Source organism: Mustela erminea, chromosome 11, assembly GCF_009829155.1.
Source record: "Mustela erminea isolate mMusErm1 chromosome 11, mMusErm1.Pri, whole genome shotgun sequence".
Lineage (NCBI taxonomy): Eukaryota > Metazoa > Chordata > Mammalia > Carnivora > Mustelidae > Mustela > Mustela erminea.
In genome coordinates this window covers 11189330-11256430 of record NC_045624.1, presented here as the reverse complement: position 1 = coordinate 11256430, position 67101 = coordinate 11189330, and the positions used below count along the sequence as shown (strand labels likewise).

General features: G+C 49.1%; 2 protein-coding genes across 4 annotated transcripts; one reads left to right on the top strand and one right to left on the bottom strand.

Annotated features, from left to right (window-relative positions):
• The first annotated feature begins 15475 nt into the window (after window positions 1-15475).
• On the top strand, window positions 15476-24528 carry ZYX (zyxin). 3 transcript variants are annotated; one of them, XM_032304921.1, is made up of 10 exons: window positions 15476-15760; window positions 15890-16112; window positions 16594-16793; window positions 16943-17035; window positions 17129-17659; window positions 21667-21787; window positions 21930-22099; window positions 22237-22415; window positions 23327-23447; window positions 23959-24528. In XM_032304921.1, the coding sequence occupies exons 2-10, from the start codon at window positions 15905-15907 to the stop codon at window positions 24061-24063; spliced, it is 1728 nt and encodes a 575-aa protein (XP_032160812.1). In that variant the 5' UTR covers window positions 15476-15760; window positions 15890-15904; the 3' UTR covers window positions 24064-24528. The 3 variants fall into 3 exon arrangements, with proteins under 3 accessions (XP_032160812.1, XP_032160813.1, XP_032160814.1); XM_032304922.1 differs by having other exon boundaries at window positions 15477-15760; window positions 15893-16112; XM_032304923.1 differs by lacking the exons at window positions 15476-15760; window positions 15890-16112 and adding an exon at window positions 16470-16494.
• A 97-nt stretch (window positions 24529-24625) lies between these two features.
• Window positions 24626-40018, bottom strand: EPHA1 (EPH receptor A1). The gene is made up of 18 exons (XM_032304912.1): window positions 39861-40018; window positions 38748-38815; window positions 34322-34603; window positions 32456-32858; window positions 32115-32270; window positions 31483-31827; window positions 31215-31342; window positions 30812-30962; window positions 30246-30342; window positions 29959-30017; window positions 29001-29126; window positions 27968-28153; window positions 27754-27815; window positions 27429-27635; window positions 27070-27219; window positions 26587-26780; window positions 25023-25178; window positions 24626-24943 (listed from the first exon to the last, which is right to left on the bottom strand). Exons 1-18 carry the CDS (start codon window positions 39940-39942, stop codon window positions 24865-24867), a joined length of 2931 nt encoding a protein of 976 aa, XP_032160803.1. The 5' UTR covers window positions 39943-40018; the 3' UTR covers window positions 24626-24864.
• Window positions 40019-67101: the final 27083 nt, after the last annotated feature.

The following is a 67101-nucleotide window of genomic DNA, read 5'->3' as shown; positions in this document are numbered from 1 at the left end:
TGCCCGCCCCCAAGAAATCCAGAGAAACCTTAAAACAACAACGACAACAACAGCTTAATAAAGAATTTCTTTGGTTTTACTGGGAGACACTAAATCACAATTAAGGGTGGATGAAAAGATCCAGCTGAGAGGGGGAGGTTCAAAGTACTGGAGAGGAAGGTTCATGAGGCAGAGCGTGAATTCCTAAGGCAACCGCCAGGGATGCACACAAGGCTCAGGGAGGGGCACTGGGCTCAGACCGAGAAGCCCAGCTATTCTTGCAGATGGAAGGATGGAGCAGATGCCAGTAGGTCGCACATTTGGTGTTGGGGAGTTGAGGGATTCCAGTCTGATGGTGTCTGTTTTCTCTGAGAAGTGGGAAGCAAGTCATCTACTAAGTCTGGGAATGGGGGAGATGGCATAAAATAATAATAAGTAATGTGCAAATATCACTGAGCAGTTGACAAAGAGTTTTCATTGTCTTCCTACAACAATCCAAGAGGGAAATCATTGTCTTTGTGTTGCAGCTGAGAAACCTGGGCTTAGAGGCCCATTAACTAACTATCTTTCCCCCCAAATTACCCAGCTGGAAAGAGAAGAAGCAAGAGCATAAACTCAGCCCCTCAGGTAGAAAATTCACTCGCGAAGCTGTAGGAAAACTCTTTTATGTGTCTGTTCATCTGTTTTTTAAATAATTAGAGCTACTTTGTTCAGGGTTTTATTTGCTACATCTTCTCTCACTGTTGTCTTTCTTTTATGAAGGTGGGGCCGTAAGCTGAAGAGAGGAATTGTCTATCCACACTCCTAAATTTTGAAATGCCAAGGGAGATTTGCAGCCCCTGGTGTAGGTCACGAGGCACAGATGACCAGAGTGTCGGTTCCTACTTATCAATGTCAGTGTTTTGTATCAGAGTCTCTGTCTCAGGGAGACAAGAAAGTGACTCAGGCCACCCCCACATTTAGTCAGCCTTGGGGCAGCTCTTAGTGGCTCACAGGAGGCCTCGTTGGCTGAAGGCACCAGAAGTGGGCATGCCATGCGGCTACTAGGGAACTTAAGGAACTCGGGGAAGGGGCCGCAGGAGGTTATCTGGTGGTAGCACCTGGAATGGCAGCGCATCTGCATGGAAGTCAGAACAGCAGTGATGGCGGCAGGGATTCTTTTAAGTGGGAGTCATTTACTTAATCCTCTGGGAACAGGAAGACAAAGAAGGGAGCTGGAAGTTGCTGACACAGAGGAACAGGCTCAGAACGAAGTCATGAGTGGGCGGGGGAGTCAGTGGTGTGCAGATGGAATTTCCACAGAGGAGGAAGTACCCCTTGAATCTTCGGTGGTCTGTGGAGTTCTTTTCCCCACCCCCCCCTTCGGCTGGGTTCCCCGAGCAGTCAGTTGATGAGTTTCCTGGCCATTGTGGGGGGATGGGGCGTTCCTAGGGCAGAGCAAGTTTGCTGAGGGAGACGGAGCCGACTCAGGGCAGCTGATTATACAGGACAACACATTCCATAACAGAAATTCTCCGGCTTCAGTGTGGTTGGTGGGGCAGAGAGACCTCACTTGACCAATGTCTGATCTGTTGGACGTTGAGGAAGATAAAACCTTTTAGATTGGCATAGGTCATTGCTGGTTTGACTTTTAGAGGAAGTTTGAAACTTTACAGAACATTAGGGATCAAGGTAAGGTGAACTCATGGCCACGTGTACTGAGATAAGGAACTTGGCAGCGAGGGCAGCGGCGGTGAGCTGTCTCTGGTGCAGCGGCTGGAGACACACCTCTGCGTGTGAGGCAAAGTCTCCTGCCTGGGCAGTTCACCATCACAGAATCCATTGTCCAGGGTCCTGTGGTTTCATTCAGCACAGGACAGTACCTAAACTGTAAAATGTTTCCCTGGTGACCCTAATAGACTCTATTCTTTTTATCAAGGGGATGCATTTGCCCTGTCTTCTCTTTGAAAAGCAGCCCTGGGGGAAAGGCTATAAGAGAATTACTGAAGATTTGGGGTTTCCCTCCAAACATTCTGATGAGAAAGGCCAGCGGGTTCTAAGCCAACAGGATCTTACATCTCTCAGAGAAGAGGAGGCTTTGGTCCAACGGGCCCCAACGATGTCAGTGCTTTACAACTGCTTCCATGGTGGCCCCAAGTATATTTAGGGTTTCGGGGGCACCATCTTCATCATGTCCAGGTCACAGCCAGCAGCAGATCAGGCAGGGTGCCAGGACCAAGGAAGTAGGCCCGAAGTGTAGGCAACCATGAGGCAACAATTAAAAAGGGGAGTCCATCAATAGCAAGAGAGACGGAGTAGATGGGATCTTCAGAGGTCCAGCAAATTCTCAGCACTCACACATCCCAGAGCCCCTGACAGAGAAGGGAAGAATCAGATGGGGAACGCCGGGCAGCTGCTTCTTGCAGCCTACCTGCCAATGTCATAGTCTTCCGTCTGAGAGAATCAGGGAGAACCCGAAATTGGAAGACTAGGTCCTGAGCGTCACTGATAGCTTCTGGGCCAGTATTTACTAACTCAAAGGAGAGGAGCAGCCAAGCACACCATGCCTCTAGAGCCCTCTCACCCCACTGCTGGCACCCCTCTGCCTCCACCTTTATGCCCAGCTCCCCCAGGAGAGCCGCTGCCTCTGCTTACAACACACTCTCCCCTGGTCTTACCTCTGAATCATGGCCTGCTGGGTGAGGCTCCATGACTACCTGCCAGACTTCTCTGTCACCAGCTGACAGTTGACAGCCCCCTTTTTAGATTCCCTGAATTTACCCCTGTTCTGTGTTCCCAGCCCCTTGCCTTCCTTAAATTTTGGGATGTCCTGCAATCTCAGCATGGACCCCTCTTGCAAATGTTTTCTTGGACAAGGATCTGTTTTTTTTTTTTGTTTTTGTTTTTTTTTTTTTTTTAAAGATTTTATTTATTTATTTGACAGAGAGAGATCACAGGCAGGAAGAGAGGCAGGCAGAGAGAGAGAGGAGGAAGCAGGCTCCCTGCTGAGCAGAGAGCCCGATGCGGGACTCGATCCCAGGACCCTGAGATCACGACCCGAGCCGAAGGCAGCGGCTTAACCCACTGAGCCACCCAGGCGCCCCAAGGATCTGTTTTTGCTGCAAAGTCTAACTGCCTGGAACCTTTTCTCCTTTCCCGTGACTGGTCCAGATCCCCAGTGATGAGTTTAGTGCAAAATGGGTCAGTGTAGCTCCAGCTCTGCCCGTCTCAGTCTGTTTTCTTCTCCCATGAGCGAGCCAGTCAGGTTCAGAGAGGACGGCAGAGGCGTCTTCCCGACAGTGGAAGAGCAGAGGATATGCAGGGCATTAAGTAGTGGTCTGCGAGTGTTGGAACTAGACAAGATCTTAGACATCAAGTCTGCTCCTAGTGTTTCACAGACACGGAAGATTGGTCTCTCCAGTCTTCACAGTCCTACGGCTAAGTGGCTCAGTTAATGACCTAAATTCATGTTCTCCAACTCTCTTCTAGCATTCTTTTCCCTATCTATGATGCTACCTTAAATGTATGGTGGGTCATTTTTCTGGTTTATATTACGTAAAATGTGTGTAACACTAAACCCTGTTGAAATACCCTCAGACCCCCTACTCTTTTTGCTCATGTAGATTGATCAGCTCCTTCTGGGACCTAAAAGGTAAAAACAACGTTGTTCTAAGAAGGTGGATTTCATGTTAAGTGTTCTTACCACAATAAAAATTAAAAAAAAAAAAAAAAAAGAAAGAAAGAAAGAAAAAAAGTAGAGAACATTGTTTTAACTTAGGAGTTCCAGAGGTTTGTTCTTTGGGCTTGAGAATGGGTGTGTACCGGAAAAGAAAAAAAAAATGGGTATTTAATCTTTATGTATATGTTCAGGTCATTGTTTGGTTTAGGTGTTTTTCATGGTGATAAGCTGCAGGGGACAAGGCTTTCCTTTCCTGGGTGTCGGGGTGGGTGGGTGTTCACTTGAGGGCTGTTCATGCACCAGAGTAATCACGATTGTCCTGCCAATGGGCAGTGGACCCACCCAGACGGGAAAGTCCAAAAGAGACTGGAAATTTTGAGCTCTGAGTGGTGTGTACATGTTTTTCTCAAACAATATATACTTGTTTTAGGGGGAAAAAATGTACTTATTCTTAAGTTGGCTCCACAGCCCCACATGGGGCTTGAACTGATGGTCCTGAGATTAAGAGTCACATGCTCTATTGACTGAGCCAGCCACATCCCCTTCCCCCCGGAAAAAATCTAAGTACACACAAGCAGAAAGAAGGACACCAAAGCCCTCACCTATTTCTTACACTATCACTATTTTACAGCATTTCCTTTCAAACCGACTCATGCATCTATACGCACTGACGCGGTTGGTGGTAGTGGACACTGGATTTTATTACTGACGGTGGAAAATTGTGTTGAGGGAGGAAACAGGAGCAATTTCTGCCTTCTAATGTGGGAGCTGGGATTTGCCACTTGATCTTTCTCTCCCTGTATCTCAAGTTTCCTTCATAGCCCAAGTTCTTGGCGGAGCTGCCAACATCCCTCCTCATTTCCTCACCTCCATTCACTCCTCATCCCACTCCAATCTGGTGTCTTCACTTCACTGGAACAGCTTGCATGGTGGTCTCACGTCTCCTCCATGTCAGCAGATGGGGCTCATTTCTAATATTAACTTGACACATCAGGAGCATTCCACAGTTGACCACTCCCTTGTCCCTGAACATCTTTTCCTGGTTTTCCTCTTGTCTTTCTGGCTGCTCCTTCTCTGTCTTCTTTCTTTGCTCATTCATTCATTCATTCATTCATTCCATATTACAAGTATTTCTTGAGCACCTATATAGCAGAACTATTCCAAGTATTATGGGCCCAAACTCATGCCTTCACGGGGCTCACAGTTTAGTGAGAAGTAGTTGGGAGGAGATATCAATATAGAAATTAAATAAGTATTATAATTTTTTTTTTTTTTTTTGCTATTGAAGCCCAGGACCTAATAGTAGAATATATTTAAGGAGATAAATGCTATGAAGAAAAATGAAAGAAAGGAGGATAATAAATAAACAGGATTAGTGTATGTAGTTTTACTTTTTCTTTTTTCTTTCTTTTTTCCTTTTTCAGAGAGAAAGAACATATGCATGCACGTGCTCATGCATGCACTGGGGGAGGGGCAGAGGGAGAGAGAGGGTATCTTAAGCAGGCTCTATGCAAGACTTGATTTCACCACTCTGAGATCATGACCTGACACAAAATCAAAAGCTGGATGCTTAACTGACTGAGCCAGCCGGGTGGCCCATATAGTTTTTTAGTATATAGTTTTAAGCATATGTAGTTTTAACCCTCAGTGAGGGTGGCCTCACTGAGAAGGTGACATTTGAGGAAGAATATGAAGGAGATATCAGAGTGACCCATGCAGATGTCTGGGGGAAAGTCTTCTAAGCAGAGGGATAGCGGGTGCAAGGCTCTTGGGTGGGAATGTGACTTTCATGTTGGAGGGGAAGCAAGGAGGCCAGTGTGTTTGGAGCAGAATGAGTCATAGAATATGAGCTCAGAGAGTATGTGGGACTCATTTGGGGAGAGCCTTGTACTCTGGCTTTCATTCTGAGTGAAATGAGCAAGGAGAGTTTTGATCAGAGTAACATGATGTGAAATAAGATGAAAGGATAACATTGGCGTCTGCATTTTGAGTAGGCTATAGGGAGGCAAGATAGTTCAGTAAATCAGGGGAGATGATGGAAATTCTGACCAAGAGGGTAGTGATAGAGATGGGGAGGAGTGGCCAGATTCTGGAAATGTTTTGAGGACAGAGTCAAGAGGATTCCATGGATTTGGAGTGCCAAAGAAAGAGAGATGTCAGAGATGTCTCCAGAATGTTTAGCCTGAACCAAAGAATGGAGTTTCTATCAGCTGAATGAGGGACGGTTATGGGTAGGACAAGTTTTGGGGGGGAAGAGTAGAAGTTAGGTTTTGGGCATATTTGAAATGTCAACTAGATAATCAAGTGGGAATGAAGAGTAGGAGGTTAGATGTATGTGTTGTTGGGTAATAGGAAAGATCCACACAGAAATACACATTTGGGGATCATTAGCATAGACGGCATTTACAGGCTTGAGACTGGGTATGGTCATCAAGAAGAGTGCCCAGATGGATGGACTCAAGATGCAAGAACTCAATCCCAACACATACAGGCTGAGCAGAAAAACTGGAGCCAGAGAAGGAGAACGAGAAGTATGGACCAGCGAGGTTGAGGAAAATAAGAGTACATGATGCACAGGGAGTGAAGCAACAGATGCTTCATAAAAAAGAGAGTAAACAACTGAATCAAATGTAGCAGATATGTCAAGAAAAGTAGGAACCGAGAGTTGTTCATTGACTGTCAATAAGGAGGTCATCACTAATCTTGAGAAAGGTAATGTTGGTACGGTGCTGGTGGTCAAAGATGACTAGAGTAAGTTAAGAGAAAATGGGAAAAGAGGAATTAGACATAACATGTATACAGAACTCAGGAAATGAGCAGAGAAATGGAGAGCTAGCTGGGAGGGGGGATGGGGTCAATTTTTAAGTTGGGGCAAACACTAGCAAGTATCTGTATACTGCTGAGAATGATCTGGTAGAGAAGGACACTGAAATTCAGGGGAGTGCATTAATTCCTGGAGCAACATCCTGGAGCAGATGAGAAGCTGTAGAATCTAGTGCAAGAGTGGTGGTAGCTTTATGCATCATTTTATGACACTAAGAGGAAGGAGAGCAGAGGGCAGGAATGCAGACTCAGGTTGGGGGTGGACATGAGGGGGGCCTGGGCAAGGGCTTTTCCATTTCGTCAATTTTCTCAGTGCAACAGGAAGCAAGGTCATCAGCTGTGGTGGTGGATGGGGAAGAAGTTGAAGAGAGGGACGATCTAGAAGTCTTTCAAGAGTAAGGAAGTGAATGGACAAGAGAAATTTGGGTGCTTATGGGGAAGTAGAGTTGCTGAGTAGCACCTGAAGGCCTGTTGTCATGAATTTTAAAATGAGATTGGTCAGAAGGGCTATGTGTTTGCCTCCGCTCCATAGAGCTGCCTGGCTACGGTTATGGGTTTGGTAGAGTTGGGTTGACCTCAGGGTTGGGTTTTGCCCAATGAGGACCACAAAATGGGAGGCAGAAGGAAGTTGAAAGCAGGTGCAAGGGAGTACCTCCCATGATTGCCTGAGGCATTTAAGCTGGGTAGGGAGGGCATGATGTAGGGGGAGGTAAAGAGAAAAGCTGACATCAGTTGTAGGTCCCAGTGTGTCCAAGGATTGTTAAGGGTAAGCTAGAAGAAGGGAATAAACTGGAAACATATAAGGAGCTGGTTGGAGAGAGGGTTGCTTGAAATTGTGATTGGGAAGGGGTAGCACAAGGGCTTCTAGAGCTGGGCTGTCCATTACAGTAGTCGCTAGTGGCTAAGCACTGAAATGGGCCTCTTCTGAATCCAGATGTGCTGTAACGCTAAAATGCATACCAAATCCCCGAGGCTTAGTACAAAAAATGTAAAATGTTTTATTAATAATTTTAGAATATTGTTTACATGTTGAAATGATAATATTTTGGATATATTACATTAAATGTATTATTGAAGTTTCTGTGATCTGTTTCTTCATCTTCTTTTTTTAAAGATTTTATTTATTTATTAGAGAGAGAGAGACAGAGATCACAAATAGGCAGAGAGGCAGGCAGAGAACGAGGAGGAAGCAGGTTCCTTGCTGAGCAGAGAGCCCTAGGTGGGGGAGGGAGCTGGATTCCAGGACCCTGAGATCATGACCTGAGTGGAAGGCAAATGCTTAATCCACTGAGCCACCCAGGCGCCCCTCTTCTTTTTTTTTTTTTTTTTTTAAAGATTTTATTTATTATTTGACAGAGACAGTGCACAAGTGGGAGAGTGGCAGGCAGAGGGAGAGGGAGAAGCAGGCTCCCCGCTGAGCAGAGAGCCTGACCTGGGCTCAATTCCAGGACATTGGCTCATGAGCTGAGCCAATGGCAGATGCTTAATCGACTGAGCCACCCAGGAGCCACCCTAAATTTAGATTATTTTTAAATTAAATAATGGCTCATGTCACATTTCTGTTGGTCAATATTGGGTTAGGGTATTACCGTGGGAATCGTGGTTGAGGCAGAGCAAAGACATGGGAAAAGAGAAGTGTAAGGAACAGAGAGATGCAGAGGGCAGGAAGGATCTTTGTGATGCTGAAATCACCAAGACTTAATAGCAACATTGTTTTGGAGAAAGTGCTAGTGAGCTAGGACATGACAATGTTTGAGAAACAAGGAGAAACGGCCCATGGCAATAGATGGCTGTGCCACAGACGGGCAGGAGGTGGTATAGTTTGATGACGAGATAGACAAAGCTGGGGATTCTAGGGAAGAGGCCAGGAGAATAGTGTGGAAGTAGTAATGAGGATCGAAAGGGAGATCTGTGTCCACATCCAGTGCTACTGGTAAGAAGTCTAGGAGGAAATTTTTTACTCCCACTTGAGTGGGCTGCAGAGGGAGGTGTGTCCTCAGAGGTGATTCAGGTTAGAGCAAGTCGGGAGAGAATGCTGGAAGAACAGGCTGGCAGCGGTCATGAGATCCCGAGGGCCAGGCACTGGTTTCCAGAGGTGGGCAGAAGAGCAAGCATGTGGGGTGAGCTGGGCACCTGGGGCTTCTTACAGTGACAGACACATGGGGTTAAGGGGCTTAATGCAATGGAGCACAGGGAGGCCAGGTGGGGAGGGGAGGAGGAGCGGGGTGGAGGCGGCCTTTCATCACTCCTACTGGAGGTGCAGAGGGGCCTGGAGAGGGGCTTCCTTATTCGGAGAGTCGCGCCTCCCTATGCACATGTCCCACAAATGCTGTAATCCGTCAAAGCCCTCTCAACTACTTACAAGGCGGGTTTTTTTCAGTCAATAGCAGCTTCACATTAGTACCTGGAGCCAGATGACTTGTAAAGGTGGAGATTCGGGGGAGTTCGCTCTACTCTGCTCTGGACCAGGACAGCCCACTGCCTACTCTACACCCTCTCATTCTTGGCAAGTCCGGAGGAAAACACACGGTCTTCCTCCCAGACCTGCGGCTCTCAGTCCTGAGCACCACACTCTGGGGAGGTACCAGCCAGACGCGGTGCTGGGTCCACGATGTCTCTTTCTCCTCAGCGCCCCCCGCCCCCCCCCCCGCCCCGTCCTCTCCCCTCCCTGCCCAGGCATCAGATTCAAGCCAACCTTAGGTTCTGCCGATTATCCCTTCCCGAAACCGCCCTCGATCTATCCACTTTTGTGCATCTCCACAAACGTCCTCCTCCCACGAGTCTGTCCATATCTGTACCAGACCCTCCTGCTCTTCTCCACCTTGCCCCCAACGTGAGATTTTCAAAATCCCTGTCTTTTCATGCCATTCTTTTCAACCTGGAAGTCCGCAGTGGCGCGCGGGACAAAGTGCGCTCCGCGTCTCTGGCCCGCCCCTTCTCTACCTGGCCCGGAGCGGAGCGCGCTCCCGCCGCACCCTCGGAGGGCCCGGCCCCGCCCGCCTTCCCTCCGCTCACCCGGGCAGTGCGTGCCTACCGCCAGCGAGGACTTTGCTCTTGCTCCGGCCTCGGCGTGGACTGCCTTTTTCCTCCCACTTTGCCTCCTTAACTCTTATCTTTCAGATCTCAGCGTGGCCATCCCTTCCTTAAGCTCCCGCACCAGATCGCATCTCCCCTGAGGCATCGTATGTCTCCCCCCACCCCCAGGTCCTAGTAACAGCTGCAGTTTTGCATTTACGATATTTGATTAATATTTCTCTCCCCTAGTAGCCTCTCCAAGGGCGTGGCCCTTCGTGCGGGCTTGAGCTCCTCGCTCAATATTGCATCTCTAGCGCCCGACAAAGTCCTGCACACAGTAGGTACTCAATAAATCTTAAATGGATAAACGAACGATTCAAGATAATTTAAAAGCCCTTAAATACAGGCCTTTCTGATCTAGCATGAGATTTGCATGGCTCGGGAACTCACTTTCAGGCTGCAAGTGCAACCACGCCCCCCCCCCCCGCCCCCCGCCTTGGCAGGCGCTATGCTAGGTCTGCTAGGCTCTGCTACTACAGAGATTAGGGCAGGTTGGGGGGGAATTGGGTGGGTTGCTTGTAGCCTAAGCGTGTCCTCTGCTAGCTTCTCACACTCGGGTACAAAGGCTTGTCTCTTGGCTTCCTGGAGAAGCGAGAGAAGCGAGCCTGTGGAGGAAGACGGCTATGTTCTGGGTGGATCCTCTCTCATCTTTCTAAGACTGGGTGTCCGTTTGCCACGTGGGTGGCATCTCCGGATGGCAGGTAAATAAACCCAGGGGCAGGAAGGCCCCGGAGGAAGCTTGAACAAGCTCTGTGGCTTTGCTCCAGAGCGCCCACTTCCTTTGTCAGATTGGCCGGTGGGTTTCTTCTTAAAGGGAGTGGAGGTGGCAGGAACCACTCGAGAAACATCAGTCCTCCTCATCTCAAGCAGCTAGGTTATCTCTCTATAGTTAACCCCCCTATTCCGGAGGTGTTTACTCTCTAGAGCCACCTAATCTGCAATTTTCTATGGTGAACACAGGAGCTTTGAGGCCAGACCGTCTCTGATTTTGGCTTGCCTGGGTTCAGGGAGAAGGAAGGCAGCAGATGTCTCACTAGTGGCCGCCTCCCGCCTTCATCCCCGCCGTGCCAGGAACCTGCCTGTGCTGCTGTGGGAGGCCTGGGTGTCTTTTCCTGTCTGCCCTTCCCAGCTCCCTGGGCTGCTGACTCTCCGCCATCTGACCATCTGTCCTACTCTGCCCTCCATAACCACCATGCATTTCTGCCTTGCTGACACTTGCAGTGCCTTTGGGTGCCCATCTGGCTCAGACCTGGGGATGTATGGGGCCCTGACTTCTGCTGCTCATCTGACCTCTGTTCCCTGGATGACCTATGCAGACTCTGCTCACTGCTGCTTGGGACCTGGTGGGATGATCATCATGAGGTTTAAGGGGCCAGAAGGCCACCCAGCTATTGTAAGGAGTGTGACCACACCAAGCAGCACTGTGGGGTGGGTGAAAGCTTCTTTCCTAACCTTAACATTTACCCTATTATACTAAAATATCCATGTAAGTGTTTTCTCCTCTTGATGGAGAGTTCCTTGAAGGCAAGAACTGGCTTTATCTTTATATCCAGAGTGCCTAGAATACAGAAGTTATTAGTAAATATTGGTTGAACCGAAGTGAGAGAGGGAAGAGAAAAGTACATTGAGGATGCTGTTTCGATATCAGCCTGTTGGGGCCACCCTGGAAGAAAGGAGGACAAAGGGGACATTTGTGGTTGTCAGTGCATCCTTTCCAGGGGGGTTGTGTGTGTGGGGGGGGTGTGACTCCTGGGCGGGGCAGGACCCTCCTCTTCCTTGGCTTTGCCACCAAGCTTCCTGGGTCTTGTTGAGTACTTCAGCAGCTCCTACCCAGCCCCTACCCAGCCCCTGCCTGGTATCTATTCTTCCAGCTACAAGTTTATTTTGTACCCACAAGAAATGCGAGTGGGACCAGGAGAGGAGTAAATATTGGAGGAAGGGGGAGAAATGTAGACCATGTGCTCCCGGTACCTCCGGTGCAAGAGAGCACTCCAACAGGAGGAAAGAGACCATGGCGTTGTCATTGCTCCTCTTTCTTTCTTTTCCTTTTTTAAAAAATTATAAAAGTAATGTGCATTCATGGAGAAAAAGACAATGGTTATAAAAGTCTTCTGCTTGCCCCCAGTTCCAAACCATAACACCAACCACTGTTAACGACTCTTTGAGAAGCCTCCTGGAAACGTTCCATCATACAAAACTATGTATTATACAAAAGTGTGATATACAAAAAGGTTTCTTGTAGCCTAAGCATGTCCTCTGATAGCAGTTCACACTTGGGTATAAAGGCTTGTCTCTTGTGTATATATATATATATATATATGTCTCATATATATATATATATATATATATATATATATATGAAATCTCTAAAGTGCCTATCTATATCTATATATCTATATCTGTATCTAATCTCACAAATACAAAACATGAGTATGTATACACACATGCAGATGGACAGACAGACAGATAGGCACCAGGACTTCAATAAGGGATGGAAGTGGAGGCGGACCTGAAGAGGTCGTCGATGCAGCAGGCTGGGGCTTTCGAAGGGAAGAAATGAGGGACCCCAAGAGTCTAAGTGGAGGGCGGGGGTGTCTTCAAATAGTAAAATATTTGCATGGGAATTTTTCTCTTTTTTTTTGGTGTTACAATTTTTTTCTTCTTTTTTCAGTTTTGGAGGTGAAGAAAATCCAACATCTGGTTGGCTTCGGTTTCCTTACCTGAAAAATGGGATAATAATGTACATTCCTCACAGATTTATTGTGAGGATAAAATAGGGGTATATGTTTAAAGTGTTTAGTTTTGTGCCTAGCCGCACACACGAAGCCTTACCTCGTGTGCGATTATTAGCGGTGCGGGTGATGTTACACGGTGGTGGTGGTAATGGTAATGGTGGTTGTAGTTCCTGCTGTTGTCTCAGCAGCCAGCACCACGCCTGGAGCCCTGTTGACCCTCTGTCCATCGGCAGCCAGCACACAGAAAGAACTTCGTGATGACATCCGTAATGACATCCCTCTTTTCATTACTGAATTCGTTGCCCTGTTCCCTTCTTCTTCCTCTTTTTTTTTTTTTTTCCCTTGACTGCCTCTAACTTCTTATTTATGTTGTGTGCCCTTGAAGCAAACTCTCTGAGACCTGGTGAATACAAATCCTCAGAGGTGTGTAGCGATGTTTTCTGTGGCAAAAGGTCACTGCCAGTTTTCTCCTGTCCTCTCTCTCACCTGGCCCCAGGCTGTTGGAAATGATTTGGTGGGAACATCTATAAACTTGCTGCACTTTACACATATTACCCAAAAAAGCCAATTAGGACTGCTTACTTAAGAAAATACTTAAGAATCTGTAGGGCTTCTCTTATTCATTGTGTACGTTCTGATAGCATTGACCCTGAAGCTGCACTTAAGACATCTTGGCCTAGTGACTGTGTCCTTCTGAGATGCTCTGCAGTGTTTCTACTTGTATTTAGGAAAGCTGGCTTAAAACTCTTGGGTTTAATATTCTGTATCCCAAATGCTCTTAGTTGTCAGTAAAACTAAGCCTGCCTACGCACTCTTCTATTCTTGATTTATAAATAGGTTCAGCTGCCTAACAATTAAACGTACTATATTTTGCACATGCATATTCCTTAAGGAGACATTTGGAGGGTAGATGGCTTTTACTCTTGCGATGCTATCTGGAAACCATCTTCCTAACTTTTTTCCCCAAGTGGGTGTATAGTCGGCTGTTGAACAACATGGGGGTTAGGGGACCTGACCCCTGTGCAGCCAAAAATCCACCAATAACTTCTGATTCCCCCAGAATTCACCAACAGACTGCTGTTGTCTGGAAATAACATAAACAGACCATGAACACATATTTTATATGCTATATATATTATATACTGTATTCTCACAATAAAGGAAACTAGAGAAAATGTTAACTAGATCTTAAGGAAGAGTAAATACATTTACAGCATTGTAATTCTCAAAAGACAAAACAAAATAACTCTGTTTATAAATAGACCTTCACAGTTCAAACCAATGCCGTTCAAGGACCAACTAACTGTCTTTTGAAGGGTTGGCAATGAGACTTTGGGTCTGCAAAGCCCAAGACACAGTCTCCGACATGCACGGAAAAATCTATTATCAAATTTCCAGCAGATCTTCATAGGGACAGGCCCAGGACCTGCTCCTACGTGTCAGAGATCTGCACTGCAGGCTTAGTATTATACATGGCCACACATGCTTGTGGCTGCGAGAAATCCCAGTGACGACCGTTGGACGCTAGAGAAAAGAAGAGTGGGGTCATAGAAGGAGATGAAAATGTAGTCACAGGTAGAATAAGTTCTTGGGTAAGGTGCATGAAAGGAGCAGGGCTTCGTGTGTACCAAGGCCCATGAGAGGTCTGCCTGCCAACCTCCAGGGGGAACTGGTTGTAGGTTAATCCACCAGAATTTCCCTTCTGGGCAGAACTGGGGCTTGAAAATAATACTGAGCAATATATAGCACTTTCAGGTATGGAGTTTTATTTATTTTTCCATAACACTGCAATAAGGTTGGTGGATTGAAGATCATCCCCTCTTTTACAGAGAAAAATGAAGCTGAGAGAATGAAGACAGTTGTCACTTATTTGGGGCGCTCAGGCTGGGTCTTTGAACCCTGACCTCATTCTGCTCTCTTGTATCCAGGGTTGCTTTACCTGATACCAGGGCGCAGGGGAATGAGCTCTCACATTACAGCCCTCAAGACACCTAGTTCTAGTCTAGGCCCTGCAGCTGACTGGGTGGGACCTGGCCCCATCTCCTAAGTCCCCAGCCTGTTTTCTTGTGCGAATGTGAGGGCTGAGTCTGGAGGTCTCTAGAGCACAGCCCGGAGGCTCCCTGACTGTGTGGAATGACCCATTCCTAGGGCCAAGGACTGACCGAGCACACTGAGTATGGTGTGCACAAGGGCGCTGACTGCCTTAGATGGCAGTGAAGGCTGGGAGCACAGAATGAAAGAAAAGGAAGCACCCGCGGGTGATATATTGGCCCCACAGGCCGAAATGCCCTATGTCTCCTACTTTGCAAGTAGTGATGTGTTGGAATTCAGGCAGCAATTTGGTAAATTTCCCATTTGAATTAAAAACAAAGAGAAAAAGAGCCTAGGTCTGGCCCCTTTTCGAGTCCCAGGCCGAGGAATCCGGTCGGACCAGTGGGGGGCTCCACCGAACGCAGGCTCCGCTTGTCCCGGGGTGGCCTCGCGGCCCAAAGCCTCTCGGAAGGGTGGGTCAAGGTGGGCGCTGAAGTACTGTCGAAGCCATGTTGCGGGGGTCCACCTCCGTCCTCCCCCGCCTCAAGTCCGCCCGCCGCCCTGGCCTCGGGGGCCCCCGACCCCCAATCCCAGTCTCTCTCTCCCACGAAGCTTCACAGATCCGCAGGCGGGGGCGCGGGTGATGAGAATTCCTAGAAGCCTTAGGCGGCTACCCAAGATTTTAAGTTAGGATCCTCCAAGGACCCTCCAGGTTCATGCTCACACCCCGCCTCGGGGGCACAGAAGGACCCGGGGGACGTGGGCAGGGAGAATCCCCCACTCACCATCCCCGTCTACCCTGGAGCCCGTTTCCATCCCAGTCCTGCCGGTCTGGGCTGAGCCGGAGGGGACGGGGGACGTGGCCGGCGGCTGGGCAGGAGGAGGAGGAGCAGCTGGACGTGGCGGGGGCAGGTAGCGGCTGCCCGGGAGAGGAGGGGGCTGGGCCCCTGCGGGAGGCGCAGTCCGGCTGCTTCGCCACCTCGGGGGCAGCCGCTCGACCTCCGCCGGCTTCGCCGGGAGTGGGGACGGTGAGTCAGATCTCGGGCACCCGCGGGTCGGGCGGGGGCGCTGGTGGAGGTGGTGGCGAGTCAGGAAATGACATCAGAGGCCTGTGCCTGGGGAGGGGAGGTCTCAGCCCAGCCGGGGCGGCGGGGGCGGCGGGACGGGGGCGGGAGGACCTTGGCAGAGCCTCGGGCCGGGGGTCCGGAGCAGGGCCCCTTCCTGGGGGAGTTTCCTGCCGGGTCCGCCCTCCCCGCCTCTCCCCGCCTCTCCCCGCCCCCCTCTCCGGGCCGCTCCTTGTATGGTCTGAGCGCCGCTCTCTTCCCGCCCCCTCCCTCCCTCCCTCTTCCCTGCGTCCCTCCCCGCCCAGGCTGGAGGCTGCTCGGGACCCGGACGCAGAGTCCTGGGACCCGGCTGCAAGGCGGCCACCCGAGACGCGGCGCGCACGCTCCGGCCCGCGGTGAGGAGTGGGGAACCGCTCGGCGGCGGCGCACGGGGAGGGGCGGGGGCGCGGGCGCCGCGGGGAGCCGGGCCGGCCGGGGGTCCTCGGGCCGGCCGCGCGCCGCGTAACCTGGCCACCTCCCCCCAGCAGCCCGGCTTGGCCATGGCGGCCCCCCGCCCGCCTCCCGCGATCTCCGTCTCGGTCTCGGCTCCGGCTTTTTACGCCCCACAGAAGAAGTTCGGCCCGGTGGTGGCCCCAAAGCCCAAAGTAAATCCTTTCCGGCCCGGAGACAGCGAGCCTCCCTCGGCCGCCGGGGTCCAGCGCGCGCAGATGGGCCGGGTGGGCGAGATCCCCCCGCCGCCCCCTGAAGGTATGCGGCTGGGCTTGGGGGCTGAACCCCGGCGGGTATGCGCCGGGCCGGGGGCAGGGGTTTCGGGAGTTTGGGGGTCTGATTGCACGAAGGGGGCTGGGCGCAGCTAGCCTGTCCCGAGCAGATGTTCTTACCTCATCGTGGAGCTCATGGCTGGGAGCCAGGGCTCCTGGGACCGTTCCAAGTCCCCCGCCTGGGGGTGGGAGGCGGGAATGTGGGGCACGAATCTTCCCCTCTGGGTCCGTTTTCCCAAGTGTAACGGGAGCTGCATCGCTCCACTGTCGAGTCCCCCGCCTTTACTGACCCAGTGCTCCCAGGGCGCCCTGCCTCCTCCTTGCCTTCCCGCAAGCTCCGGGGCCCCGGGAGAGTTCTTGGGTTAGGGGTGAGAGCTGTAGAAGGAGAGTAGCTTGGGGAAGGGGTGGAGGGGTCGCCTGCAGACTGTCTTCTCACCAGACTGTCCTCTCTCGCTTTCCTACCTCAGACTTTCCCCTACCACCGCCTCCTGTCCTTGGTGATGGCGACGACTCGGAGGGTGCTCTAGGAGGTGCCTTTCCACCTCCCCCTCCGCCTGTGGAGGAACCGTTTCCCTCTGAGGCTCTGGAGGAGGAGATCTTCCCTTCCCCTCCGCCTCCATTGGAGGAAGAGGGAGGGCCTGAGGCTGCCGTACCTCCCCCACCACAGGTATGGGGGCTTGGGAGGGTGGGCTACAGTGGGACACCCGCCAGGGAGGAGAGGCAAGTCCTTCCCTCTGACCTCTGCACCTCTGGCCTGATGGGGGTTGAGGTGGGAGTGGAGACCTGGGATCCCTGCTCTGACCCCTGACCCTCTAGCCCAGGGAGAAGGTGAGCAGTATTGATTTGGAGATCGACTCTCTGTCCTCGCTGCTGGATGACATGACCAGGAATGATCCCTTCAAAGCCCGGGTAAGAGACGGGAGAGTAGGAAAGGCCGGGCAGGGAGGAAAGGCACCCGCCCCTCTAATTGAGCTGCTTTTCCCTTCTTCCCGTTCCTTGCAGGTGTCCTCTGGATATGTACCCCCGCCAGTTGCCACTCCATTCGTTCCCAAGTCCAGTACTAAGCCTGCAGCTGGGGGCACAGCACCCCTGCCTCCTTGGAAGTCCCCTTCTAGCTCCCAGCCTCTGCCCCAGGCCCAGGCTCAGGCGAAGCCTCCCAGTCAGACCCAGTTCCATGTGCAGCCCCAAGCCAAGCCTCAGGTCCAGTTCCATGTGCAACCCCAGCCCCAGGCTCATCCCCAGCCTGTGCCTTCGGCTAACACCCAGCCTCGAGGACCCCAAGCCCCATCTCCAGCCCCTAAGTTTTCCCCAGTCCCTCCCAAGTTTACTCCTGTGGCTTCCAAGTTCAGCCCTGGAGCCCCAGGTGGACCCGGGTCACAGCCCAGTCAGAAGTTGGGGTCCCCTGAACCTCCCTCTTCCAGTAGCACAGGCTCCCCTCAGCCCCCCAGCTTCACCTATGCTCAGCAGAAGGAAAAGCCCCGAGTGCAGGAGAAACAGCATCCAGTGTCCCCACCGGCTCAAAACCAAAATCAGGTGAGGAAGGGTAGGAGGACCAGGCTGAGACCAGGGAGCTGGGGAGGGGGCTAAGTCAGGAGCTAGAGAATGAGGGCAGAGGTGGCTTCAGAGAGGGAGGTGGACATGGAAACAGTGGGATAGGACTTTTGAGCCTCTGAAGTTGGCCTGGTGGGTCAGTGGTAAGAGAAAGTTCTCCGGAGGTTCTGGGTCTGGGTGGGGTCTTAAGGTGGACTTTTCCTTGCACCCTTCCCTCTAGAATGTTAAATGGAGGGATGAGATCATCACCCGTCCAATCTTGCTTCTTTCCCCTTCTTGGATTGTTGAGTTAATCTCTCTGCGGCTCTGAACCACTCTCAGTGCCCTGGGGCCCATCTAATGATAAGAGTCACAGTGTCAGTAAACACTGGCTGAGCCAGCGTCCGCTGAGTGCCAGGCACTGTGCTCTGTGCTCTGGAGGGAAGAGATCTCTCGAAGAGGTGAATTCTGAGTGAGTCAGATGGGCCTGGGATAGAATTCCTGGCTCATAAGACCCTAGGCAAGTTGGGTGAACTTTGGCCTTCAGTTTCCCCACCCTAACCCTACACAGTGGTTCTGAAGATTAAGTGAGCTAACTCATAGAAAGGCCTGGGATCTCTATCTAGCTCTTGAATGCTAAGCATAGGAAAGTGATCATTCCTGTTTGACAATTTTTACCTTCTGGTGCAGGGGTCAAGATCTGAGTTGAGGGGAACCTGCCGGTCACATAGTCCTACGAACTGTCATGTTAGTCGATGCCACGAATGTGTTAGTGCGCAGGCACAGTTGAAGGGATGCAAGTGCCTGTGAGTTTTACAGAATCTGCTGTTACAGGAGCTCCAGACAGGCACCAACATGGGAGGCTGGAGGTTAGGAAAGGTGTGACAGCCCTAGTGTACGATGAAGGGTTGGTGGGACTTGAGGTACCCGAGAGGAGAGGGAAGGGCATTTGAGTGGGAACGGCATGAGCAGGACTCAAGGGCTGCCGAGAAGAGAAAGTAGTTCCTGTGGCAGTAATGCAGAGCTGGACTCACAGAGATAGGTAGGTGGGGGCTTGAGGGAGGAGGAAGTAAGACAACACACCAAGGGAGCCCGTGAGTCCTGGAGAGTCGGTACTGGGTTTTGAGGAGTCATGTGGCCGGGTTGGAGGGTTGGTGACAGCTGTGCTTTTGGAAGCTTTGGGGGAAAATTTTCCAGCACAAGCATGGGCTAGAGGTAGGAGATCAGTGATGTATGGGAGTTCACTCCTGGGCGACCGTGGTAGTGTCGGTTGCGGTGAAAAATAAAGCCCAGATACGAGAACTGTTAAAAAGGAAGAGCCTCCAGGCTTGGTAACCGATAAGCCGGTGGAAGAGGAGGGGTGTGTTGGGGAATGATGGTATTGCTGACAAAATAGAGAAGTCCAGAAGGGGAAATGGTTTGGACGGGAAGAGGAGGGGCCCAGCTGTCAGCATGTTGAGCAACAGGTTCCAGGAGGACTTGGTCTCAGCTGGGACTGTCATCTAGTTAGAAATGGAGGACTGGGTTTCAGGAGAGGGCCTCGAACTCTTGAGGAGCGTGTGATGATACCAGAGGAGCAGGGGCTGCTGAGGGGCCCAGGGGATGCTGAGAGGAGGAGCTGAGGGTCTAGCAGTTGGGTGATGCTCAGGCTGTCCAGGTGGGAGGGGGAAGACGGCAGCAGGAGGAAGAGGGTCACAAGTCAGGGCGGGGTCTCAAGACGGTGTGACGAGGGAGAGGTTCCTCAGCGGGGGTTTGAGGTGGACAAGGACTAAGGTCAGAGATTATTGGCCATTCTGAAGTCCTAGATGACTTTGTTGTGGCCCTTTGGGGCCCTGTGTTGGGGACAGAGTGAAAGGAGGGGAGTCAGCAGGTGGTGACTACTCTGGAGCTGCCAGAGTGGCCTGCCCCCAGGTTGGCAGGGAGGTGAAGCAGCAGGGAAGAGAGTGCGTGTGTGTGAGAACCGGGAGGAAGAAGCTGTTGGAAGAGGGGTTCGTGATGCTTGCAAGCCGGGCTGCTGCTCTCACGGCCTCCTGGAGGGGAACATAGTGATGCCGCCGCCCCAGGCATTCCCAGAGAGCAAGGGCAGTATGGCCACTGTGTTTTCTGGTAGGGGAGGAACGAGCAGGGAGCTGGAGCTGGCTGGCTTCCATCTTCTCAGTCATGTAGGAGGTGAGGTCATCGGTGAGCGAGGGGGCGATGCAGTCCGGGGCTCTAGGAGATGGAAAGGTTTGGAACAGCTGCTGTGGGGAAGGCGACTGGGAATCTGCAGGAGCCAAGTACCAGACAGCCCCCCTGGGGCTGAGGCTGGAGGGCACAGAGGGCGCTGCAGTGTTTCATGAACTCACTCTGCGGTGTTCAGGATCTCTCCACCTACTCTCTGCAGCTGGGAGGCAGAAGCAGGAAGCGGGCAGTGCGTGAGCCAGGGTTGAGATGGGACGGCTAAGCCAGCCATGGCGGCTGAGGGAGGCACGAGTAGCTGCAAGGGCCTTGTTGAAATAGCTGGTTCAGGGACCAGACCTGGGGGAAGCAAGCTAGGAGGTTTTGATGCACAAGATACCTGGGGACGGTCAGGAAGCAGAGGAACCTTTTCTGAATTGGTGCATTCAGTAGGTACGGAGGGGAAAGGAGAAAGGAAGGTGATTGTTGGGAGGTCAAGACCAGGGTCTTGGAGGAAGATTGACCTGAGACGGGTGAACCTCGGGTCCGAAGTGTTCCCGGCGGAAGGTGCCCGAGACGGAAGGACATTTGGAGCTGTTCCAGTGGAAGAGCTAGGGGTCTGACCATGGATGTTGAGGCTGGGACATTGGTGCTGGCAGGCAGAGAGGGAAAACTGTGGCCGGGTACCCACAGGGAGCTGAGGCGTATGAAGAGCTCATACTTAAAAGAATGGGATGGACACCTCAGGGGACCCCAGAGAGCAAGGGCTGGCTGAGTGCCCTTCCTCTGTCCCCAAGATGCTAGGAAGGGAAGACTGGGAGAAGAGACAGAGAAGCTTACATTGGAGAAGGGGCTCCGCGGGGCCACAGTCGCGGAAGGGCAGGAGGTGGTCGGAGTCTGTGGGGGAAGGGGCTAGGAGCTGGAGCCTCCGTGAAGCCCTGCTTCCCCAGGCTGATGGCAGCTCTAGATGCAGGTGGGTGTGAGTATGGGGGAATCAGGGCTGAGAGGGAGCTGGGAGACTTTGAGGTTGCAGGCGTTACAGAAATGAAGGCACTGGCAGGTAGAACATTTGGTGGTTGCAGCCTCAGTCCTGGCTGGGCTTATCCAGTACAGAGAAAACCAACCTAGTGTTTCTGTTGGAGTGTCATAGAAATGCTGGTGCAGGCCACAAAGCCCCTGGCACGGCTCAGGGTGACTGGCGGTGCCCCCCTAACCTTACCGGCACCCCCATCCCCGTCTCCAACTCTCTCAGGATGCCATTAAGAGAAGGGTAGGCAGGTCTGGCGAATGGTCCTCTGAGGCCTGCGGGGAAGGGAGTGGGGTCGGGTACTCCTGGACCCCTGCTTGGGGAGCTGGGGGCTGGGCTCCAAAAGATGGCCCTGGGGGTTTAACGTGTGATTCCCGCCTGTGTTGCATCCTCACGCTGACAGGGGCTGCTCGGCAGTAGGCGGGCCGGGTAGGTGTGTGTGCACCGGGGTGCACATGCCATCACGTGCCAACCTCTCCTGTGGGGGGCCATGTCTGCGCATGCTCCGTGGACTTGACGCGTGGCCTGGTGTGTCGGGTGCTTCAGTAACCTCAGCTGCTGTGTGTGTGTGGCCTCTGTCTGCTCAGTTGTTCTGGCCTGTCCGTCACTGCCCAGGGGGGGTTTGGGCAAAGTGGGCGGAAGCTCATCCCCTTCCCCTGTGGTGCTGGGGGTCAGGGAGGGAGGAGGAGCAGCTTTCTGAGTCTAACCTGAGTGTCTGGGAGATGGGCGGGGAGTTAGTCGGTCTTGGAAGAAAGCGAGTAAGCTGGCTGGGGAAAGTTCTTAGGGCGGCCCTCGGGAGAGTATGAAGAGAGTGTTGGCGTTTCAGGGACGCTCCCCTGGGGCCCCAGGACCTCTGACTTTGAAGGAGGTGGAGGAGCTGGAGCAGCTGACCCAGCAGCTGATGCATGACATGGAGCACCCTCAGAGGCAGAACGTGGCTGTCAACGGTGAGCTCCCTGGCGAGCCGTTGGGACCTCGCCCCTGGCCTTGCAGTGCTGCCCAGCACCTTGGCTCTGCTCCCTGTCGGGGTGGCCGGACCCTTGCATGCTCCTTTCTCCCCTTTACTTCTGTCCTCTCCGGCCTTCCCAGAGTCCTGTGGCCGGTGTCGTCAGCCGCTGGCACGCACCCAGCCCGCGGTCCGGGCTCTGGGGCAGCTGTTCCACGTCCCCTGCTTCACCTGCCACCAGTGTGAGCAGCAGCTGCAAGGACAGCAGTTCTACAGCCTGGAGGGGGCGCCCTACTGCGAGGGCTGCTACACCGTGAGTCCCTGTTGGGGCTGAGAGGTGCTGCCTGGAGCCTCCGCCAGCGCGTCGGGGGGCAGTGCGGGGCAGATGCGCCTTCGCGGCTGGTTTTTGGGTGCCAGTTCCCTGCCAATGCCCTACTGTTGCCTCCTTAGGACACTCTGGAGAAGTGCAACACGTGTGGGCAGCCCATCACTGACCGCATGCTGAGGGCCACGGGCAAAGCCTACCACCCGCAGTGCTTCACCTGTGTGGTCTGTGCCTGCCCCCTGGAAGGCACCTCCTTCATCGTGGACCAGGCCAACCGGCCCCACTGTGTACCTGACTACCACAAGTGAGGACCCACCTCCTGTCTCCTGGGCTCTTCTCTGAGGTTGTCTGAGAGTTAGGCTGCCCTCCCACAAGTCCAAGACCACTCCAAACTTCTGGCCTCACTTTCTGGTCCCACATTCTGTCCAACAGCAGGAGCCCCATTTGTCTGGATGTAGCTGTCCAGCAGTCTCAGAACTTGGTAGCAAGTCCCACTCCTGGTAGGGCCCCCCCTAGGCCATTGGTTCACTGAGGCTTCTTTTGGGTGTGGTCTTAGGTTCAACCTTGTGTGCTGGAATGACTTCATTTCACACACAAGCTGGGCTCTGAAAGTTCTTTTGGAGATCAGCTTTTTGGAGTTCTGGTGTTCTCCTAGAAACAGTGTTTACAAGGCGGCTACTTCCTAGGTCCTCAGCAGGATCCCACAGTGCATCTCGAGGTCGGTGCGGGAAAATTGCACAGTCTCATTCCCACCTCTGCCAGTGTTTGAGGTGTACGTTTTCAGAATTCCACCTGACGTGTCCAGAACTTCACATCTCTCCCTCCACGCACCCCACCAGTGGAGCGGAGATACCTGCATGGCAGGGGAGGCTAGGGTCCCGGGTCCAGGCATGGGGGCTGGAGAAGGGCACCTTTGGCTGTGGTCTGTACCACCAGGTAAAGGCCTCATGGCAGAGGTCCCTGGAGTGGATGGGCCTTTGGGAGGATGGGGGAAAGGCAGGAAATTCCCCTTGATAAGGGCCCACGAAGGTGGCTTGTCTTAGGACTTCCTTGTTGAGCTTCCTCTGCCTAGGGATGTGAAGCAAGTTGGCCAAGATGTCTGTCTGCCCCATTGCCATGCAACCAGCATGTCATCTCCTTCCTGCACTTCGATGGATAACCCTGGGTACCCTGTGCCCCCATTCTGACTCCTGCCCCACTTTTGGGCCCCTCCAGGCAGTACGCCCCCAGGTGCTCTGTCTGCGAGGGACCCATCATGCCTGAGCCTGGCCGCGAGGAGACCGTGCGAGTGGTGGCTCTGGATAAGAACTTCCACATGAAGTGCTACAAGTGTGAGGTTGGCTGTGCCTCTGGCCCCCCGGGCTGGGTGGTGGTGGGGGCGATGCCCGAGCCTGCCCCATCCAGCGCTTCTGTCCCTGTGCAAGATGAGGGGGAGGGCTGTGGGGTCCCCGAGTTTGGGTAAACCAAGAAAGAACGTGATCAGTGGGAGGTAAGGGGCTTGTGCTTTGCTATAGTGGAGGGGAAAGGGCAGGAGGATGTGCTGGCTGAAGTTAAAGGAGGCAGAGAAGGGAGCTGAGGCACGTGGGCGAGGTGAGGTCCATGTCTTTTATTGGGTGGGTGCTTTGGAAATGGCTCTACCCACAATGCCTGCCTTCGGTGGGAGGAGTCTAGGCGAAACGAGTGGCAATAGTGGTGAGGCTAGGAATGGGGGTGCGTATGGTTGGGGACATAGGAAGTGACCTGGATATCAGCCAAGCCCTGAGGCATTTGGTCTTCCTACTTTAAAGATGGAGGTGTGGGGGGACACAGGGGCCTTCCACCAGCAGACTCTTCTTCCTATCTCCCAGGACTGTGGGAAAGCGCTGTCCATCGAGGCAGATGACAATGGCTGCTTCCCCCTGGATGGCCATGTGCTCTGCCGGAAGTGCCACACTGCCAGAGCCCAGACCTGAGCAGGGGATGGACGAGTCTCTTCCCCATCAGCGTACCACCCACACTGAGACCACCACCCTGCCCCCCCTTCAGTTATTTTTTTGATGTCCAGCCCCTCCTTCCACGCGCCAATCCCCACCCCAGGATCCCAAGCACCCTGTCCGGGGGTCCCAGCACGGCCTAGGGCTGCAGAGTCCCAGCTCCGGGTTTCCAGCCCACCCCACCCCACCCCGCAGGGACCACGCACCATCCTCCGGGTGTACCCCACCTGTGGGGGCACCAGGTTGAGCGCTGCTGCTTTCACTGCTACACCCATGCCCTTGGCTGGCGCCTGAGCAGCTGCGTCCTCTGCTTGCTGAGGCCAGGAGATGCCCGGACTCCAGGAGGCTGGACTGGGCCGGGCAGACCGGCCTGGACATTCCCTCCCACCCCCATGCTGCCAGGTTGTGGCTACAGCTACAAATAAAAAACCCTGTTTTCCAGAATTCTTAGGAGTCAACTCTTCTGTGCCTACAGCCCTCATGGGTGGGTTGGAGAAAATAACAAGGATAAAGCAGCCAGGGGTAAAGGAGAAAACTGTTTATTTACAAAAATATATATGTATATGTGTATATATTAAACCCTTCCCCAGGTCCCTCCCCCAATTACCTTTTTATTTCTACCCCCACCTCCCTTTTTAACACAAAGGCCCCCAGGCCCAGAGGGGAGTTCCTCAGGGAAGGGCGGGCAGGAGCAGCACCAAAGGCCTACATCTCGTGTAGGTTGAGGGGAGGACTGGGAGGAGTGGCCGCGGCCCTCATCTCTGCGGGTGAGGGAGGGGCTCAGTCCTTGAAGCCCTGAATACTGCAAAGAATGCGCTTCTGGTGTCCTGGCAGCGTGATCCCCATCTGTGCCAGGTCCCTGTGGGTGACGAAAGGGGAGTGTGAGTGTGGGCTTCCCTCCCAGCGGCCCTCCCAGCCCAGGCCTGCGGGGTCCTCACTCAGCCGTCAGCTCCAGCACACACTCCATGGTGTCCAGCCCCGCTGAGCGGAAGTGCAGGATGTAGCGTTTCATGCGAATGGACTCCAGCCACTCCGGGACGCTTCGATAGGGGATCCCGTCCGAGCCGCTCAAGCTGGGCAGGCGAAGCGTCACCCTGTGGGATGCAGGGTACCTCAGTCCCATGGGAGAGGCAGGCGCTGTCCTCTGCCGCCCCCCTCCAGCTTCCCTGACATCCGGACTCAGCCCGTGAGCATCTGCAGCCAGCATTCAAGTTGGGTGTCTGAACACAGAGATTATCTGGACTTTGTGGATTAGCCTGGCCATTGTCTGTGAACTCATTTCCTGGCCCGATTCCTGGTCTGCTCAGGGCAATAGGCAGGCTGACAGTCCTGCTGCACTGATGGGCCCAGGGGAAGTGGCCACCCTGGGAGGCCTGCACACCAGCAGACGGCTAGCCCACCTCCCGTCAGAGGGGCCGGTGCTGCCTGATCAGGGGCTGATGCGCAAGGGTCAACCATCCCAGTCGAGGGGACGCAGAAGGCAGAAGAGCAGAGGCCTGGGAAGCCGGACAGGCTCTTGCCATTGTCAAGAGTGGCCCCCATCAATGCCAGGAGCAGCCACTGCTCGCTCCCTCCAAGCCCGGCTGTTATTCTTGCCCTCCGACACCCACAAGACAATGAGTGTTCCTGTGCTAAAGCCAACCAGAGCCAAAACCATTAGCAAAGTAAATCTGCTGGGGGAAAAATGTTCAGCATTCCAGGAAGATTAGCACATGCACTCTCCAGTATAGGAGGGAGTTGTGCTCCAAAAGATAGCTTCAAAAGTTGGAACTTGGAGCACATTTTCTCCCAGAAACAAGGTTATATATGGTGGTTTGATACAGAGGCTGGCATGCCAGGGCTGGTTTACTTGGTTAAGCATTCGGAGTCCAGCCTTGCCCATCCCCCGCACCTTACTCCTGCCACCAGTTCATTCTTCACATTCTGGCAATCTTTTTGGTAAAACACAATTCTGATCCTGCCCCTCCCATTTAAAAACTGGTCAACAGTTCTCCATGCTCAGGGGGAAGTGCAAACTTCTCGGCAGAGCTGGTCTTCCTGGCACTGACCCTGTCACCTCTCCAGCTTCATCTCTGGCCACGGGCCCAAAACAACGCTGCAATCTTTGTAATCAGCCTGTCCTTCGCTCCTCAACCCGTGCTAGCCATGTGTCCTCGGAGACCCCACAAGGCCACGCGACATGCATCCCACCGGTACTTGCTGGTCTCTGTCTTCCCCACCCGGGACCAAGCTCCCTGGAGTCAGTATCAGGTGGTCAGCACTGCTTCTATGAGCTTTCCATCTCTGTGCACTTGCTTCCTCTCTTCCGCCAAGCTAGGGCTAGAAAGCTCTCCCATCAGGGTGGACTGTCCCCAAGGACGCGGACTACAGTCCTGCCTCGGGAGTATGCTGTGCTCTTCCCAGAAATCCACAGGCCCAGAACTCAGTGAATGTAGCTGAATGTCCACTTCCATTCTTGCAGGTCTGCCCTCTGAAAGCCCTTGCCCCCTCCAATGTGGGTACCTGGGATCAAAGTTGGCAATGGTCCGCAGGGAATGTGGGTTGGCAAGCAACTGCTCCAGATGTGCCTTCAGCTGGTGGAAGGAGGGCCGGCGGGCACAGTCATAGGCCCAGCAGTTCTTCATGAGTTCATAGAGAGGGGCAGGGCAGTCCACGGGAGGTGGCAGCCGATACCCATCCTCAATGCTCTTCATTACCTGCAGTGGGGAAGGGGTGCAGGCTTGAGGGAGAAGCTCACCTTCCCTGGTGGCCCCTGAGAAATCTCTGTTCACACAAGATAGAGACAACTGAGCCTCTACCTGCCCCTGACAGTAGTAAAGAGAACAGGGAATAAGGCAAAGGGCACCGAGAACAAGAGTACAGAACAGCTGCGGGTCAGGAAGAAGGAAGAGGGCTGATCGGAGGCAAGGGCCATGGGAGGATTTGGGGAGGAGATGAGAAGCGAGTTAGGGGTGTCCTGGGGGGGGAGGAGTACTCCAGGCTTACCTCCTGATTGCTCATCTCTCCATAGGGCTTGTCTCCAAAGCTCAGCACCTCCCACATCACAATCCCAAAGCTCCACACATCACTGGCGGTGGTGAAGGTGCGATGGGCGATGGCTTCAGGGGCTGTCCACCGGATGGGGATCTTTCCTCCCTAATGGGGCATGTAAGACAGAAAGGTGACATGTTTCAGGGCATGGTGGGGCGAGTGGGTGAGAAAACAACAGTCAAAGGGATGAGTAATTACTATGTCCACAAAAGCATGTGTCCTTACTCGTGCACGTGACTATACATATATGGCACATAATTGCACACACGTGTGTGTGCATGTGTGCACGCGCGTGATGAGTACAGGGCTCTAACCTGGGTTTCGTATGTGCCATCCAAATTGTCCAGGAGGCGGGTCAAGCCAAAGTCTGACACCTTGCAGCACAGGTTCTGACTAACTAGGATGTTCCTGGCGGCGAGGTCCCGGTGGACGTAACTGTGGTCACTGAGGTAGTTCATGCCAGATGCGATGCCCTGCAGCATGGCCACCAGCTGCCCAGGGACCAGCTGGTCCTCCCGCTCCTGCAGCACAGTGAGTGGGCAGGTTAGGGAATGGGCAGGGTCTCCTCTTCCCAAACCAGGAGCCAACCCCAGGGATCCATGGTGCACTCCCCTGCCCAGCTGGCTCTGCCCTCCTCACCCTCAGGAAGGCGTCCAGGGCTCCATTCTCCATAAACTCTGTGATGATCATGATGGGCTTTTCTGAGACAGAAAGCACACGTCAGCACGGCAGCCTCTGCCCCATCTTTACCCAGAACCAGACTTCCTGCCCTTGGCACCGTATCTTCCCATCACTCCCAGGGGGCTCATGCCCTCCTCTCCTTCCCCATGCTCCGAGAGGCCGCCGCTCGTACTCTTTGTGACAACGCCTTCCAGGTGCAAAATGTGTGGGTGGTTGAACTGGCCCATGATAGTCGCCTCTCGAAGGAAGTTCCACCACTGGCCGTCTGGAGAGGTGTCCTTCAAGGTCTTGATGGCCACAGTCTTGCAGTCCTGGCTGGGGATTCTCAGAGTCCCTCGATATACTTCCCCAAACTCTCCTGGATGGAAAGAAAATAGGCCGTGGCCCGATGCCCTGTCAGGCTCCCCTGAGGGGACGGGGAGCCATATCATCCAGTCCCCAGATTCCTGTCTTCTCTGATCAAAGAAGTGGCTTGCCCTTGTTCTGCCACGGGGTTGGGCTGCCCTTCCTGGGAAGGGGACAGGAGTCTGGAAGAGGAGTGTAGCTCTATGACCTGTCTAAAACTGTCTCCCACATGAGCATAGCTCTTGGCTAACAGGCGCTGCTCGGCAAATGCCCGGTGAAGGCGGTCATGGGGTAGCTCTGGGCTGTGTTTACAACAAAGGGCAGGCGGGGCCAGGGCCAGCGCACCAATGACCAGGGAAGCTGACCATTGCCTCCTCTCTTCTGCAAGATCCTCCAGTCACAGCTCAGCTGGCATGGCTGCACAGCTGGCAAGGACACTGCCAGGCTTTGTTCTCCTGCTCAGATTCATTTCCTCTGCTGACCCACGGGATCAGGGCAGCCCAAGGACACCGGGCCTCTGGGGGGCGGAAGGCGGAGATTCAGAGGGAGGCTCTGAATCTCTCCCGTATTTGGGAGCCATGTGAGAATATCCTGGGCCTGGGCACAGCGACCCCTCTGCTGACAAGGATGACGTGTGCAGGCTGTTCATCAGAAAGTCCACAACCACAGAAGCAGATTGTGTGGGGAGCAGGGGCGGCTCTCAGACACCTGATAAGGGGGTTACAACATGACCACAGTGATTCAAGAAGAACATCGCGTGGAAGAGGGAAGGAACTCATCTAGGAGCTCTTGGGCCGGCTGAAAGGCTGGCTGGCGAGGAGCTCTGGGCTGCCACGTAACAGGGGACCTGCCCGGCTCACCTTCCCCTATGACAGTGTCCACAATGAGCCAGCCTGGATCAAGCTCCTGGGTGAAGTCCAGGGCTCCCTGGGCCGGGTCCTCATATGCTTGCAGGTCCACGTAAGGCTTCAGCCACAGCTTGTCCTCTGTGGGGAGAGCAGGGAGTGCTTGGCCACAGGAGCTCCAACTGCAAGGCTCAGGAGGGTTTTTTTGGGGGGTGGTGAGGAGAGGTGAGGCCAGAAGCACTTCCCAGCTTTCTCATTCTTCTGTTCCCTTAAGAGTCCCGTGGGACTTTCTCCCATGGGATAAAGTCTCTGTAGCAGTGGGGTCTTCCTCTGTCCATGTGCAAAGCTCTGTGTCCCTGCCCCCAGGGGCCCAGAGCACTGGGCCAGAACCTGGGCCTGAAAGCGGGTCATGGCCTCCAGTGACCTAATCTTCCCATGGCTCACTGACCACACTTCAAATTCCTTGCCCTTCCTCCTCACCCCTGCTAGCCATACTCCTCTGATCACTCACACCTCATTCACATTCACAGACAAGGCTCACTCTCACTTCTTCACTTGGATGGATCACTGTCTCCCCCTTTGGTGGGGCACTTAATGAGGTGATCACTAGGAAGGCCACATGCCTTAGAGGACTTTAGGAAGCCTGCCAGCAATCCCTTTCCCGCTGAGCCTCAGCCCACAGACCTGGCCAGCCAGGATTGGGGAGGCTGCCCAGGGCCCGGGTGCTGGAACAGTGGCACCAAGAGCTATCAGGTAATTGCACAGAGCCTCTGGGGGGCTATCAGAACAAAATTAATTAACCAAAGTTAATTAGGTAGCAAAACAGAAAAGCCCTAGAGACAACAGCCCCAACCTGTGCTCCCAGAGTTGGCCTACAAATGTGGGTTCTCTGGTTCCATCCCAGTGGTACTTCCCAATACCCTTCCCCACATATACACACACAGGTGCCCCCAGCTCACCTCGGTTCACTCACCTCGGTTCAAGTCGGTGACGCGATCACGTTGCCTCTGCCGGTGTCGCTGCTGGGTTTTCCTGTGGGGGTGAGGGGGCAGCTTCTTCAGAGTCTTGGCATGAGTGCATGCACCCAAGGGCCTCTGGCTGGCTTTTTCCCACAAACGACAGGGGATGGGGGCATAGGATAGGGTGGGGGTATGCCAGAGCTTTCATACTAGGCGATGGGCAGGTTGCTGGGGCTGCCTTTGGGGCTCTGGCCAGGCTGAGGGAGCACCGAGGGTGGCTGGGGAGGGGCAGGGACAGCACCTGGAGCGGAAGAAGAGGATGCCCAGCAGCAGAGCAATAGCCAGCAGCAGCCCGAAGATGATGGCAACAATCTCTCCTCCGGTCAGGCCCCTGGAAACTGTGGCACGTGGGATGAGGAAATTTGGAGGGCTCAGAGTCCACCGGGATGATGGAGGCTGAAAGGGCACGCCCAGGGGCAGGGCCCTCAGTGGGCCTCAGGTGTGTGTCCCCGCCCCAAGGAGATGGGTGTATGTGTGTGTGAAAGAGAGCCAGCACGTGGAGGCCTCACACTGGGACCACTCACTTGGGGAGGCCTACTGATGAGCACAAAACTGAGGGGTTAGCACATCTGATAGGGAGCTGGCTGGCAGCATCACATCACAAGGTGTATCTGAGGAGATTATGAAGAGGTGGGGGCTTCGTGTGCCAATGTGTGGGGCTCTCCCTGCACCCTGGGCAGCTCCTGTGTGTCTGTGCACATGCATACAGGAAGAGGAAAGGTCACTGACTGGAGCTCGGTCTGAGAAGACTCAGTGGGATGACAGCTGTGTGTGTGTTTGGGGTAGAACACAGGAGAATCCACCCACCTGGAGGGCTTGTCCGAAACTCATGGTCAGGGGAGAAAGGACCAGGCCCTAGAGGGGTCAGCATTCGAACTCTGACAATGTACGTGGTATCTGGCTGCAGTTCAGTCAGCAAGACCCTGGGTTCCAGAACCATCTGGTGCCGTTCTTCGTCCTGTTGATGAGAGCTAACCTTAACTGGGCTGTGCCAAGCCAGACCCGGTGAAGGGGATGGGCAGTCTTGGGATCACGTGGAGTGGGGTGGATGAGGGAATGGCCAGGGCAAGGGCTCTTTGTAGGCTTTTGTCCTGAGAAAGCTGCACAGTTCACTGTGGTCCGATTTCCCTCCATCCCATCACCCGGGCCAGGGAGGCTGGGGTGTGCCCAGGCATGGACACTGGACACGGTCTCTCAGCCCCGCCCTCACCTGATTCAGCACGTGTAGCTCATAGCTCAAGTTCCCCCCGGGGCTGCGGGGCCGGGACCCTGCCCAGGTCAGTTCCAGCTGTCGTGGTTCCTTCTTCACCAGCCTCAGGGACAGGCCTGACAGGGACTCTGTAAGTCGGGGGAGTCCCAGGGGTTTGGAAAGAAAGAGGAAGTAACTTTAATGGCCTTTTGATTGCTTCCTGCCCATCCATTTATCCCTGTGGCTCTAAGCCCTTCTGGTTTCTTCCAGTTCTGCCCCGGTTGCTCACCTGCAGGCCCCATGCTGATGCTCAGGGAGGCGCTGGCCTGTGTGGAGGGGCCCAGCCCCGACACTCCATTCTGGGCCTCAACATTAAAGGTGTAGTTGGCATAGGGCTCAAGGCCGTTGACACGCACAGCCGGTACTGTGAGCCCAGTGGCTCCCGGAGAAAAGCGCACATTTCCCCCACAGGGCTGGCAGGGTCCTCCGTCCACCGCTGCTCCCCGACACTGAGAACACCACACACTGTACCTCACATCCTGGCGCCCCCCCATATCTGCTGGGGGTTCCCAACGCAGGGAGAGCTGAGTCCCCAAAACAGAGAAGCTCAGGTTTTGGGGAACTGAGGGGGGCCCTGTAAGGAGAAGAGGGGCCGTTAAGCTTTGCTCTCATCCAAGCTGCTGGCCCCTGCCTCCTTCCACCTCTGTAGGCCTTGCTGGGAGGTCTGACTCCAGAAATGAGGAATCACCTCATTTCTGCATTCTTCTAGGGAAAGTAAGGCGCAAGGGAGGAGCTTTAATGGTTCGTTGATTTAAAGGATGCCCAGCATATGAAAGCTCTGGAAAATTCCAACCTTAGCTTTGGCTCAACAAAGGGCTGCACCCCCTTGCAGATAGCCAAGCCCTGCCTCCTTGGACTCACGTGTGCATGACACCTGGGGGCCCTCCCCAGGGGCTCGGAAATGGCCGCTCTCACAGGGACAGATGGTGGCCCCTTCAGACTCTGCTGTGCTGTGTCCCGGGCACTTGAGACAATGGGGTACATCTGTGTCCGCTCGGTAGGAGCCGCTAGGGCAAGCTGGAGAGAGAATGCAGGAGAGCCATGGATGTCCAGTTTTTACGGGCAGTCTCCTCCCCATTCAACCCCTCTCCCAAAAGCCTTTGTACCAGAAACACCCTGCATGTGCCTCCTTGGGGGACAGGCAACCTTCCCTCCCCCAAGCGGCCTCTGCGTGTCCTCACCCCCTCCTCAAGGCTCCTTACCCAGGCATCCTTCACCGTTGCCGTCCTCCTCATAGCCTGGCTCACAGTGGCACTGCCCCACGGGCACCAACCACTCACCGTCGGGGCTGCAGTGCATGCGGGGTGCCCCTGAGGGGCCAGGGCTGGCCTGGGCATGGGGCAAGCAGGTCCCTCCCACTTCCACCAACCCGCCAGGGCCAGGGAGAGTGTCGGGGAACCGGGCCAAGCCGTGCACAGCCTCGGGACAGCGCTGGTAGAACACCCTCACAGACACCAGGGCCACACAGGCACCTGGGTTGTGGAAAGCGAGGTAAAGGCCTCGGCGGGTCAGGCGGCCCAAGGAGCAGCGCTCCACATTCAGTTTCACTGCACCAGACGCCAGGTCTCGGATGGTGAAGCTCTGGTCTGCCGCCACAGTGGTTACCTGGGAAGGAGCAGGGGGAAAGGGGGTCTGGCGAAGTCATGCTTCATTTCCATGGAACAGAAAACGATTATTTGTGTAATTCTTCATCGTTTACACGTCCATAAACCAAGGGCTTATTACCTGTGAGCTAGTGAGCTAAGTAAGCATCTTATGTGTGTTATGCTCTTTGGGTCCATACAATAAACCTACGAGGCAGGATGGATTACCAGCCCCACTTAACAGACAGAGAAATTAAGGCTAAGAGAGGTTCCAGACCTCGTCCACGATCACACAGTCACTACATGACGGGACTGGAATCCAGGCCGTGAGACGCCATCAGCCCATATAATTTCCCTTACTCGAAGGTGTTCCCAACCTCTGTGCCAATGAGGTGATCAGTTATAGAGTGCATCATCATTAATTTATTACTAATAACAAACTTTACAACATCTTCCCTCTGGAAAAAAAACGCGAGCACTTCCTATGATACTATGCTCTGTAGACCTCCGCCTTCCAGTGCGCTTTCCTGAGCAGGAAAAAAAACGGAATTAGAGAGCGAGCCTGCCGAGATCGATCGGTCTCCCTACGCCACCCCAGGCGGACTCGCAGGGGCGTGTCGCACACCAGCGCCCTGCGTGCTGACAGCAAAAGTCCGAACACCCGCTCCCAGCCTCCGCCAGGGAAGGCTGTTCGCTCAGCCGAGGCTGGCCTGGGCAAGCGGCGAGGCGGGCACCGGGAAACCTGGGAGGGGGTAGGCTGAGCCCGAAGATGGGGCGCGGCAGAAAAGGCACAGCGGCTCCTCCTTATCCGCACGCTGGCTTTTGGGGCGGCAGGTGTTAACCACGGGGCCGTCAGCCAGCGCCGAAACGGGGGATCCCCCTTCCGACCTTTTGTGAGAAGGTCAACAGCAGCCTCACGCTGCGTCACGTCATTGCGTCATCACGCCGCAAGCCCAGCGTCACGCCGCAAGCCCAGCGTCAGGCCTCAACACCTCGCCGCTGGCCTCACCTCATCTCCTCACAGGGGGCTTTGTCAGCTCGCGGCATCACCGGAAGGAAAAGGGTGAGTACCGAACAACGGGGTATTTCCAGAGAGAGAGGCAGAGATGGAGAGAGACCGACAGGGTAAGAGACTCCAGTCCGAAGACCTTTGTCACCGTACGCTGCTCTAACTGTCGTCGTTCTTTACGAGTCAGTGTTCGCCCTCTCCGGCCGTGCCTCGTGTGCGCGGGGACGCGCGCACGGAAACACCACAGCCTGCGGCTCGGGCATCCAGCGGGGGTTCTGGGACGTGCGCCCCCGGCTAAGGGGGGGCTGCTCTACTCCCATCCACCCCTTCTGAGCTCTAGGCCCACATTCTCCTGATTTTTCATCTAGACCCTCATTGTTTCTGCCACTTTGCCTTTTCCTTAGCGGAGCGGGGTCACGGGGAGGAGGGAGGCAGGAACCAGTGTTAGGACCGAACGGTGAGGGTTTAAAAAGCACCTTCTGGAACAAGGGCCGTCGGAGCTGGATGCCCACGTCCTGGTCACTCTCCATGTAGAGGAGGTTGAAGGTCTCCTTGCAGCCCAGAGGCCCGGCTCCCCCGGGGAAGCTCTTGCAGTCCCTCACGGTGAACTGCAGCTCCACATGGACCCGAGAAGCTTCCTCGCCTCGGTAAATCCAGTTGGAGCGCAGCCAGTGGTCAGTGTCTCCGCCTGCTTGCACGGGGCAGTCCTGGTACATGTAGAGGGGCGTCCCGTTCAGTATCTGCTGCACCTCACTCCACTGCGGGAGGAAAATCCCAGTCAGGCTCCAAGTCAGCACGTGCTCCCCCAACTCTGCTTTTGTGCAGCTGATGATGGGGAAGCTGCTGTCAGGGCTCCAGGGGTTCAGGCTACGTGTCCTGCTCCTGCTCTCTTCCCACCCCCCGGGGCCCAAGGAAAGTCAGTTAAATGTTTGGGGTCAGGAGCTATTGAGATATGCAGGACAGGCAAGACAATCCCCCCTTCTGATCTGCAGCCTTGGATGAGTCCACTCCCAACTGAAGTTGGAGCACCGATATGTACTGGCTCTCATCAGCGGAGCTCTCAAGGGCCCTAAAGGGAGAGTGTTAGGGCATAAGCCCAGTCCAAAACCTCTCTGCCTGTTTGTTCAGAGAAGAGGATACTGCATTTAATATCAAGGCCCCTAAGCTTTTGGAGGGCAAGAACAGGCACAGCACTCTTCTGTATAGGGGGAACTCACCCTCTCTAATATTCCTTCCAGTTATGGTCACTATCAAAATCCACAACAGACAGGACTGGGTGGACTCCTGGACACCATGCAGTCCACGCCCCCTTAACTGCTTTTACCTTAAAATAATTTTTAAACCTACTAATAATCATAGCACGGACGGGCCACTCACCGTTGTAAGCACTTCCCATGAGGAAACGGAGTCACAGCAAGGTTAAAGGACTTGCCCTATGCCCTCAGTTGTTAAGAGGCTGAGCTGGGGCATGTACCCAGGCACTCTAGGTTCAAGTTTATGCTCTTGATCATTAGGTCTCTATGCACTTGTTAGTCAAAGTCAGAGAACATGTATAGTGTAAAGTGAATGTCCTCTCACCTGACTACCCCTTCACAGGGAGCCACTCTGAACAATTTGGAATATAATTGGAATATAATTGGAATATAATTTGGAATATAGTACCTCTATAGAAATGGCTGAAGATTTTTGGGTGGATGTGTTTTTAACATATATATATTTTTAAAACTTAAGTTCTATTTTGTAACCTGCTTTTTGCTCTTATCTTAACAAAAAAAGTCTTTGAAAGAGGGTCATAAGTGGGGCCTGGGTGGCCCAGTCAGTTAAGCATCTGCCTTCAGCTCAGGTCATGATCTAAGGGTTCTGGGATCGAGCTCAGTGGAGAATCTGCCTCTCCCCTAACTCATACTCTCTCCCCACTAGTGCTCTTGCTTGCTCTCTCTCTCTCAAATAAATAAATAAAATCTTAAAAAAAGATGTTCACAAGAGTATAAAAAGATCTAATTCTTTTTAGCAATCCATAAAATAGTATTCTATTGTATGAATGAACTATAATTCATTTAATCATTCACATATTGTTGAACATTTAGGTAGTTTCTAGTTTTTTTTTTTTTTTTTAAGTAAACATGTACAGATTTCTACAAGATTTCTGTAGAACTGCTGTATCAAAGGATAAGTATTATAAATTTTTAAAGAAGATACGGTCAAATTGGCCTCCAAAAAGGATTTATCAATTTATACTTTTACCACCAATGCATGAGGCCCCATTTTTTGAAAACCTGGATATTAATGATCTCTTTACTTTTGGCCTATCTTATGGACACAAATACAGCTTCTTGTCATTTTAATTTACATTTTTTTGAGAAGGAGGTTTCGCACTTCTAATTTGTTCACTGGCTATTTCTATTTCTATGTAATTATCTGTTTCTAAACTTTGCCTGATAGCCTGTTCTTATCTTTTTGGAGTATGCATTTGGATGAGGCTTTTTTTTTTTTTTACATGATAAATGTTAATCATTTGCTTGAAATATGTTTCAAATATTTTCTTCCCATCATGCCACTTTATTTGCTAATGATGTCTCTGATGTTGGTACCTTAAAAATTTCACATAACATCTCTCTTCTCTCCCTATGATTGCTGGGTTGTGTACTTTGCTTGGAAAACTCTCCCATCCCAAGCTTATAAAGATCTTCTATATTTTCTCCTAATATTTTTGTAGGTTTGGTTTTTAGGTTTAGATTTGAATCTCCCTAGCATTTGTATTTTTGTGTATAGTGTGAAATGGAGATGTAACTTTACAGCCTTCTTCTAACGTGTTGTCTTCTTTTTAAAATTATGGACATCCGAATGTCAATTTACTGTCTAGTCTATACTTTGCACATTGATTTGCAATTCCAGTGTTATCACATACTAAAGTCTCATGTATGTGGGTTTTCTATTCTGTTCCATTGACCTGAGTATTCTTGTGCAATGTCACATGTTTTAATTATAGGCGATATATTGTATGTTCTGATATCTAGTAGGGAAAGTATTCTATTTCATTATTCTTTTTCAAAAATTCTCAGCCATTCTTATGTATTTTTTTATGCTAGATGGATTTAAGAAAGGAGCTCTCAAATTCTATAAAATATTCCATTGGTATTTTGGTTGCAACGCCTTTATCTTATAGTGGAGTCTGAGGCCCTCAAAATATCTCCTTTTCCAAGGGTGTTCATTGCTACACTCACCTCTGGGAAAAGGCAAGAAGAAAGCACCAATAACTAAGAACTGGGTGGGGTGGGGTAGGGGCAGAAATCCATGAGGTACAGTTCAAAGATTGGGCAAGAGAGTCCCGGCAGTGAAGGCATGCAGGGCCTGTTCTTAAGAGGAAGTATGATGGGGAAGCCCGAGCGGAAGGCCTGGGATGGAGGTCAGGTGGAAGGGTAGTAGGTGGTTAATGTGCAGCTCATTAGCTAGACTGCCACAGCTGCGGCTGGAGCCAGGCACAGATGTTCCCAGCTGTTACTTGCCTCTCCCAATCCCAGCAGTGACAGACGGGGGAGAACCAGCTGCCCAGGATCAGCAGCAAGAATCCTTTTGCTTATCATTTGGGCTGCTGGCTGCTCCATGGGTACATTCTGGGGAGCCTGAATGTGTGTGAGTGTGTGTGTGTGTGTGTGTGTGTGTGTTGAAAAGATGGGGAGGGGGCAAGGTAGTCATCAGGAGTATGTGACTGGGGCTGTCTCTGTGCCCTCCTGGTGCAAAGCTGTTTGGCTTGAGCTGCAAAAGGGGTCTTGCTTCCACTCCAGCCCAATAAGGGAAGAGTTATTTGGGTGGGGACAGCTGGTGCATACTGCGGGGAGGGGGATGAAGGCCTGTGGGAGCCAGCAGATGGACCTGCAGCCCTCACTGTGGAGTGATTAGCTGCTTTATGAGATGAGGCACCTATTACGGCTGGCCTAATCCAGGATTTTCCAAGCAGCCCCTCCTGTAGGATACATTATGGTTTAGTCTATTAATTCTAATTATAGGCCACTCTGTGGGAGAACGAAGAGTAGAGCCAGGACCCTAGGACCCAGAGGGAAAGTAAGCAAGTGACCCCAATCCCAGAAATAGAGGCTGCATTCCTACTGGAATAGGAAGGGGAAAGGGGTCCAGGACTAGAGGGGAGGAGGGCCTGAGGCCAGACTCCTGGAAGCTGAGGCTAAAGAGGTCTGCCTCCCATGGTTCTTGGCTGGCTCTGCTGAGTGGTGGAAGGTGTTCTCTGGGACTCACAAAAACCTACTTCTGTTCACTAGGTTTTAGGAACACCCAAGGAGGGAAGGGACTTGGAGCAGGTTCAGACAGCTGGAATGCATGGTGTGCCTGGGCTGGGGAGGATGGAGAAGGTGCCAAGGGCTCAGGACCTCTAGTGCGGGGAGCGTTTAACTTTGGGGAGGCAAACACCCTTTAAAGAGTTAGGTGAAAACTTTGGCTCTCCTCTCCATATACATACACACAATTTAGAATATATACTTTTATGGAGTTCCCTGACCCTCTGAAGCCTATCTGTGCAACTCTATTGGTCCAGATGAGACCTCAGATTGAGGTCACATCTGGTGTTTTGGTTCTTAGCCCTCAACCATCCCTAGTATGGCTCATCCTCTCCCTGGGTGATGTGGGCTCATCAACCCCAAGTTCTAAGTATTCAGCCCTCTCTCGTTGGAATGAGGAGGGAGGGAGCCAGGCATTGAAGCGTTCTTCATGGGGCTAAGCCTAACCCCCCCCCCCAAAATGTCCCATTCAGGAGGCTCTGACTCACCTCCCCTCCCCCTCCCTGAGGAGACGCTTCCAGTTTTTCCTGCTCTTTTCTCTGTTCCTCCACCCACCTCTCCGCCCATTTCCCACTGGCCTGCAGCTTTGAGCCTTCCCTCCCCTGACACTTACCCCATCCTCTGGGGGATCCAGCAGCCAGCCCAGCTCTCCCTGTGCTGTGCTTGTGTCCATCAGAGTGACTGAAGTAGGGAGAAAAGGGGCCTGTTACCTCTGGGGGAGGAGGCCCTAGTCGTGCAACCCACTTTCCTCCTCCTGGGCCCCCAGCCCCAAGGCTTCCACATCCTGTTCCTAACTGCTGCGACTTCCTGAGGTTTAGCCCAGGAAGGAGGAGTGAAGAGCTCTAGGGATTAGTCTGTCTTCCTCCAGAGTGTGAAGGGAGGAAGGCAGAGTCGGGGAAGGGCTGGGGCAAGGACTGGATGTCTGGATCTTTGGCCAAAGTCAAGGCAGGAAATGTTGGGAAGAGCAGCCACACACAAGACTTGCACCCTCTCACTCAGCAGGGACTGGTGCTGCCTGGGGGATCCATCTGCTGCAGAACTGGAAGGGTGGATAGGCAAAAGAGAATCTCAGCCCCTGGAGGTCATAAATGGTTAGGGTGTGGACAGGGGACATTCGAGGGGGTTCCTGGGTGGGGAGGTTCCCTTCTGCTGGCAAAGGGCCTGCTCTGCCTGTGGTTGGGGGTGCTCAGTGTGGGTACAAGGCATAGCTGAGTCTGGGAGGTAGCGCCAGAGAGGGTGTGCAAGCCTTCACAGGGAAGGCTTGACCTGTACATCTGGGAACCCCTGCACCCCGAATTCTAATCCATCCCCTATCATCAGGTCCCTCTGTCCTCGGGCCTAGGATGGCATAAGGCGACTTCCCACACCTGACTTCATATGGTCCGGATCTCTGGGTTGGGCAACTGAGGCTAAAACCGCCTGGGAATGAGGGATCTCCACGATCCCTGGGGTGGGGGTCTGGACGCTGCTTCTCCGCAGCGGTCAGGAGCTCCCTCTCCACCACCAGGCACAAACTGTAGGCCAGGGTGACTGACCCGGGAAAGCAGTTGTTTGGGGGGTCAAAGACCAAAGACTGGCCTGGCCAGTCGGTCGCCTGGCTGCGGGGCAAAACAAGAGCGCTGGAAAGGGGGGCGCGGAGAGGGCCTCCTCCGGAATGCCGGCTCCTGGACGAGGATGCCGGCTGAGCCCCAGAGGAGGGGGTAGGGACGGGAGCGGGGGTCGGTACCTTCCTTGGCGCGCGTCCCCGGGGGCAGCGGGGCGCAGAGCAGCAGCAGCAGCCCAAGCCCCAGGGGCCAGCGCCGCTCCATGGCGCCGGGCCGGGACCTGGGACCTCGGCCCAGACGGCTGGGTCAGGTCGCGAGGACTGGACGGGAAGGGAGGGCCGGGCGGGGAGGGCCGGGCGGGGGTGGGGGGCGGGGCCAGCGCCAGGGGCGGAGCCCGGCCTCACCTGGATCACCTTCTTAAAGGGACAGTAGGGCAGGAAGGAAACTTGTTAGACAGGTAATAAACTTCAAAACCGGAGGCGTCTCGTCCGGAATGAGACTGCGGGCGCCGCCTAGTGAGTGGGATTAGGAATTGACTAGCCCGGTTCTAACCTAAACCCAACCCAGTCTTGATCCAGCCTTTAACCTAATTCTACCCCTGACTTGAACTACACCTCTGCCTTTCTAAAGGTCTAGCAACGTAATAGGCACCGGGAAGGCAGGGTTTTATGCTGCAGTAGGGGAGAGTTAGATAACCATAGTGCAAGGTGGGCTACAACTCTTAGAGAAGCGAGGGGGTTGAAAGAGGAAGCAAGCCCAGCCTTCAAGGCTCATTAGGTGAGTCTTCAGGGAGTAGACGGTGTGAACTGGGTTTTCAGTGGCAGATATTGGGAAAGGCAAGGGCCTGAGGCAGGGAGCCTCAAGGTGCACTCTGGGAGTGGTAAATGGACCAGTCTGACTGCTGGGGCATGGGATTTGTCTTGGGAGCAGGGCAGAAAGGCAGGTGTGGCCAGAGCAGGGAAGGTCTTGGTAAACACGTTACCATGCACTTCACAGAGCAAAAGAGAGGGCTCCGTGAAGGGTTCTCAGCACAAGTGTTGAGAGGGAGCGGGTCCAGCTGCTTTAGCCCTATAGGGAGACAATTCACATCCTTCCCATCCTCTTGAAGACTGTCTTACATTATATTTAACAAATGTTTATTCACTTTCTAGTTTGCACACATCAAGCTCTGAGAGAATCAAAGAAGAGTAAGACAGTTCCTGCCCTAAACAAACCATAGGTCGGAGGAGTGTTGAGGGCTAGGGCATAAAGCAAATGCATATGACTAAAATGACAGACAGGCGTAGACCCCAGCTGAGGTGTGAAATGGGAGTGATGGTGGCTCAAAGGGGGAGTGATGGATCCACTGAGGATGGTGGAGGCTCCACTCCTAGGTCCTCTCGTTCCTATATGCCTTCATGGCTCCATCTCATTTGGGTGAAACATTCATAGTCTTTGTATCATTTAAACTGCATGTTTCACGTCACTGTGGAGAAAGGGAGGTGGTGCATTACAGATGCATACTTTATTTTCAAAAATTAATATTTCTCAGGCTTTCTTCTTTTTTATATAGATACATATGAGAAGAAAATGGTGTATAATTTCCTGGCCCAGACTATTCTCATTGGCATAAATAAATAAGTAAATGTAATCCCTGCACCTTGGTTGGAAAATTCACTTTGAAGAGATAAGAGGCAAAATGGAAAGTAGAACCCTCCCTCCTTCCACCCTCCAGTTCCTCGCCCCAGAGTTAACTGCCACCAATCCTGTTTTGAGATTCTCCCAGGATTTTTCTCCTAAACACACACATACAGATGTGCTTTTAGAATGTATACAGAGGGGCCCTGGGTTACACTCTGTTATGCACCAGGGGCCTCTTTCTAATGGTAAGTATTTTGGGAAGGAGGCCCAGGCTCCTGCAGGCCCACAGAGGTCAGAGCTTTGTGATTTCAGCAGGGAGGAGGAATGGGCGGGTGAAGGGTGCACAGCCAACAGAAGGGGGGAAATGGAGCAAGCTTTGGACAATTGCTGCTAGGAAATAAGCCAGACTGCGGTGAGGTAATGCATGTGTTCCTTGCTGTAGTTTGTTAAAGTTATGAGACCCTTGGGACGGAAGGGGGTGGGGTGGGGGGCTGTTCCATGCAGTGAGAGGTGGTGTGGAGAGGGCTGGAAAGGAACTTCACTTTGGTTTTAAGATTGCTTTTCTGTCCAGGGTCGGGAAGTGATGCAGAAGGAGAACGAAAGCCCACCTTCTATCTCCATTCATGATGGTCCCAGTTTGACAATTCCTCATTCCATTTGGCCTTCGATTTTGGCCTCAGCCCTTAACTAGCAGTGCTGTTTCATACTCCCTGGACCTTAGCTTCCTTGGACTCGGAATCTTGGAAGCCCATTCTAGGAAAGATGGCAAGATTTGGAGTCAGAAGACATAGGCCGGCTCTATTCTGTGTCTCTGTTTCCTTAGCTATAAAACGGGATTAATCGAGCCCATTTCAGGAGCTAGATGTGATAATCCAAAGGGGAGAAAGTGCTCCCTAGCAGTGAGGTGCTATACAAACACTGAGGTACTAGGAGATGGTTGGAGGTGTGGCTTACTGAGGTTCTCCTGCAGGTCTTCCAGAGAACTTGACTGGAACAATCGCAGTGACTAAGGCATCAGCTTTTTTTTTTCTCTTAAAAGCAAATTTATTGAGGGATAATTTGCATAAAATGAATTGCACCCATTTCAAGTGTACAGTTCAATGTGTTCTGACAAAGGCATACGCCCTCATAACCACTGCCTCAGTCAGGATCCAGAATAATGTCATCACCCAGAAACGGTACCTTATGCCCTTTGCAATCGATCCCACGGTGGGCCCAGTCTTCCCGTCAGTATAGGTAAGTGTTGCCCCCCTCCCCCCTTTATCCTTAGGTCCATGCATGTTCTGGGTATCAGCCGTTTGTTCTTCTGGTTGTTGACCAGTATATTCCCTGTGTGGATGCCCTAAGACATCATTTAACATAAAAATCAAACCCAAAAGTCTTTCTCTTTTCAGCTTCCCCAGGAACTATTGGCCCCTTAACTCTTCAGGCTTCTCAGAGGGACACATGTTTTCCTCTTAGGTGGAAAGAACCCAAGTTGTCTGGCCCTGTTCTCCTTCTGTAGTTGAGAAGGAAGGGAAGCTTGTCTGTCCCTGCTTCCTGGGTTTCTGGCTTGCTCCCATAACCTGGACCTTAACACTTTCACGTTTATGTTGTACCATCCCCTGCCTGCCCTGATTCCCCCTCGCCAGCCTCATCTGGTTCTGCTGATCTGGGATAAAGGGAGATTTCAGCTAGCCTAGGTCAAGGCCTTGTCATGTCCATAAAGTTCTGGTTAAAACACAGCCTAACCAGCAGGGTAACACAGTAAGCTGCCAGTAAAACTCTGAGAACATTAGTGCAAATTGGTTATCAAATGGGTATTAGTTCCTTAGCAGGGGCCTGTGTAGATGGGACCAAACAGCTTTGTTTTGGCTGTTTCGGGCTGGCCTGCACTTGTAGGCAGCATAGTGCAGGAGACTGTGTGGGCAGTGGGAAGCGAAAGAACAGCCTCCTCTGAATGTGTTCTGGTGAATTCCGCACATCTTTGATCACAAGACTAATTTGGTCCTTCCCTTTCCTTCGCCTCTGTGCTCTTACCTATCTGTTCTCTGATCCTGGTTTACCATCAGGCAACAGGGGTGGGGATAATCATAGTTACCATTTATTACTGCACCTACGCATGCTGCCAGGGCACTTCACATACATTATTTCATTTACTTCTCACACCAACCCTTTGAAGAAGGTATTATTAGTTCTATTTTATAGATGGAAAAACCTGAGGCACAGGGAATTTAAGTTACTTTAGTTCAAAGTCACTCAGTTGCAGAATCAGGATTTGAATCCAGGTCTATCCAGCTCTGGGGCCTATGGACCCTACTTGAAGTTCCAGAAAAAAAAAGAAGTAGGCAACACCTAAATTTTGTTTTCCTACCTCCTTACCTTCATCTCCTGGCTTAAAACAGCATGCATTAGATTTGCCTGTTTTCAAGCTTTAGAAATGGAATCGTGATATGCATTCTTTGGTATCTGAGTTCTTCCATTTACTCTTATGTTTGTGTGATTTATTTATGCAGTTGTGTGCTAACTCACTCTCACTGCTGTACGATATTCTCTTGTATAAAGAACACCTTATTTTTAAAGATTTCTTTACTCTTGATTAAACATTCTACACTTGAACTCTCACACCGGGTGACTCCCAGAGTATATGTGGCTGACTGGTCTGGATATCTCTGAAAGAGGCTTGATCTTTTCAGAAGGTAATTCTATTGTTGTTTTTAAAAAAATTTCAAATTTTTTTTTTAAAGATTTGATTTATTTGACAGAAAGAGACCCTCAGAGAGAGGGAACACAAGCAGGGGAGAGGGAGAGGGAGAAGCAGGCCTCTCGCTGAGCAGGGAGCCTGATGTGGGGCTCAATCCCAGGACCCTGGGATCTTACCTGAGCTGAAGGCAGCTGCTTAATGATTGAGCCACCTAGGTGCCTGGTAATTCTGTATTTAAAGGAGATTTCTTGCTAGCCCCATGATTCCTAAATTGATTAAATCTATACAGAGGTAGCCTGTGAGCAATGCCACTACCTGGTTATTGCCCTCCTGCTCCCCTGTACCTTTGTCTGTCCCTCCCACCTCCCATGTCACTTTGATAAGAGGAAAGCACCTGATTTAAGTAGTTGGAACTCTTCATACCAGTAGTAGGACTGTTTTGAGGCCATTTGGATTTTTTTTTTTTCTGAAGATTTCAGGAGCAAAAATATCAATTAGAAAGTCCTACTGTTGTGACTGAATAGCTATGTGACCTTGGGGAAATCACCTGTCTTGAATCTCAGCTTCCTCCTCTAAAAAATGGGGGAAGCGGTAATAGGTGTTGGTCCTAAGCATCTACAGTACTGTGGATGAGATGGGTACCAACAGGATAAAGGATGCAAGCAGATGCTTCTGTTTCTGCTTTCCTTTTTGTGTCCTCCTGTACAGGGTTATTTGCAAGACAGATTTGGAGAATCAGGGAATAATAAGTCTGCTGAAGGAAGGAGGAGACTAAGTAGTGTCAGCCCCTAAATTATAAGGGATGTTTGCTTGAAGCTCAGACCTCAAGAAGAGGAAAGAGAAGAATAAAGCAAGAGCTAAGAGAAATTACTCTTGATCCATTTAGATTGTGAGGCCATTATGGGACTAAATATGACACTAACACTTTTAGAAGATACTGCAATTCTGCCTGCTCTTGTTTTTCTTAAGCTTCTGTTTCCCTTTGCAATATTAGAATCCTCCCAAGCATTTTATTTGTTTTAGAGGCAAGAAGGTAGTGAAAAAGCCATGAGCTTGTGCCCCATTCTAGCATGGGCCCCAGAAGAGAGGAAACTCAAGATGGAGGATGAGTGGTAGCAGCCACAAGAAAGATGGGGCTCTTTCTGGTGCTGATGGGAGATACATGGTGGTGTGAAGTGGGAACTCACTTGGGGTTCTGCCTTCCATCCGAGTGCATATTTAGATATGGGCTTTCCCTCAACATCTTCCTCATCCCCCATTCTTTTTCTAATTCTTTATTTTAAAAAATATTTTATTTATTTATTTTAAAGAGAAAGAGAGTGAGAGAGAGAGAGAAAGCACAAGCTTGGGAGGGTGGGCGAGTGGCAGAGGGAGAAGCAGGGTGCTTAGAAGCACCTTCTAAGCGGGGTGCCCTGTGTGAGACTGGATTCCAGGACCCTGGGGTAATGACCCTAGCCCAAGGCAGATGCTTAACTCACTGAGCCACCCAGGTGCCCTGCCCCCACCCCCAGGCTTAACTGATCTCATTCCCGAGTGAAAATAAAACTAATTTGCGGTCTGTCCTGTTATTTCATTGATTTCTAGAATAGTGACACTCCAGTTATGGAGTGGTCAGTAGTAAAGAGGCTGTGACTCAGAATTCCTTATACTAATACTTGTGTGTGTCTCTTGAGAATTCCTTGTGCTTCTACCTTAACTTGTTTGCCTGACTGCCTCAGAAGATAATATTGCTACCCTGAGAAGTTAATACGCTCCATTAATGCTTAGGCAGGTAGAAGGGAGGGAGAGAACAAATGTGTCTCAGTGAACTGGGGCACGTCAGAAATTTAATAAGAACAAGTTGAGACAAGTGTTAAATACCAGAATCCCCCAGGAGAAGAGTGAGAGCTTGGTCCTTGTTGAAATGTTTACTCCTTAGACCACAGGAAGAGAACAGGGAGTGGTAGACTACCTATGTTGTAAAGTCAATTTTTGTTTAGCTAGTATGAGAGAGGAAAGGGCTGAAACAAACTGTCAGCTTTGTCTTCCGGATTGGGACAACAAAGTTTATTTGAAAAACTTACAATTTTATTGCTAGCCTAGGCTGGAAGTTCTGGGAAACTAACCTCTAGAGAGGGCTGGAATGTCGATTGGTATAACCCACACTTTCAGTTTTAAGCTACTGGTCCTGTGGGCCAGAGGTAATACTACCTTGTTGTCTTATAAAAGAAGTATTTAATATGTATGGACCTTATTAATTGGCCATATTTGATTCCTTTTAAATTTTGCTTTGAATAAGTTTTTAATAAAAGAGATTCTAATAGGGCAATCCATACTTTTTTCGAAGTTCCAGTTAGAAAGTTACTGTTATAAATGTATACACACAGAAACATGCAAGTTTGAACATACAGCTACAAACACCTCTGTTAAGAAATTAATGTATACTTCTCCAAATATATCCCCTAGCTGGGGAAGTATCCAGGCCAAGGGTCATAAAATCTGAGCGCCACCTGGTGAGGAGAAGTAGGTATCTGCATCTGTATCTTTAGGTATGCTATCAATAGGTAATTTACCCCTTATAAACTCTTAGAATAGCATGGGAATAATTATCGACATAATCTGAAAGAGTGATTTTCATTATTATGAAAATGGGTAGGCTCTAGGCTAGAAAGTAGCTTTCGGAGCTTGACCGTGTCATCCCAGCAGTGAAGGTCCAGGCAGGAAGGGAGGGAGGGAGGTAGGAGTTCGGCACGGCCTGATGAGGCCTTGTCCTACCTTCTTGCTTCAGCTCAGTTCTTGCGAATCCAGAACTGAAGTGAGAAAGTAGGATCCAAGCTGCCTAGGAAGCGCTGGCTGGAGGAGAGGACAGTCATTATTTGCAGTGCTTCCATCAGGTACAAGGTGGAGAGAGATGCTTCTCTACTCCCTTTCAGTCCTCTTATCCTGAAGCTGGGCAGAGAACCCATGAAGAAAGAATGGCAACAGTGTTTCTCTTTTTTCTTCTTTCTTTCCCTCTCTTGCCCTTCTTACCCCTCCCTCCCTCTCTTGTTTCTATTTTTTAAAAATAATTCTTTGGAAGCATGTTTCATTATACCAAAATCAAAACTTGTACTTTTTGTACTTGGTGTTTCATTTACTTAAAAATATTTTTTAACTCAGAATTTATTTTTACTTAATAATGCTCAAGACACTTAAAAAAGTGTCCAAAAGTCCAAAGATACCCAGATTTTATTGAAGAGGATACTGAGGTGGTGTCGGTTTCTCTGTTGCTAAAGCCTCAATTTGATCCTGTTTAATTATACGTCCCAATAATTCTTCTGGTTGGGGCAGGGAGAAAGTTCCTATTTGTTTCTGAGAGGTACTGAGGGTTAGTGGAAAGGAGGTTTTGGAGCTTTTGGATTCAGATTGACTTGGAGTAGAATTTGGGTTTCTGCCTCCTAGGAGCAGGAGTGTGACTGTTTTTCTTACCTCTCTGAGACTTAGGCTTCCTCTCATGCAAGCGGTTCATTTACCTTTTGGGAGTACCACCGTGTGTGTGTATGTGTGTGTGTGTGTGTGTGGTGTGCACCCAAGTGGAAGGCAGCTCCCATAAGCCCTCAGGTGGAGGCGGAAGCGGACAGCCACGTGGATACAGGAACAATATCCTGTCTGAGGAAAAGGTAGCCTTTGTGTTGGGCCACAAGTAAAATGAAGTAGAAAGACTTCAATAAAGCAGTTTATTCATTCATCCCACAAAAATGTAATCAGCTTTTACTGTGAGTGAGGCACTGTTCCAGGTGTTGGGATATACCTCTAAGCAGGGAAAACAAAAAAGACCTGTCCTCACTGAGTCTACATCTCAGGGGGAGGAACCAGGCAGTGCACAAATAAATGAGTTTTTCAGTTCGTGAGAAATACTGGGAGAACAATTGAAACAGGGAAGGGGGTCAGGTTTATGCGAGGTGGTCTCTATTTAATATAGATGAGGTGAGTTTGGGGCAGAGAATTTAAGGAGAGGAAGCAATGTGCCATACAGATTCAGATTAGAGGGAAGAACAACCCAGGCAGAAAACAGCTCAAGGCCCTGGACACATGTGTGCAGAGGTTCAGCGAAAGGCGAGGAGACCAGTGTTTCAGATCAGAGCAAGCAGCAGGAGAAGGGGATTAGAGAGGTCCTGGGAAAGGATCAGCACACACGCAACATTCTAAGCTATTTGAAAGACTTTTTGGCTTTTCGTTTGAGTGAGTGGGGCACCCTTAGCAGGAGTCAGTCAAAGAAGATGCATGCTCAGCCTGAGCTCTTCAAGGGGCTACTGGCTCTAGTGTGCAGAGAACAGATTGGTGTGGGGTGGGGGCAGAGCAGGGACAAGTTAGGGGTCTCAGTCTTGGCCCCTGGGAGAGATGGGAGGGCTTGAAGCAGAGTGCTTTGGAGGGTTCCCGCGAGGGCGAGAGCCATAGTGCAGCAAACATTGTTTTATACCAAGCAGGCAGCAGCCATTTGACTTTAGAGTGGGAAGATGGCTTGATCAGGAAACGGCAGGCTTCCTGTTGTGATGGGCTTACTTGGGGTGAAGAGGAAGAGACGGGAGATAAACTCTACAAGGCAGGGTAGAATTGGCCTTGATGATATATAGCAAAAGTTTTGAGCATGGGAGCACAGGATCGGATGAGGGTTTGAGCTCTGGTGGACAACAGAGGAGAGACTGTAGGTACAAGAGGAGGAGGGAAGCAGAGATAATGGTCCAGATAATGTGGTGTATCTCTCAATCATATGGGGGGCCCCCAAATGTGGGGTGACAGATCAGGTGGAAGCCGGTGGGACAGGTGGTAAAAGATTCATCTAAGGCAGAACTAAAGAGATAGTACTAAATATAATACCTCTGGGAAGTGGAGGGCAGGACTCCAATGGAGAGGCTGTGTCTGTGAGGCAGTAGTGAGGGGCCATAGTTATAGGGCAGATGTATAGGGGATGTATAGAATTTCTTCTTTTTTGGTAATCTTAGGAAAGGTGCCTGGTTGTAATTGGTCAGTTAGGGTGGCTCTTTCGAGGTGGGTCCCTTCATGAGCCTGTTTGCATTCAACTGGGAGTCGCTGTGATCCCTTTTGCCTTGTACACTTGGTCAGGTTTTCAGTGCTCACGCCTGTTACCTAAATGTGGCCTCTACAGGTAAGAAATAATAAGAGTTCAAACTTGGGTAGGGAGTGGAAGGGATATGGAGTGACATTTTACTCATGGAGTAATAGGGTGTGTTGGCCAGTTAGATGGGGAGGTGAGGCAAGTCCACCAATTCATGTAGACTCATATTGGTGAAAGTCATATTTTTTATTTCGGAAAACCATATCTCTATGGAAGTAGGTGTGCTGGGAGGAATTTCTGGTCTCTGGAAAATGCTTTAGAGATGATGATGAATCAGTATGATATTGCCATACCTGGTAAGAAATATATATTTGGTCTTAGGCCCTTTTCTGGCACAGAACTCTTAAAAACAGTAGAATATCCTGTGCTGAGAGTGGGGAAGGTATCTTTTGTCATGTCAATGAGTGACTTTTGGAAAGCTCCTAGTTAACTATAGGAAGGGCTTGTTGCTAGGGGAATGAAAGGAATCCCTGATAAGAGGGTCAGAACTTTCAGTCCCACCCTGACCTCCTGCGAGGGGAGGGGAGTGAGGCTGGAGGTTGAGTCAGTCACCAGTGGTCCATGACTCACTCAATCGTGACTGTATAATGAGGCCCCCATTAAAAATAAAATTTAAAATAAATAAAATTTATTTTATTAAAATGAAGGCCTTTGAGAGCTTCCAGGTTGGTGAATGAGTGGAGATGCCAGAAAGTGGTAAGTCCAGAGACAATATGGAAGCTCTGTGCCCCTTCCCACATATCCTACCCTATGCATCTCTTCCATCTGGCTGTTCCTGAGTTATATCCTTTTATAATAAACTGATAATCTAGTAAGTAAACCCTTTTCCTCGTTTTTTTGAGGCACCCTCTGAGGAGGGGCATGATAATTCCTAATTTACAGCCAGTCTGTCAGGAGCACAGGTGAAAATTTGGACTTGCTTTCGCATCTGAAGTGGGAGACAGTCTTGTGGGACTGAGTGAGTAACCTGTGGGATCTGACACTATTTCTGGGTAGATAGTGTCAAAATTGAATGGAAAGACCCCCCAGCTGTTACAGACCTTTGTGGTGCAGGGGGGAAAAAAGCCCACCCATCAGAGTTGGGTGCAGAATTGCAGCTTGAACTGGAATGGTTAACCAGGATTTTGTGTGGTGGAGTGGGGTGTGTGGCTGGGGAGACTGGGAAAAGGAGTTGTTAGTGGCTGGTGAGAGGCAGGGAACCAGAGAGGCCAGGCAGAAACTAGTCTGAAAGAGGACAAGAGAAGAAATCATGACATGGCAGGTGCCTTCCAGAGTAGAACATTGACGAAAAATGGCCCGGATACTTGAAGGGGACATTTGTGAAGCACCACATGGGATGTGGCATTCTTCTCTCTCCCCATAGAAACTAAGTCATTATGTGGGGCTTTTAGACTCAGATTCTTGGTTTTCTTGGAAGTGTAGGATGCCAAGGACAGTCCCCCATGATCAGGTCAATCTTTTTGTTTGCTCTGCTGCTTGGTAAGAGAATGAAACAGTTGAAAATTTCAACTATGCTGATATTTTTCTTTTTCTCTATTTAATGTGTTCTATTTCTACCTTCTCCTCTTCTAAGCCCCATGTTTTGCTCTGTGCTCTTGCCCTGTGATGTAGGTTTTGCTTTATATCTCTCCACAGTCTAGCTTGACTGAAAATAAAGGTCACTGTCAGCCTTGCCTTTGCTCTCCAGCTCTCTCTCTGGGTGCCAGGATCTTCAAAGTCCTCCCTGTGGGTCTGGCTTTTTGCCCAAAGGTGGTATTTGTTTGGAAGAGATACAAGTTTACTCAGTTCTTCACTTGTCTTTCATTTCCTGGTGAGGATTTGTTGTGGTTCCCTCTTCCTTTATCAATTTTCCAGCTTGAAATACACCTCTTGCTGTCATTTTGCAATTCTCAGAACCAAAGTGAAAACCAATAGATTAACAGAAAAATGGCATTAATTTTGTCATTACTGTGACTATTGTCACGTTTATCACTGAATCTTGTGGAAGCATGGAATTGTAACTAGTCTGTGGGAATAGCGGGGAACAAGCATAATTATTATCCAGAAAGTCTTGGTCCTTAGGGAGTTGAGAGTTTGACACCAAGAACCGTGGATACACTCACATGCGATCATGTGAAAAATGTCCTGATTTAATTGGGTAATCACAGCTTCCTTCTGTCTTTGATCCCCCATCCTTTACTAGCTAGAACACCCTTGCCAAGTCTTTTGAGCTCTCCGGGCTTCCAGTAGGGGTGATAAGATCTTCCCTGAATGGGCGGGACCCCATGATCTCCTAAAGGCCCCTCTTTTAGTAAGATCTTCAGTTCTGTGAATACTATTAGGTCCCAGAAACAAGGTCAGAATCAATCCAGCATAATTTCAGAATTCCCACTCTTCATGGAAGAGGCTGGAGATAAGGCAATCCTAAAGAAATAAGACTGTATTTAAGTCTGAATACAGGTCGTTAACATTGCCACGTAGGAAAGTGGTAGTGGTGGCTTCATTCTGCACACGTCTCCAGATCTTGTGTCGGCTGTCACAGCACACTGCTCTTGTCATCAAGGAGGCTTCTTCGGCCATCCTGGCGCAGAGCTGCCTGTCTAAAGCATGTCTCCCGAGGGGAACGAATTTCTGTGCAATCGAAAACTTAAAGGCTTGACTTTCTGAGGTTGAGGGAAAGAACATGTTCCTTGGAGGTGGGGCTGCTCCTCTAAGTGTGGGGGCCGCAGGATACAGGTGGTGATATGAGGACATGGGCAGGCGGACCAGTGGCCAGGATGGACAGCAACAGCGGGGAGTCTGACAGCTGCGGGAGCAGAACCCTGCACAGCTGTGTGGGGGCGGGGAGGCCCATGGGGGGAGGGGGAGTGGAAATGCACAGACCAGACTGGCAGGGCACATAGAACCTAGTGCCATTGAGATGTGTCATTTGACCCCCAGGCTGTTGCAACCCGGGGAAATAGCTGTTACTACTATAGACAAATGTTTTTTTTCTGTTAAGAACATCTTCCAAACTGGGCTATGTGAATGTACTGCTCTATTGAGTGCCTCATCAGAAGGTAAGTTCCAGAATTTTTTGTTGTACTTAGTATTGAGAGTGGGCCCAATGAACTTTGGAGGGGGGCAGTTTTTGCTGACCATACCCCCCCCCCCCCCCCAAGATCCTTCTGATTCAGTCATGTGGGATCGTGGGATTAGTGCCTGCTTCTTTGGAGTGCATCAAGCCCTCTACCGTGCCGTGATGAAAGAAGGCTCAGGACTTCCTCCCAATCCTCCTCTGATGCTCCTGCCCCTTCTTGTTCTGTGTCTGGGGTGTCCTAATGCTTAATCCAGTCTTGGTCTGGTGCAGCAGGAGGGAGCCCAGTCTGACTCAGTCCTACCTCAATGGCTGCATGAAATTGGCTTTTCTATACTGGGTGAAGGTGTAGGACATTCCTGATGGCTAATGGTGATAATGCAGTGCCATTCCCTAGAGTGGCAAACCTTTGATTAAAAGGTGAGACCCAAGTCATAGCTTTCCTATCTCTTGTGCAGAAGAATGCAGGAATCCAGGTATGGCCGACCAAAGCTGAGGGGGTCAGTGCACTGCAGAAGGGGGTCAGAGAGCCCTGGCACCTGGGAGGTCCCTCTAGCAGGAGATGCTACTGCTGCACAGGGCCACACCAAAATTCAGGCAAGGAACATAGGAGTGACAGCTGTGAGAACATGGCCAGAGCTTTTCTCCCCCGGCACTTCTTTACAAAATTTTTATTTTAGCAATTTGTAGTTATGTTGCATATGTCTGCATTCATTCTCTGTGTACACTCAAGCATTACAAATAAAATGGAAACCCACCTTGACTACCATTCCTGATTCTACCCCCTTGTTATTGGCTCATTTTGTAAACTTTCAGATGTTTCTTCCATGCATTTTTCTCTCTATACATGTTTATCATCATACATGATTTTATGATTTTGTGTGTATATCTTTGTATAAATTGGTATTACCTATATATGCTATATATGTTTCCCTGAAATAGTTTCCTTCACTTAACTGTCTTAGATATTTCTCCGTATCAGTTTATATAGATTTAGCTAATCCTTTAACTCTTGCAGATTATTCCATAGTATAATGTATCACTTTGTATAATTAAAGATACTCCATCTGAATCAATGCCCCCTTTCTTATAAAATATTGAGAAATACCTCCTATATTATCCTGAAATGAAATTCATAAATGGATTACTTAAAATATGACTTAAAATCTATACATCCCTTTAAGTGCAGTATAATGATATAAAGAAGAGCAATTTATAATAAGCGAATATGTTATTTTGATGTATAAATGACTCATGCACGTTGCCACATATGACATCATAAAGTAGACAGATGCCTGCACCAAGTGTGGATTTAAGGGATGGCTACAGCCCCACATGAAGACAGATTTAGGTGTGTTTGTTGCTGATTTAAATACTTGGGATGATGTTGCTATCGATTTCAGGATTTCTCTGAGATGATGAACAACTTGTGGCAAAGATTCAAACTTCACAAAATTCCGATGTGTCAGTTTATTTGGTTGTTCCATTCTTAAAAGACTCATTGCATATTAAAGCTGTGCAAAAATTACTTTTTGGCTCAGATGTTCTTTACCTACAGGGCTATCTGGCAGGACACCCAAAGTTCTTGCTGGCTGGGAAAATTCTTCACCGTGCAGGATGCATCATGGCCTCCCACCAATAAATGCCCATAGTAACCCCAAAGATGGTACAAATCTAAATACCCACATAAATTTTCTAAGTATCTTTCAGAGAGGGTTACACTGTCCTCATTAAGAACCGCTGATCTGAGGGTATTTATGCTTTGTTCCCCTCTGGATTTTGGCTTTTATAAACAGAGCAGCAAAGAATATCCTTATATATGCCTCCTTATGCACATGTCAGAACAGTTCTTCAGGGAAAGATAAATCCTCAAGTCATTTCAACCAAGGTACTCTCACATGTCATCAGGGGCATGAAGCAGGGCTTCTCTAGATGATGCCTATTTCTGTTCCAAATTTCTTCTTTTTTCCAGGTGTTTTCCAGACCTGGGTCAGAGCAGGTTTCGATTCACGGAAAGCTCAGAGTCATGCCCTCCTTCTGTCTCTGGGAACGCAGCCCTCCTCTGAGGTGGGTCATTCTTACTTGTCCATCTAAGGTAGGTGGCACATTTATGATATCAAAGAGCCCGCCTTCCTCTTCCACAGAGGTTGTCCTCAATGAGTGTGACTCCTCTGCTATAATGTACCTCACAATTTCTACTGTAACATATGATCTCTGGTGGGACGTCCTGCTGGTGGGGATGCCACTACTTGCCAAAATGTCAAGTTCAGAATAGGAGTAAAATATCAGAAACTATTAGGTTGATTTTTTTAAATAATGAAGTATCTTCATTGTGCATGTTGAAAATTATGAGTACCTTGAAGGTGTTTCTTGGAGAGCTAGTGAAGTTGGACTTGTTCCCAAAGAGACTGATGAGAAAAAAGAGGTAGAGGTTCCCAAAGAGTGACTGGGAACAAGAAAGAAGGGTTAGAGATGTGGACTCTCAGGCTGGCAGGAAATTTGAAGGACATTTAGTCTGAGTTTTGGTGCCCTTTCCACGAGCAAGACCCCTTTCAAAAGCTTCAGATGCAGCAGGTACTACTGCTTTATATCCTAAGAAAAAGAAGCAGGATTCCAAAAAATTACAGAGAAGCCATGAAAAGAGTTGAGATTTGTTCATAAGTAAGGAATAGAAAAGGCAATTTTTTGTAAACGAGGAAAAGACTCTGGAGCAGGAATGTCATGGGAATAAGTTTCCCTTCAGAAAAGGAAACCAATAGACTGATAGCAAGGAGTTTGCTTTGTGTTTCTTTTGCTTTGTCTCCATTATCTTTCCTGGGCTGTGGCTCTTTTTCTCAATCAGTATTATATAGAGCTTAGCCATGGACACAAATATTTTTATATATATTGCCTCATTTAACGTTCACAGAGTTGCAAGTATTTATGACTGCAGTCGTACACACCCAGGTGGAAAAGACCTATAATCATAGGTTATAGGTTGAGAAAGTGACAGAAATAAAACCCAACCCCAGGGCTTCCAAATCTACATCATATGCCCTTTACAACAAACCAGCTCTAAATGAATATGAATTCATAGAATGTTACGACAAAAATCGTGTTTTTATAGCTTTCTTGGGAATGTCATGATATTTTCTCAGATTCTCTAATGTTTGTCTGCTTGGGTGTCTTTACGCATTGTCCCCTAGTGGTAGATAAGAAATACTATGGGGAAGAGGAGAAACAGGAATATAAGAAGACACTTGTTCATTACTCCAAACAGCAATCTTGGTTCCGAAATTTGAGACTCGGTTACTGAGAAGCAGCAAGGAGATAAAGCTGGTTTCTTTTGGTCCCACCAGGCGCTGGGTCACATGTGGCATGTGGCATCCCAGTCTTCCGTTCAGGGCAAAGGCAGAGTGGCAACAGCTTCATTGTATTTTCCTGAGGAAAAACACAGAGGTATAGACAGTGTATCTAGTACTAAAGAGTGAAATCTGGAGCACATATGGCAGGAATAAGATTAAATGAGAAAATGATATATGCAAATGTGCTTAGCAAAATGCCAGCCACAATTAGGTTTTCAGTGAATGTTGGTTCAATTTGAGATTGTATTTCTTTCCTAGAGCTCCCTACTTAATGCCTTGTGATTAAAAAACAAACAAACAAACAAAACTCTCCTCTGACTTTTATTACTATGGTCTGATGGGGGAAAATGAATGAGTCTACCAAGCTACCTACCTGGGAGCCCAGTACCCAGTCCCTACTGCGTTCACACTCCCTCACCCAGTGTTCCTGCAGCCATTCTGCAATTCTTCCCTTGGGTTACCCAGTTGGAAACTTGACCACTGCAGCCCACTGAAGTCCCTCTATTGCTTTCATTTCTGCACATGCAGACAAAATGATGGGAGCTCTCTGAGGGGCTTGTTAGGAGTCACTGGATGATTGGGAATGCATTTTTAAACTCCTTTATTGAGTTTAAGAGGAGACACTTAAGCTCCCACATCATGGTGGGAACACAGTGGATGCTGTGTTCTTCTTTTGCCCCTTTATTTTATCCCCCAGTTCCCAGGACTGTCACACCATTAAGCATGGTCAGCACATTTTGGCCTCATCCTAGGAAGTGTTCCATAATATGCTATCACCAGCACTCCCTCCTGTCTCATGCTTCCTTCACCCCCTATGCCTCCAGAGAGGTGTATGATGAATGGTGGATGGGGGCTGTTTGAGGATCCCAGGAGGGACAAGATGGAGGGGTGTGAAGAGAAAAAAAAGTTAGGAGAACAATCACCATTTCAACAATGGAAAATCTTAGATTATGATTTTTTTTAGCAGAATGATTAAGCCATTCTAGAAACATGACTCATATATTGACTTCTGCCCTTTCTTCCTCCAAATGATTATGAGAAACACATACTTGGAAGATTTTAATAAGATTATGAGTAATATTAGATCATTATAATTCCTGTTTATGGAGGATAGCAGTCCAATACTTAATTGCAAGAGGAAAATGAATCCATGCTTCTAGGAAGCACTGCTATTTACAAAAACCAAGGAGGAATAATTTGGTTACATTTGCTTCTAGCTCTCTCCTTGTTGTCTTTTCTAATTTTTTTTCTTAAGAAAAAAGAGAAAGATTAGATAGAAAGTAAACTGTTTTGAGACTAAGATTGTCTGAAAAGACTATTTTGCCCTTGAACTTGAGTACCCAGATAGAAAATTCTAGATCAGAGATGATTGTTGCAGTGTCTTTTTAGCTTCTAAAATTACCTTTAAAAAGTCTAAAAAATACTCAGATTATTAATATTTTGAATATAGTATCCTCTTCACTTCTTGCCCTCTTGAGAAGCTTGTGGGATCCTCAGTTTATGCTCGATATTCTGAAACTTTATGATGGCCCAGATACTTGGAAGGCCCTTTTAATAGAAAATATTATGTCTTTTAGTTCTTCAGTTATTTTGTTGGTGGGATTTCCCCCTTCATTTATTATTTTTCTCCTTTTAGAATCTTTTTAGTTGGATATTCGATATCCTGGATTAGTGTTGTTGTTTTCTACCTATGGTTTTGTGGAGTTTTTTGGCTCTCCTTTTTGAAATACTTTGTAAGTTTTATCTTCTGTCTCTTATATTGAGTTTTTAATTTTAGCTAATCATGTTTTTAATTTGAGTGAAATTTTTAAAAGTTTAGAATGTTTTCTTTTAATAAAATCTTATTATTTTATTTGGTTGTTTTGGATACTGTGAACTCTCTGAGAATGTCAGTTTTGGTGAGAAAAGTTTTTTTTCTCCTTGCATTGATGAATTTCCCAAAAGTAGCTCTTTTTTTGCTTTGTTTTCATTTTATCTTCCACCTTTTCTCAGATACTCCAAACTCCTTGTTTTCTGCTTGTGTTGAATAAGGGATGGAGGACTGACTGGAAGCTGTGAACTTGTGAATGAGATTGTTGACCCCAGGCTTCATTGTAGAATGCTGGCAGGGCTAATTATCTGAGGAATCTCTGATAGTGTCTTTACATCTTTTTCTTGGAATGCTTGGATTCTTTGAAAAGTCTACACTCATTTCATGCCTGGAAGCTGAAGGCCTGGGTACCAGTGTTCTTGGAACCCAAGTGAAGGAAAGATATTAATTTACTTAATTTGTCATTTTCAGTGTACCCTTACCTCAGATGTGTTTGGTGTTCACCCAGCTCAGAGACCCTGTTTTATCATCTCCAGGGAATAACCTCCAGTCTTTCCCTAAGGCTGAGAAAGAGTGGTTCCCTAGTTATACAAAAGGGAGGAAGTGATCTAGGAATCTGAATCTTAAACTGACTTATAACCAATGTTTAGCAACTTTTCTCCAGAGGTGCCTGGTACTGAAAATCCTGAGTAAAAGTCAGGTTAGTTCTTGACTTTTCCTTCTGCTTGCATAGGCTTTAGTTTTCTCAGATCAGCTATGTTTTTGGCTACTTGTCCATCTACTTTCCAGCTTCCCCCTAATTTTCTTTTTCTTTCCCTCATTCTGTTATTGTAGATTGAAGGCTTGAAAAATAATTTCTAAAAATCTCTGTATAGTCATTTTAGAAGAGTTTTGGGGAGAGGGTGAAAGAATATGTAGGGATTCAATCTCTTTCCCTCTTTGACTTTCAATTTGGGACATCAGCTCCAAATTTGCTTTTTGTGGTACAGTCCTGTCTTTAACTGAGACCTTACACAAATATATATATATATGTATATGTATGTATATATGTATATATATGTATATAAACTAGATATGAGCAAAGCTACTCTGTTTTGTTTTTTAAGATTTATTTATTTATTTGAGAGAGAGAGAGTGAGAGAAAGAGCAAGCCTGCATGCACAAGGTGGGGGAGGGACAAGCAGACTCTGTCCATGACCCTGAGATCATGACCTGAGCTGAAATCGAGTCAGAGGCTAACTGACTGAGCCACCCAGGCACCCCAAAGCTGCTCTGTTTGAAAAGGAAGTGGGTGCCGGTGGTTGCCCGTCTTCAGTTCTCATCTTGTGCCATCTCTACCATGAGAACTTCCTTTTAGGCATGGTTTGTAAACTGCTGATTTAGGAGTTGAACATGATTTATCCTTCTACCAAATGTTAGACATTTGAGTAAAGTTTATGGCATTATGGAAGGAGCATTGATTTATTCCTTTAGAAATTAGTTTTATTGCTCTCCATTGCTCAGATGGTCCAAGTCAGAGAAAGAAAAAAAAAAAACTAATCTAAAATTTTTGGAATTAGAATAAAATTAGACTCTGGACCTCCTTGCAAACAAATTTTATCATTGCAAAAATAACTTTAAAATGCTATTTTCTTTAGCTAAAAGGAAACTACATCAATCTACCTGAATATTAGGCAATATTTAACTATGCTTATACTTTTTGAAAAACAAGGATATTGTAAACTCAAGTTTACTTTTAGAAAGCTACAATTCTATTTTATACTGGAATTCTTTTTTTTTTTTTTTAAGATTTTATTTATTGACAGAGATCACAAGTAGGTGGAGAGGCAGGCAGAGAGAGGAGGAAATAGGCTCCCTGCTGAGCAGAGAGCCTGATGCACGTGGGCTCATCCCAGGACCCTGGGATCATGACCTGAGCTGAAGTCAGAGGCTTTAACCCACTGAGCCACCCAGGTGCCCCTATTTTATACTGGATTTCTAATAAATTCAGTGTTTTATTCAAAATTATTTACGTGAATATATGATGAGAGAAGGTCTGTAGGGCCAGAAGAATATTTTGAACTTATTCTGCCAGGAAATCTTATTAAATTAGTGCATAATTTAGCTTCATGTTTATGCACAGTGTAGCCTTTAAAAACATTGTTATTTCCTTCCTCCTCCACCTTTCCCTGGCACAGACCATCAATTACCTGATGAAACCATGGAAGAATGTGGAAGTATTTGTACACTGCAGGTCACTCATAGGTCCAATCGGGAATGGACACAAGGATTTACAAATGCTGTTAAATGAAATATGTATTTTTACATGTCACTAAAGTGACCCAGTGTGTTTTCTAATGTAATAAGAGAAAAATAAAAGAAACTCCCTCATGAACAGAAGCCAAAAAAGTCCTTTTCTAGTGTAGAGAGTCAAAATGAAGGGAGTGCAGGTAGGTCTCTTCAGAATTATCCACTTGAATCTGACCTTCTGCTGTTATGTGTTGACACCAGCAAAATTTCACAGGCGACTCAGGCATCATGCTAAAAATTTTTTTGACAATTGTGCTACAAAAGGATTTATCAGTTTTATTTTCAACCATGAGACACCTTTAGAAAACAGAAACATGCCCCAAACTGTGGTGAGAAACACATGGTATTTAAATTGGTGGTGTATATTGGAAGGAGTCTCAAAAACAATGAAATGGGTTGTCCTGTTTATGGCCTCTTTTGGAGGCAGATTATGCATAGGGCATGGGACCTCTCTAAGGCTCACATCTAGTGACGCACTGAGAGATGGATGAACTGGTGCCCATGGAAGAGTACTCTTTCAACCTGCTTACGGAGGAGTGTGGAAACAAAAGAAAACACTTGAAGAGCTATCAACCACAGAAAAGGAAGAGTCCCGGGAAAACCATTTCCAGCAAAGTATTTGCTTTGATGACCGTGTAAGTCACGAGGTTGCCTTTGAGCACACGGGGGATACTTGGTTACATGTGATGGCAACAGGGCGTGTGTGCCATGGCCTCAACTTGCTTCTTGATGACATCATGAAGCTGGCCTTTCACCAAAAGGATTACAAGAAGAGCCAAAATATTGTGAAACTTGCAGGAGCCACTCACTGCTGCTATCTTCAAGGAGAAGGCAGGGGAAAACATGGGAAGAACTAAATCAAGTAACGGAAGCTGAGTTTTAAACCAATGATCAGAGTGGGTTATCTGCTCTTTGGTGATCTTTTGAGAAAACTGAAGCAGTTCTTCAACCAAATGTCATGTTTGAGAGGTAACCAAAACCTCTTTTTCCTGGGGCACTTGGGAGGCTCAGTTGTTGACCATCTGCCTTCAGCTCAGGCCCTGATCCCAGGGTCCTGGGATTGAGCCCCACATCGGGCTTCCTGCCCAGCAGGAATCCTGCCTCTCCATCTCCATCTCTTGCTGCTTTGTATTCCCTCTCTTGCTGTCTCTCTCTCTGTCAAATAAAATCTTTAAAAACAAACAAACTCTTTTTCCTGAGGTTTCTATAAATGTTTATTCTTGTTTTTATTCTCTTTCACCATTCACAATAGACCTCTCACTGTGGAGTTTTGAGTGAGACCATACTGAGTGGGAGAGAAGCCTTTATTTGTGAGTGGCTTTGGGGAGGACTGTGACTCCAGGATCTTTGATAGTGGAAGAGGAGACTCCCTTCCCTGTTTTTCTTCCCGCACTTCTGCTTCCTTCTACCTTCCTCTTTCTTTCCCCTTTCAACGGCAAGGTGTTCTAACAGGTTGGTTGCTATTCTCTTATTGTGCCACCCCCACCCCATGGGCTTGCTCAGAGCTCCTCTTGTCATTCCAGTTCTTGGTTCCCTGGCTTCAGTTGTATGTCCCCTCTGGATCTGGTCTCCCAGTTTCCCTTCTCTGTTTTTCCCTTCTCATGACTTACCTACTCTCATTTCCTCAGAGCCTTCTTGGGAAGGGAGTAATTTCTGTTTGCTAAGCACACTGAAGTTAAGGCATTAATGGCTAACAGATTTGATGTTAACATTAGGGAAATTCACATTTTAACTGGAGACTCCTCAAATTTCAATATGGAGCCTGCCAGTGACATTTTAGGCAGCATGAGCAGTCAGTGGAGGAGAAAATGAGCCTTTTCCTGGTGCTTGTGCATATGGACGACTTTTTACTTTACCCATTCAAGAGATGGGCCTTATTGTAATGTGTACAGACTAGTGAATAAAATATTAAACTGGGACATGAAGGATCTAGGAAGGTTTGGGGTTAGGAGAGCCAAACAAGGATAAGGACATCTTTTAAAGAAAAGTCAGGAAAAAAAATAGTATGGTTAATAAATAAAGTACAAAATATGAGTATTTTCAATCACTCATGCAGCCTCTCTTCTGTTAACATTTCCCTTTCCCTGGCTCTGGTAAGAAGCAGTTGGAGCATAACAAATATCATGGAGGACAAGGGGTGTTATAGAGGAGAAGGGAGTTGGGGTAAATTGGAAGGGGAGGTGAATCATGAGAGACTATGAACTCTGAAAAACAATCTGAGGGGTTAGAAGTGGCAGGGGTGTGGGAGATTGGGGTACCAGGTGGTAGGGATTATAGAGGGCACAGATTGCATGGAGCACTGGGTGTGGTGAAAAAATAATGAATACTGTTTTTCTGAAAATAAATAAATTGAAAAAATTAAAAAAAAAAAGAAGAAGCAGGCAACAGGATAGGCAAATATAGACAGTGGATCATTGAGCTGGGAGTGATTTGCATGCCAAGAGAGATCACAGGGATCTTCTTTTCAAATTCTGCGGGACTGGAGGTATTTACTAGTAGCTGGGCTTTTGTATGAATCCAGGGAGAGAGCTTTTTGGATCTCTGGTCTCAACAGAGTGGCCTAGCCAGAGAGGCCACTTTTCCTTGTGGATGTATCCCAGTGTCCCAGTGTGAGCAGAGCCTCCTGGAGATGATGTCCTCCTCACCTGCATTGATCTTCATGGTCATCTTCTTCCTGGAGTTGATGGCTGCGATGTTGCAGAATGGCTTCATGGTTATTGTGCTGGGCATGGAGTGAGTGTGATGTGGGTGCTGCCTGCAAGGTGACATGATTGTGGCCTCCCTGGCCGCCTACCAGTTCTGCCTGTATGGGGTGGCCATCTTGAACAACCTCTTGACCTTCTCTGAAATAGACTATTACCAGATCCCCTGGAACTTCATCAGTACTCTCACTTCCTGGCTCACTGTGTGGCTTGCTGTCTTCTACTGTGTGAAGATCACTCTCTTCTCCTACCCTGTCTTCTTCTGCCTGAAGTGAACGATTTCTCCGTCAATGCCCAGGCTGCTGCTGGGCTCTCTGGTCTTAGCTGGCCTGAGAGTCATCTCATCAGCCACTGGAACGAGAATTTTTATGCAGATGCTTACCCCCCAGAGTTCCCAAGGAAACAGCACCCTGGCTGACAATACAGCCCTTCTATTGGTCTCTTGTTCTACCTCATACAATGCTTACATGGTTGATCCCATTCTTCCTATTCTTGGTGTCCACGCTCTTGTTCATGTTCTCACTGTACCAGCACTTGGGGCGGATGAGGGAACATAGACTGGGAGCATGTGATCCTAGTACCCAGGCTCACACCATGGCCCCGAAAGTCACTTGTTTTCTTCCTTGTCTTTTATACATCATATTTCCTGTCTCTGATTGTTGTTGCTATGAAAATCAGTCTTCACTGATACTGGTCCTGGGTCACTGGTACTGGGCCTGGGAAGTGGTGACCTATGCAAGCATCTGTTTGCCCTCCAGCATCCTGGTGCTAAACAGCCCCAAGCTGTGAAAAGTCCTGAAGACCATGCTTTGGAAAGCTCTGGACAAAGGCTGGTCCGTCTCAAGTTAACAGTGTCAATAATCATTATGTATGGACAAGTCCATGAGTGGTGAGAACCTGTAAAGTTTGGGTACTGTTCTTTTCATTTCCCTCTTTCTTTTGTACTTCTTCCATGCCCTATCAATTCTTTTTGCACCCTTCTCTGTTCCTGCCATCCCCTCCACTGCTCCTAGTACCCAGTGTGGGTCCCAAACCACTCTGGGCTGGGATGATGGCCTCATTGTCTAATAGACCTTTCACACCCTCTATATGAGAGTTCTCGAAACATCCTTTGGGTCTGACCACTTTATGGAGACCTGTAATGGCTGTCAGTTATCTTCGAGGTCAAGCTGAAGTATTTTTTTAGTGGTGGCATAGATTGTCCCACCATCCCACACACAACTGTTCTCCTTATTACTGCTCTCCTGTCAGTGGTCTCTCCACTCCAGTCCAGGAAAGATTCTTTCCATCTCCCCACATCTCCATATCTTCTTCACTCTAGCCTGTGGTCATTTGGCTCGCCTGGAAATTCCTTCTTTCTTCTGTCTGCCAGTCTTGTCCCTTCCCTTCTTTGGTGCCCAGCTTATGACTGATTTCACCCACATGGAGTCTTTTCAGTTTGATCCCATGGAAGGCTGAGGTTGTGTAGGAGTTTTCCACCACTCTAGGCCCTGCCCATGGTTTTGTTTGTTTGCTATATGTTGAATTCAAAGGAATTGTGTGATGTGGAAATAATTTTAGGTTTTGGCCAACAGAAGATAGAGAAGGAATACAAAATATGTTTGCTGTTGTTCTTAATTTTGATAATCCTACCCTTCCTGTCTGCTTACCCAAAAGGTGGATCTTGAATGCCATTGCTTACAATGGTAGTCTCCAAATTGGGGTGTTTGCATCCCAGAGTTGTGTGTGTAATGATCCACTGAATGTGGAAAGAAAAGTGTGGCAGCTCCAATTTCCACTTATTTTTATCTCATCCTTTTAGTTCCTTTTTTTGGTGTATATTTTATGATGTACATAATGTATTAGTAAAGTACACATGCATGTTAAACAATATGTTAAGTAAATATGCATATGGTTGGATGCATGCTCATGAATTTTTTGTTATTTTTTGCTGATGGAATTTTTTTTTCTTAAAATTTTATTTATTTATTTGACAGACAGAGATCACAAGTAGGCAGAGAGGCAGGCAGAGAGAGAAGGGGAAGCAGGCTCTCTGCTGAGTAGAGAGCCATATGTGGTGCTTGATCCCAGGACCCTGAGTTTATGACCTAACCTGAAGGCAGAGGCTTTAACCTACTGAGCCATCTAGGTGCCCCTGGAATTTTTTTAAAGATTTGTTTATTTGAGAGAGAGAGATATGAAGATAGTGACAGAGAGCACGAGGGAGATGAGTGAGCATGATCAGGGAGGAGTGGGGAGGAAAGGGAGAAGCAGGCTCCCCGCTGAGCAGGGAGTCTGATGTGGGACTTGATCCCAGGACCCTAGGATCATGACCTGAGCTAAAAGTAGACGCTAAACCACTGAACCACCCAGGTGCCCCTGTTGATGGAATCAATTTTAAAAACATATGCAGACCAAAAGACTAGAAAAGGGTTGGGTAGGAGCAGTGAAGGCAAGAGCATCAGCAGTATCTGTCTCCACAGACCCCTCAGCTGGAAACACCTGGAAGACTGCCTTTCTGTGTCTACTGTTCCCTGAAACAGTAGAGTTCCAGAACTGTACTGAATGTCTTGGGTGGGGAGAGGATGGTGATGCGACTTTTATGTCCTGCATCCTGTTCACAACCCTTTCAGTTATGCCACGTCTAGTGGGCTTATCTCAGGACTTCTTGATTGGTTGATGTAATTAACCACTTTTTCCTAGGTTTTAGCTCATAAGAGCCCTCAAACACTTGATGGCTCCATCTTGACCAAAAACATAACCCGGTATCTCATCCTGGCTTTCTAGGCCTTCTGTGGACTCTTCCTAGCCTGATAAGCCACCATTTCCTTTGCTGTACCCAAACTTGTCTGGTTATTCCCTAAACATAATGGCATTTCCATTTCCTTCAATGACCCATGTCACCTTCCTTACAACATACAAGACAGCATCTTTCTTGTACCCCAGTGAAGGCTTTGCTGCTGCTTCTCCCACTGAGCTCTTCTCGGAATTCTTGGTAGGAATAGAAATATAACATTTCCAACTGCAGCCTGGGAGTCCTCCTACTTTATCCCTCTCAGAGAGAGTCCTTGAGGTATGTATTTCCCATGTAGAGAATCTACTCTGGATTCCTAACTGTAGCATCCCCACCATTACACATATAAAGACCAGCTGTGAAAATTCAAAATTCTCAGTTTTGGCTTCCACCTGAGATAAATCTGGATATGAGGAAGTAAAAGGCAATGAACAAATAAGCACAAACAAAAGAATCACTATAAAACATACTGCATATTTAAATACAAATGGTTATTTACCTGTTTGGATTAACTTAATCTGCACAAAGTTTGTGGTGCATGATGAGTGAGCATGATCAGGGAGGAGTGGGGAGGAAAGGGAGAAGCAGGCTCCCCGCTGAGCAGGGAGTCTGATGTGGGACTTGATCCCAGGACCCTAGGATCATGACCTGAGCTAAAAGTAGACGCTAAAAAAAAATTCCATCAGCAAAAAATAACAAAAAATTCATGAGCATGCATCCAACCATATGCATATTTACTTAACATATTGTTTAACATGCATGTGTACTTGAGGGCAGGTACCTAGTTCACTGTTGAATCCCCAGTGTCTTTCACAGGGTCCTTATGACATGGGAGATGCCTCGTAAATTATTGTTGAGTGCATTGAAGGTTAGGGTAGCACATATCTTTCCAATTATACAAGCCATCGAAGATGTAAGAAGTACATGGAAGGATGAGCTTCCATACTGAGAGGTCTCTGGCTGGCCAAACTCTAGAACTAGGAGTTCAAAGTTTGCTCCATTGGATTCCTACTCCAAGATCCAGTAGGAAATGGCCAAATGTCAGCCAGAGAAGCAAGGTCAATAAAGAGAGCAGTTAGAAACTCTGTCTACTGAGGATTTGCATCTTCACTGAAAGGCAAGGTGAAAAAACACTTTAGTTCATCTCTCCTTTCTGATTCAGGAATGCAGTATTCATCATAGCAAGGGCTCTGTGTTGGAAGAACAATTCTGCCTGGAACTTTGTCCCAGTGGACTGGGAACTGGAAAGAGATGCTGTGTTTCTGCATTCTGTTCTCTCTTGATGATGTTGTATGCATGGAACTGGTAGGATATAGTGTTGGCCAGAACAGGAATGTACTATAAAATACTCCCTTACTCTCAGTGGTAGGAATGTGGAAAGAAAAGTGTGGCCTTCAGTATTGTCATATATGATCCAGAATAATTTCTTGAGCCTTCAGTATTGTCATATATGATCCAGAATAATTTCTGTTTTCTTGTAATTAATTAATAATACTATTATATTAATAGAATAAAATATACTTTTATATTATATAATTTATTTATATAATCTATATTATGTAATATACATTATATAATTATAATAGTAAAATAAAATAATATAATAAAACCAGAATAATTTCTGTTTGTCTGTAAATAATTAATGTGCCTTAATGTGCCTATAGACACATTAATCTGCTTATCACTCACCTGGGTAAGTAAGTACTCACCTTACTTGCTGATTTTTTTTTTACTCTTTGAGCAGCATTCCTATGAAAAATAGAACCTTTGCTTACTTTGCCTCCCTCTGGTTAATGTAGATAGTCCAAGATTTGGTGCTCTGACCTCTACTGCATCTCCGATGCTCTCCTGAGTTCTCCTTGGACTATTTGTCCCCCCAACAGGAGGAAGGTAGTTATTATAATAACAGTTGTCATCGTTACCTTAATTCTTTCTTATGCTTATGCAGATAGTATAGATATATATTCACATGTATTTGTGATCCATATATTTTATATGTGAAGAAAGAAGCTTTCAGAAAGGTTAAATGACTAGCCTGAAGATCAATAGATT

Excerpts from the sequence above, each read along its gene's own strand:
- ZYX (XM_032304921.1), top strand. The coding sequence starts at position 15,905 with ATGGCGGCCCCCCGCCCGCCTCCCGCGATCTCCGTCTCGGTCTCGGCT. Across the intron at positions 17,660-21,666 it reads CGGCTCAAAACCAAAATCAG|GGACGCTCCCCTGGGGCCCC; the intron begins GTGAGGAAGGGT and ends TTGGCGTTTCAG. Across the intron at positions 22,416-23,326 it reads TGTGTACCTGACTACCACAA|GCAGTACGCCCCCAGGTGCT; the intron begins GTGAGGACCCAC and ends GGGCCCCTCCAG.
- EPHA1 (XM_032304912.1), bottom strand. The coding sequence starts at position 39,942 with ATGGAGCGGCGCTGGCCCCTGGGGCTTGGGCTGCTGCTGCTGCTCTGC. Across the intron at positions 31,828-32,114 it reads CCCCCAGGTGTCATGCACAC|GGCCCCCCTCAGTTCCCCAA; the intron begins GTGAGTCCAAGG and ends TTCTCCTTACAG. Across the intron at positions 31,343-31,482 it reads CATCAGCATGGGGCCTGCAG|AGTCCCTGTCAGGCCTGTCC; the intron begins GTGAGCAACCGG and ends CCCGACTTACAG.